Here is a 72,089-nt window from a genome sequence, read left to right as displayed (position 1 = left end):
AATGAAAGTACCACTCACTGTCCTAGCAAGACCTGAATTCAATTCTAAAGCATTTAGAGTATTCGAACATAAATCAGAAATGAAAATAGTCTCACTATCACATATGATATGAGCCTAAACATCAGGTAAAAAGTCGAAACCAAGAATCATTTGCTGGTGTAATTTGTCAAAAACATGAAAATTATATCTCATAGCAACATTGCCTAAAATAAGAGGAAGAGACACTAACCAAAGTACTGAATGAACTTCACCTCCAACACCCATAGCACTTTTAATTTTTGAATTTTCTATTTTATCCCTACTTATACCTAAGAATTGGAGTAATTGTACAGAACAACAACTCATTTGTGCACCTGTGTCAACTAGACATGTGACATGTTTGCCACAAACTTCAATTTGCATTTTTTCTCTGATAAGTTCATTAACTGTGCAATTTCTGGAATTTTATTTTGCTGCATATTTTTGTTTTCACCAAAAGAAGTATAAGTTTTGAAGGAAGGAGTCTGGGCTTGTCTCTTCTGTCTCTTTGAAGAGTGCCTACCCAGGGGACTGGATAGGCTCGTGTCCCTATTGTGAAGAGTTAGGATGATGTGATGGAAAGTTTCTACCCTGAGAAGGTTGGGGTTGCATATTGTTGCTCCTAGGATAACTTCTAAGGTTTAAACCACACACCTCTTTGAAGTGACCTATTCTGTCACATTTGAAACACTTAACATTAAATGCTGGACATAATCTTCTATTAGTGCAAGACTTACCACAACCAAAGCACACATAATCTTGTCTGTATTGCCTTGTCTCTTGTCTTTCATGATAACTCTGTGTTTGCGTAGAATGAGGTGTGACAGCCATCACTTCAGACACTTCTTGTTTGACAGCAGATTTCATCGACTTTAAAAAAGATGAGAACATAGCATTTATATCTTGAGAAGCACATGGCGTATTAGAATTAGCACATTCAGCCACACTAGTAGCTATTTCTAAAGAATTTCTTAGTTCTTCAAAAGTCTTTGGTGATTTTTATATCACAGTTTGTTTTCAACTTGGTTGTAAACCATTAACTGCAATGTCAACATTTACAGCTTCTCCCAAATTTTCTGCTCCCATAGCTAATAGTTTAACTCTTGCCAAATATGCCTGACTGCTTTCTAAACTAGTCTGTTGGAGTTTATATATTTGTTAGTTTGTTTTTGTATTTGAAAATCGAGCTAAAAATGCTGCCTTCAATGTATCAATGTTGCCTTTTGTGGTTGCATCAAGGTTATGAAACCATAAAGATGCATGTCCTGTCAGTTGTAAAGGAAGAACTGACAATGCCTTATTATTGTCAACATTATGTAACGCTCTGTAAGATTTAAATAAATTCCACCATATTGCTGGCACACAACAGCTTTCGTCACTGAATTTTTGTAAAGACAAACCTTGAAGCCATTTCAGAGTCTAAATTTAAGTTAAATGAAATTATTGAGTTATCTGAATTTACTGAATATTATCTAACTCTTCAATATCTGATTCTTCGCCTGAATCAGTGTTATTTGATACCGTTGTTGAACCGGTGTTGTTATTTAGCAGTATCAAACCTATATCCTGCTCAAAATTATCTGGGATACTTTGGACTGTATCTGCGTCTGTTATCTGTTTTGAAAATGCTCTTGTTGCAGGATGTTCTTTGGAATGTAATGGAGTGGCTCCTTTCTGTTCTTGTCTTGATTTTGGTATAGGTACCGCTTGAATCTTTTGATGCTCCACCAATCTGTGAACTTTGTTGGGTTGGGTTGGGCTGGGTTACTGGACTTGCTATTATTTGAATGTATAGTGTGGGTAACCGTGTAATGCTTGTATGTACGTGTGCTGGAACTGCACTGAACTGGAACAGCTTTGAATACTGGAAGAAGAACAAGCTTGTATAAAAATAGATTTTTATTGTTTGCTTGTCACGAATGCAAGTGTATAATAATAATACAATGAACAATGAACATACATAATAAAAACATACATATAGAAACATGAATAGAATTAAATATGTCAGTAACCCTGGTATTTTAATAATGCGAATAAGAATAATCAACCCACCCAAAAGTATAGTTCACTTTAAATGAATAGGGAGAAGACTAGCTCACTTGAAATAAATATGAACTTGAACTGGGGGAATGAAATAAATATGTACTTGAATATGGGGAATGAAATAAATATAAATTTGAACTGGGGGAATGAAATAAATATGAATTTGAACTAGGGGAATGAAATTAAAATGAAGGGAGATAATTTGAATAGTATTTTTTACAGTTTCTATGGAAACAATGCCAAAGTAAGTTTATCTCATTTAAACCTGTTTCTGAAAACAGTTAATGTAATTCTAAATCAAATAAAACAGTCAACCAAAAACTATGTACAATGTGTCAGGTAAATATAACTGACAAACACAAAATAAACATAAATGCAAGAGCACCCCCTTTTCTATGCACTGGCCGTTTGAATAATTGCCATGAGAAAATGTTTATAACGTATGAGCGTGAAGAATTGAATGTTACGCATTATAATATGAATAATTGAATACTATAAAACATCCTGAATAGTCGAATAAATGAAGAACACATCATTTTCTTTTTCGTAGAGGGGTAAATTCAGTAAAAAATCTCCCATTGACTTTAATGCTAATCTATGTCTTGAATTAAATTTATACCTGATTTACCTTTAGAAATTGGAAGCTTTCATATATCATTCATGAAAGTACAAATGTAGCCCTATCTTTTGCAACAATAAAAACATAGGGTCATGCGGCATTTTTGGGCATTCACATGGCCTTGTTTACAAACACTGTAGATTCGCACTTAATTCCTTTACTGACCCCCATTACTTTTCAACCCTGTAGTAAAAAAATTTAGTATATTCAGCATTCATTTTTTAATTTTTTTTAACTCTAGTTTTAATCTATCAAAAAATATTTATTACAAACATTATCTACCAATCAGAAGAGCACAGGACTTCAGTTTTGTACAGAAAGCTCTCCCCCAAATGGGCGGTCCTTGATGACGTATATTTATTTACTGAATTTACCCCTATAAGGGACTTTTTAACTTCTTTTCCTACTTTTTTTGTATTAATCATGTAATGTATCCAATTTTCAAGTTTCAGTTTCAATACAACATTCATAAAGGCTGAACTTGTAAAGATAGCGGAAAATTTATACTAAGCCAATACTGCGGCCAATGTATATTTGGTGTATAAAGTTGCACCTTGACTGTTTTTAAAAGAATGGTGTAAAATACTATGCTTAATAAATATGAATTGTTTTCTATGTTTGCTTTGACCAGTATTGCAAGTACATCTAGGAACTAAAGTCTTGACGTACTCTTAGTTAAATTTTGCCTTATATGGAAGTTTTTAATTAAATACCCTGAAAAATACCACAAAAAGACTTTTCAAAGGCGTTTTAAGCAGTTTCATACCATAAAAAATAACAATTATGTTTCATTTTACTAAATCTGTGTTTTAATTACTTGTAAAATTCACAAAATGTCATTGACAACCACTCTGCAGAAATTCCTGTTACCCCAACATCAGGATGGTTTCTTTGCCAAAACTAGACGGCCAAACTGAAGTAGAAAAAAAGTGCCAAATATGAAAAAAAATAAGACTGGTTATAACCAAACTTTGCATTTGGAACATAAAATTAACAATTTAGAATATTTAAAAGCAATTATTTAACATAGCAATCCAATTACAAACATTTCAACACTAGTTTTATAGATGAAGGGTATGTAATCATGAAAAGTTGCCTAGTATTTTTTTTTCACCTAAAGAAACGCAATGAATTATGTAAAAATAAATGAATATCTTCAAACGGTCAGATTATTCGAGTGTTAAAATACTTGAAAAGTGCTTATTTACAACTTGATCTACAACTTAACATGGGGAACACAGCTAAAAAAATAACACTTTGTCAAAGGGAGGTAATTCTGATTTTCAATATGATTTTACACATTATTAGGAGAAATATGTGCAAAATGTGATGTAAAATGGAGAGAATATTTATGCCTTTCATTAATATCATAACTCTCAAGTGTAATTTCTATTGTTTCTTTCAATCTGGACACAAAACTGATTTTTTACCATATGCCCCATTCTTCCTACCACAGTACACTCAGTGCATTCTGGATTGCCGCAGTTAAACATAGAAATTTGTATAAAAAACAACTTTAACTGGTTCCAAAAGGCTTCAACTGCATTACTATTTACAGGAAATGAGTTTTGTGATTTATTGTGTGGCCTTAAACAATATTTTCCTATAGGGGTAAAAAATCTCCCATTGACTTTAATGTTAATCTATGTCTTGAATTAAATTTATACCTGATTTACCTTAAGAAATTGGAAGCTTTCATATATCATTCATGAAAGTACAAATGTAGCCCTATCTTTTGCAACAATAAAAACATAGGGTCATGCGGCATTTTTGGGCATTCACATGACCTTGTTTACAAACACTGTAGATTCGCACTTAACTCCTTTACTGACCCCCATTACTTTTCAACACTGTAGTAAAAAAAATAAAGTATATTCAGCATTCATTTTTTAATTTTTTTCAACTCTAGTTTTAATCCATCTATCAAAAAATATTTATAACAAACATTATCTACCAATCAGAAGAGCACAGGACTTCAGTTTTGTACAGAAAGCTCTCCCCCAAATGGGCGGTCCTTGATGACGTATATTTATTTACTGAATTTACCCCTATAAGGGACTTTTTAACTTCTTTTCCTACTTTTTTTGTATTAATCATGTAATGTATCCAATTTTCAAGTTTCAGTTTCAATACAACATTCATAAAGGCTGAACTTGTAAAGATAGCGGAAAATTTATACTAAGCCAATACTGCGGCCAATGTATATTTGGTGTATAAAGTTGCACCTTGACTGTTTTTAAAAGAATGGTGTAAAATACTATGCTTAATAAATATGAATTGTTTTCTGTGTTTGCTTTGACCAGTATTGCAAGTACATCTAGGAACTAAAGTCTTGACGTACTCTTAGTTAAATTTTGCCTTATATGGAAGTTTTTAATTAAATACCCTGAAAAATACCACAAAAAGACTTTTCAAAGGCGTTTTAAGCAGTTTCATACCATAAAAAATAACAATTATGTTTCATTTTACTAAATCTGTGTTTTAATTACTTGTAAAATTCACAAAATGTCATTGACAACCACTCTGCAGAAATTCCTGTTACCCCAACATCAGGATGGTTTCTTTGCCAAAACTAGACGGCCAAACTGAAGTAGAAAAAAAGTGCCAAATATGAAAAAAAATAAGACTGGTTATAACCAAACTTTGCATTTGTAACATAAAATTAACAATTTAGAATATTTAAAAGCAATTATTTAACATAGCAATCCAATTACAAACATTTCAACACTAGTTTTATAGATGAAGGGTATGTAATCATGAAAAGTTGCCTAGTATTTTTTTTTCACCTAAAGAAACGCAATGAATTATGTAAAAATAAATGAATATCTTCAAACGGTCAGATTATTCGAGTGTTAAAATACTTGAAAAGTGCTTATTTACAACTTGATCTACAACTTAACATGGGGAACACAGCTAAAAAAATAACACTTTGTCAAAGGGAGGTAATTCTGATTTTCAATATGATTTTACACATTATTAGGAGAAATATGTGCAAAATGTGATGTAAAATGGAGAGAATATTTATGCCTTTCATTAATATCATAACTCTCAAGTGTAATTTCTATTGTTTCTTTCAATCTGGACACAAAACTGATTTTTTACCATATGCCCCATTCTTCCTACCACAGTACACTCAGTGCATTCTGGATTGCCGCAGTTAAACATAGAAATTTGTATAAAAAACAACTTTAACTGGTTCCAAAAGGCTTCAATTGCATTAATATTTACAGGAAATGAGTTTTGTGATTTATTGTGTGGCCTTAAACAATATTTTCCTATAGGGGTAAAAAATCTCCCATTGACTTTAATGTTAATCTATGTCTTGAATTAAATTTATACCTGATTTACCTTAAGAAATTGGAAGCTTTCATATATCATTCATGAAAGTACAAATGTAGCCCTATCTTTTGCAACAATAAAAACATAGGGTCATGCGGCATTTTTGGGCATTCACATGACCTTGTTTACAAACACTGTAGATTCGCACTTAACTCCTTTACTGACCCCCATTACTTTTCAACACTGTAGTAAAAAAAATAAAGTATATTCAGCATTCATTTTTTAATTTTTTTTAACTCTAGTTTTAATCCATCTATCAAAAAATATTTATAACAAACATTATCTACCAATCAGAAGAGCACAGGACTTCAGTTTTGTACAGAAAGCTCACTCCCAAGTAGGCGGTCCCTGCTGACGTATATTTATTTACTGAATTTACCCCTATAAATAAACGCTACATCAATAAGGGCAGTAACTCTGCAGTGATATGAACAATGATCCAAAAATAAAAGATCTTAAAGTACTAAAAGAAAACCGTAACTAACTATATACAAAATTGCTTCTAAATGCTAAAACGAACTTAAATAGTAAAAATGCCTGAAAATGTCACATCGTTTAATTATCTGAAGTAATATAGTTTGAACGAAATTGAATAAAGTGTATAGAAACATGCACATTAAAATAAAACGTATTGAAACACGCATATTAAAAATAACAAAACTATTTACAAAAACGCCATTGAATACTTCTTCTGAACTCTTGAAACTATAGAAAATACTTGAATTAAAAGAATGTACTCTTGTAACTATTATTGAATATATCGTGTATAAAGTATTCTTTTTTCCGAATGCGTAAACTAACTTAATTTAAATAAACTGTTTTAGGCTTCAACAATATCTATAAAAATAATGTAATTTATGAACTGGAAAGTATAAATGCAAAATACATAAATATGAACAAAAATGCTACTTATTCTGTCTTAAAACTTTGTAATAAAATCTTAGCATAAAGAAATATAAAAATAAATAATTTTACTTGACTCACCTGGAAAAAGAACAAGCTTGTATAAAAATAGATGTTTATTGTTTGCTGGTCACGAATGCAAGTGACCAGAAACGCTTGTCCAGGTTTCAAGCTTGGTTTCCAGGTGAGGTTAATTTGGGGAATTTCTTATGATTAACAAAAGAAAAACTTTAAATAATCCTGTGGGGTACCTCAGCGTCACTTAAAATAACGCTGTGAATCATGTGACTCGCATATGTCACTTAGAGACGGATTAACTAAATTATTGAGAACCGAATTGTACAAAATTATATAATCCTTTATTTGCTATCTTTTGTGAAAAAGTATTCGTTAATTAACTTTGTACATTCTTTATACTAGTATTATGTAATTTTACCAAAAAATGTTATGAAGATTAAAGTTACGAAACTATATCTTTCCGTGTGAAATCAGATATCTGTAAAGTTATAAAACTTGTAAATGAACTTTTATTATGTTTGATTATATCTCTGAATTTGGAATAGTCCCATGTTTTCAGATGTCCATAACAGTATATTTTTAACATTGTCTATCAATACTGATAATAAATGTATTTATTAAAGTTGAGCATACACGTGTTTCTATTTATGTAAACAAACACACGTGAGTGTGTGTCTTTGTAGTGGTCATCTATTGGTGTTTATATTAGAAGTGCTTCAAATTTATTTTTGATATGTACCAAGGAATAAAATCATGTGTAAAATATACTGGATGTCAGTCAGTATGTTTTCCCTGTTTAGCAGCTGTTAGTCAGGGGGAGAATTTATCGCCTTTTTTGTTTTCAATTTTTCTAAATGACTTAGAAGACTACTTTAAGAGTCTATATGGGATTCCACCTGAAATTGTAAAAAAGAAGTTTCAAAATGAATTACAAATTTTTTTTGGAGTTTTTTGTTATATTATATGCAGATGACACTGTATTTTTATCTGAAACAGAAGAAGGTATGCAGCTATCACTAAACATTTTTCATTTATATTGTGAAAAGTGGAAATAAGAAGTAAATTTAAATAAAACAAAGGTTATTATTTTTAGCAAGAGGAAAAGTAATAAGATTTTTGAATTTTTATTACAAGACAAAGTTCTTGAGATTGCTGAAAAATTTTTCTTATTTAGGCGTTATCTTTAAATATAATGGTACTTTTTAGATACCAAAAAGAAACTTACTGACCAAGCGCAAAAATCGATGCATTGTATACATCGAATTGTTAGAAACGAAAACATTCCAATAGATTTGCAACTGAAATTATTTGATTCTATGATAGAACAAATTCTTTTATATGGTTCTGAGGTTTGGGGTTATGAGAATTTGAAAATTATTGTTGAACAGATGCATTTAAATTTTGCAAAAGAATTTTAAAAGTTCGAAATACTACATCCAATTTTGTGGTGTATGGAGAATTGGAAAGATTTCCTTTGCAAATTCGAGTTAACTGTAGAATGATTTCGTACTGGTTTAAAGTTGTAAACAATAGCAGTAAAATCAGTAGTGCTTTGTACAGGCTGATGTTATCATTGAAGACTCATGGTCATTATGTTTTAAATGGATTAATTTTGTCCAATCAATATTAAACAACATTGGTCTAGGATATATTTTCATGAATCAGATTGGCTTTTGAAATAAAAATTATCTAGATCGAATATTGAGTGATCAGTTTATTACCTCATGGTTTGGCGATATAGCAAATTTATCTCGGGGACAATTTTATGGGACATTTAAAAAGGACTTTGGATTAGAAAAATATCTGATCAGACTATCTGAACAGAATAGAGGCTGGGTAACAAAATTAAGGACATCGAAATTACGTATTCCAATCGAGACGGGGCTTTGGCATAATATACCATGACTGGAGAGAATGTGTACTTTGTCATGAATTTGTTGGTGATGAATTTTATGTTTTATTTGTATGTCAACATGATTCTATTGTTAATTATAGAAACCAATACTTACCTAGATACTATACTATTCATTCACAATACATTAAAATGGAAGGATTATTGTCTACATGTAATATGGAAGTCTACAAACGACTCTCAATTTTTATTAAGAAAATTTATTGTTTATTCTAAATGATTTCAAGAGGCTGCCTCCATGTTATACACGAGAGTTATTCCCTGCGCCTAAAAAGATAAATAAATGGTATGAAAAGGGTCAGCGTTGGTTGAGAGTTAACAAAAAGTCAGATGGCCATACATTTCAAAACAAACAGGCGTTAAATAGAAGCCAAACCAATTCACAGCTATAAACAATAAAATGGCAAATAGTTCAAAAAAAGGGGGAACTCGCCCCAAAAAGACGGCTTCATAAACTTTTCTTAAGTCTTCAAACCAAGCTTCGTTTAAATTAAGTAAGGACAGTGTGTTGGTCTGGAGAAGGGCACTATTAATTAGATACTTTATAGATCTAGGAAAAGAAACCAAAGTAGATGTTAAATGGTCAGACCACGATGAAAATCGAGGATAGTAACAACAAACGACGAGAAACATACGTTTGTATGGAAAATTCCACAAAAAAGCTGTTCAAATCGGTAACTCATGTTACAATAAACAAAAAGAAAAAAATCGTTGTTACTATATTTTATACAACAAATACCGCCTTAGTTCAGGGTCAATTGACAGCTGACTGGGTACAATTAGAATTCCCAGGAATCAAGAAAAATTATAGCTTCTTTAGTGTGTACAAAGGAAGATAAGTCAGTCAATATTGTCAAAGAAATAAAAGACATTTAAATGGGTGATAATTTTTCCCAAAAAGAATATGTAGAAAAAGAAAACAATAAAGTGGCAGAAGAAAGTAGAGAAAAGGAGGTAAGCATCACAAACCCAGTTCACATTCAACAATCACAAAATAACAATGAAAATAACGGTTTGAACAAAACGAATGAAACAGAGCATTCAGATGATCTCAACTCATACAAGAGCCTGGAGGGGGTGAACACAATAAATTTAGTAAAAACATAGATAAGCAAGGAAATACTGAAAATAAAGTTGATTGCAAAAGAGGGAATATGCTTGAAGGTGTTCTGAAGAAAATGGATTAACAGGAAAATGAAATAAAAACACTTTAAATCAGCATTCCATAAATTAGAGAATGAACACATTGTCAGGGATGAAAAAATCAATAATTTAACAATTATGTGTGAAAAAATCATAACCAAATTGGAAGATATAGACCAAATAAAATCAGAAGTTCACAAAATTAACCAATCCATTGAAAAGATAGCTTTTGTTTCGGCAAATGAAAATTACAAGGAAAACAAAGCTCAAAATCTAATGAATAATGAAAAATTGGCTGAAAATTACAAAGAAATACAAAAAGTTAAGTTTCAAGGTAGTGAAATATGCAAGACAGTAGATAGTTTGAATATAAAGACAACACAAATAGAACAGAAAATACAAGAGATGAAAGAAGAAATAAATCCTCAAATAAACGAAATGAATCAGAATGTACATGTAGAAAACAATGGACTTAAACAATTGGAAAATTCAACAAAAGAAATGAAGGAAAAAATCCTGGAAGAAATAAATAGAAATTTTATGGATTTAAGAATAGGTATTAAAACAAATTTCAAGACATTAGAGAGAATACAAGACATGTTCTCAAATGAAAGATCTTTTTGAAGCAAGATGTACACAAACTGTTACGCAATCTGTTAAAGATACAGAAAGTATGATAGAAAAAGAGTCAGGAAATAGCATTGAAAATTCCAAAAACACAAACATACAAAAAGTTGATTTGTGGGTCATAGGATCATCTATTGTGAAAGACCTCGATAGTCAAAAAATGTACAAGAATAAACAAGTGAAAATCACTACTCTGAGAGATAAAACTGTAGAGGGAGCAACCAAATTTGTGGAATTGGGAACAGTACATGCTAAACATGTTTTGCTACAAATAGGATCAAATGATTTGGAACGAAAATCACCAGACGATGTCCTACAAGAGATTGAATTACTTGTTTGTGAGCTTAAATTTACTCTACCAGAATCTACAGCTGTGATCGGGGAACATTTACCAAGATATTATCTTGGTGATCGAAACAAATCTGAGACGTATGATGAGAAGATTGGTCTATACAATGTTTTACTGAGAGATTATTGTGTTGATACTGTGTTACATTATGTACAATTTAAAAATATGATTCACTCAGATTTCTATGATGGTATTCATCCAAATTTTATGTCAGATGTGTAAAGGAAATTTTGAATCCACTTTTATCAGTCAGATATGATAAAACATATCCAGGTTCTTACAACAATAGCTATTCGGTAAGGTCAAATTACGACCAGAATCGAAGTGTGTTAAATAAAAGAGATACATATGGACATCAGGGTTACAGACAGGACAATTATAACTCTTATAATAGATATACAGAGAATACAAACAATAGATATACAGGTAATACAAATAAAAGATATACAGATTATACAGATAATACAAATAACAGATATACAGATTATACAGAAAATACAAATAACAGATATACAGATAATACAAATACTTGTCACATGCACATGGACAATGATAGGGGCAACATGTACAAAATGTTTGAATACATGTTAAGTGGAATGAGAGATGGACATTATTAAGTAATGATAAGAAATAAAGATTTTTTTTTCAAATCTTTGATTTTTGGTTAAAATAGGCAGAAGAGATAAGCCTATGTACGTTTGTCGGATATTAATTTTGAACATTTATCATATTGATCATGTAGATATACTAAAAGAAATGAGATAGATATTATTACATGTACAAGCACTTTATACCTGGGAAAAAGAAAGAATAAACAGGTTGGTAAAATTAGATAATTGAGATTAATCTGGACAAAAGAGTAACTTAAAAGTTCTTATGTATGTTAATTTTTTACCACAAATCATAAAAAGTTTAAGGAAATTAGAAAATAGTTTTGGTAAGGCAATTACAGATTTGCCACATTTAATATATTAAAAATGTAATTCATAATCAGTCATCTTAAAGTTGGAACAACATGTTTAATAAATAGATTTAGAGTATAAAGAAATAATTTACAGTAAATAGTTAATAGAGAAAAACATTTTTTTCCTTGTTTATTCAACAATTAAGAGTTATCTTTCTTTACTCTCTGATATTTTTTAAATGATGACGTATTGCATATTGCATATTGCATATTGCTTAAAATTTCTTTTATGTACAAATGTATGGTAAATATTTTGAAATATGAATATATCATGACAATGACGTCTCTTGTATTTTAATGATAAACCAGAGTTATCTTTCTTATGTCAATAATTGGCAGTAGATAAACTCATATGCCATCCTGATTAGAAACATATAAAAATGAAACTTATAATGATTTGTTTTCAGACCATTTATTTTACAAAAAATTATTTGAAAAAAAAATTATTTTAACATGGGAACACATAAAAATAAACGTTCTTTAACTATTTCTGCTTGGAATGTGCGTGGCCTTGGGAACAAAATCCAAGTTGAATTATTTATCGATAAAATTCAAAGTGACATTAATATATCACTTGAAACCTGGAAAGGGGAGTTTAAAGATTATAAAATATTGAGTTATAATACTATCTCAAAAATACGCAAAAAGAAAAAAAATGCACGTCGACATAGTGGAGGAATTATTGTTTATTACAAAAAAAAAAGAAATAGCAAAGGGTATAACAAACCAATATAAATAGTTCAAAATCACAAAATAGACTATGGCTAAAACTTAAAAAGGAGTTCTTTGGTTTCAAGGAAGATTTATATCTATGTTCAATATACGTTCCCCCTATAAATTCAAACTATTTTGAAAATGAGATCAGTACTTTTGCAAGACAAGGAAAAATACTTTTAATGGGGGACATGAATGCAAGGACTTGATATGTCCTGATTTCATTCATATAATGTGTATATGTTATATTTGTGTATGTTACTGTCACAAATATTATGATTTATATGGCAATAAAGTTATAGTTATAGTCTAAAATATTTACAAATTGTTTTCTATGTTTTTAAATAGTACTGCATGCTCATTTCATCATTTAATTGTTTATGTATTATACTTTGACCTCATGTAACACATTTATGTGTCTGAGCGTTATCAATAAATCTAAATATAAATCTATTAAAAAATGCAATCCTGTTTTCAGTTTAATTATTACAAATGGCATTAAAAAATTAAGAATAAAGAAATAAGGATCCCCATCCAAACCCTCTATTCTAGGCTACAAGTAGGTTAGTAGATCCGCCGAAGTTAACTTTTTACTGTTTGCGTTCGCCATTATATATAACGTATGAAAATGATAAACAGCATTACAATTTCGTAAAGTTTATAAGTAAAGAGTGTCTGATTGAGGGTTAAGGAATAGTAATAAACAGCAACAAATTAAAATAAAAAGAATTATAGAGAAAAATGAGATAAAGAAAGCAAAGAATAGAAAACAATGGTGTGATTATATATAAAGAATAGAGAATATATTTATAAAGGCAAACACATAAATAAAGAAAAGCGGGGAATTACCTTAAAAATAAAACAATGCAGATATGAAGAATAAAGACTTCTCCATTTAGACTTGGTAAATGTAGGGTACTCAATTGATGGCACTATCATATATAAACACAAACAACAAATATATTGTCTCATCTCTTTTAACAGAAATAAGTATTTACAGAATAATAAAATATAACAGAATGTTTAAGAAAATTCAAATGCATATTAAAAATATTAACGCATAATAAAAATATTACTTTTGAAAACTATAAGTATATTGCAGACTTTTTTAATAATGTATAAAACGCAATAATAAAGTAATACAGTATGTAAAGAATTCTTTTGTTACGTTAATGTATTTTATTTTTAACTGAATTGTTTCATAAATAGCAAAGTCTCCAGAAGTACAAACATCTACACGAATGGTAACTGAGATCCTGCTCCCCAACCCTGTGAATAAAAAAAATACTGTTAGTTTATATAAAATGAGAGCTCTGTTCAAAATTTGGTATTTACAGTATGGGTTTTACTCATTGCTGAAGTCGTTACTTATATCCGCGTGATTTGGACTCTTGTTTGGTTGAAGTTTCATTATTTAAGTTGTCAGCATAATAATTAAATCACAACATTCTGAAGTGCGCTTTCGAAAAAATCACAAAGAATGCATAAGATTCTAAAACGGCAAATCGTTTCTTCCTGCTCTTTCGTTTTGGATTTTATTTGTGTGTTATGTTCTTGATATGAAATGTTTACCAATCTGAAGCACTATATAATTAAGTTTTCACTAATTTCGACTCATGCTTTATGCTTTTATTGCAAGGTTTCCTTATTTGCGTCCATCACACTTTAATGTCTGTATAATGTTTATTTTTGTTTAAATACCATTTTCATCTATTCATGTATGATTTTGAATAATTTTTTTTCATAATTCTCAATTAAACGAAACATTTCTAGGAAAACAGTTAAGGTTTCTTACTAATTATCTCCCAACACACCCCTTAAAATACAACAAACACAAAAAAGAAAAACATTCCAAAACATAAATGAAAACGATTAAATTTCGTTTGCTTAACGTTAAGTGATAAATATTCCATATTCAAGACGACATATATACATGGAAGTAAAATCAAAAAAAGATATACAGAAATGTCTACTTACTGCAGGAGCTGCTGCTGACGTCATAGGAAGCGATCTATCATCGTTACCCATAATTCCCTAAAGCAAAAACAACTACATAAGTATTTTATTTATACTTCATAGAAATAATTTAATAATGAAAAGTTGCAATGTGTACAACACAATATTGTTGAAAATTTCGTTTTATCTCCACCCACAAATCTCCTTCTTTACTTTTTATCACACAATTTTTCGTTAGCATTAATTACATAAATTGTTCAACTGCAACACATTTTTGTATACATGTATAGCCTTAGTCAAACTTCGGAAGCACATACTAGCTTCTTTTTTAATGGGGTTTTTTGATTAAGTATGACTATGTATTTCATTTCTTCCACTATTCAAACAATAGATAGTGTCTGAAGGTACATACTATCTCGCTTGTAAAATGTGAAAGTTTTATCACAATTTGTCTAAATATAGCATTGAGATTCGAATCTTATTTTCCAAACGCGTTATTGAACGAGTTTCTATTGTCTAAAATTATTTGACAGGTGTCCTATCGAGTCTCATTCCACTCGGAACACCTGTTATTCCAATTTTGAAAATAGAAAGAATTCCGAATTGCTTAATCTTATTTCTAAATTGATCTATATATATAGAGTGAGTGAATTATTGCATCGGGAATTGCACAACATCTTTTGCTCTTTGCATTTACATTTAGAAGTGGTGCATCCCCCTTTGCATTTACATGAAAGAAACCCCTGACCACCAGTTTTTGAAAGCTTCTTAACTGCTTAACGTAGCGAAAGTTGAAGCTCAGAAAATGTTGCGGCGAATAAAGATGTGTCTTTAACAGCTTCAATTTGATTTCTCGACAAATATCCTGTTAAAATTCCTACAGCTGTTTCAATGCGGTACCCAAGTTCTCCAGATTAAATAATTACATTTAAGATATTTCGAGGATCAGTTGGGGCACGAGCATACTGAGGAATTGGTATAATGACTTTATCCCCCACTGCAAGTTCTGATTATTTCTGTTTCGTTTTCTTGGTTAGATATTCGGCTTGGATCTGTTGGTCAGACAGCGCACGCTTCCTGGCACGTTTGATTGGTGTTTTAACGTCAGCGTCATCATGATTGTCACTGGGGCCAATTTCTATTGTACTATCACATTGTCACTGGGGCCAATTTCTATTATACTATTAGAATTGTCGCTGGGGCCAATTTTTGTTATTCTATCAGAATTGTCACTGGGGCCAATTTCTATTGTACTATCAGAATTAACTGGCATGCATGTATCAATTACATTTCCTGTCTCCATCTGGGTACTTTTGTATTTTGTAAATAGGGTTTATTGTGTGGTCATTGAATAAAAATTCTGTAGTGTGTATCAATGCTTTTTCATAACAAAATTCATACTAGAAAATATTGTACAAGTTATAAGTGAATTTTAGTCAAATTTTGTACAAATTGTAATTTGAACAAGCACTTTTTGTACAAATGACAATTTGTTCAAAGACAAAATACAAATTAAAATTTGTACAATGTTTTTTTACAAATTATAATTTGTACAACATGATAACTTGTACACAACATATATATATAATTAAGAAGACGTGGTATGATTGCCAAATGAGAGAATTATCTATCAAAGTCAAAGAACGCAGATGCTAGCAACTGAAGTTTGATAATGAATTTTCAGTGATATATTCAAACATTTTGTACAGTTGATGTTTTCCTAATGATGACAATTTCAATTACTTCTGTCATTTTTTAGGCGAGGACAATCTTTTTTGAGATACGGGGGGCGGATGTTGTAATACTTACTGTGCTCGGCCTCTTATATAAACCAGGACTAACATAAGCTCTATGACGACAGTCTCCTTTACTTCTGTCTCCATACTTCACTGTGATCCTAACAACAGGACAGTGCCCTTCACATAGCTTTGATGTAGACGCCGTACGTTCTTTGTAGTTTATGAACTTCATGAACAGCATTCTGGAACAAAAGTGCTACAACTGTTTTATGGTAGTTGAGCAATATATTTTCAAGCCTTGTTCAGTTTTTATTTCAATTGACTACAGTTTACCTCAAAACACTTATGACGACAGAATAGAGAATAATGGAGAAAGAGAACGAATAGAGAAAAAAGGCAAAAAATAGAGAATAGAGAAAAAAATACGGAAATGAAGAATCCCTCCTTACTATTGTCTTCAGTAATGAGTTTACCGAAGATAGTATATCCTGACAATAACATATCTTTTTATATTTTCAAATCAAATGGCCGGTTAAGACAAGTATATTTGATAGCGTACATATTTTTTTTCGAAATATATCATCCTTCTTTGAATAATGACTAAATCAGATAAAATCTAAAGACATGAAAACACACAACTGATTAATGACGTCAGTGACTAGTCAATAATTGTTTGAAGGTTCCAGCAAAGATAACCAAAGGACAATCAACAAAAAGACACAAACATTTTTTTTTTTTTTTGTTAATTTCTAACTAATAGTAGTAAAAAATTAATATAAATTGTAAAAGCATATATATGCTATCAATTACTAAAGCTTTTTTTAATCTTTTTTTTTACCACAAACGGATTATTATCAAGTGATTAAGGAATAAACTAAGCAGTCAATGAAGGGGAGAACGTAACAAATGTACGTGGCAACCAAAAACCATAAACATGCAACGCCATAATCAAAAGAAAAACGACGAAAAGACAAACAACAATCAACAATACAACTCGGAAAACTAACATAAAACTTACCAAAAAACAGAAGGGGGTTAGGAAGCTCCGGAATCTGGTTTTTCTGTTAAATACATACCCGTTTGAAGTGTCCCAGTAATAAGCATCGCCACTTTGATCTGCGTCGAGTTCTTGAATAGACGATTTCTTTTTCCACATCCCTATGGTTGGACGCCATTGAGGAGACCACGTGAATAACTCGAAGTCTGCATTGACAGGTAGGCAAACACCAATACGGACAAACTGGTTTCTGAAAAAAGAGAACAAAGTAATAGTCTTAACTTTCAATAACGACAAAACAAATAACAAATAATAAACAAACAAATAAACTGGTCCAAAGGTAAAATTGTGAGCTAATATAAAGAGAGCAATAAGTTGTTTACCGGTATTTCATGTGGAACGTTTCTTTTTAGAGATTATCATCAGTCTATCAAAATTCATGATGTGGTTACCATGCTCACGCCACGTGTTTTTTTTTTATTAACCTGCATCAGGCAACTCTTGTGACCAAAAGCATGTAAAGCCAACATTACTTCAAGGTTTCAATACTAAAATGGATTAAATGGATCACGGGGTACCCAATGTAAGGGGAGTTTCAACTTCGTTCATTTAGAAAAATTAAGGAACAGCAACTAAAAACAAATTAAAGATGCAATAACTTCATTGCATTAATATACAGGAAAGCTGATATTTCCGTTTTGATAACTTAGCATATCATTTTGCACTACCACTTTACATTGCTTATATGATCTTAAAGTACATACTTTTCAACGCCTTGTCCCCAGATCCAGAACTCTCGTGGAATTTCCTTCGTCCAGTGTAATGTATAACTGTGTGAACCTCCTAGAATAGCCATGAACTGTGCCATATTCCCCTTCGCGATATGTTCTGGATGATCAGGTTCGTCGTCACGGACCATGAATGGTCGCGTATTTCCCGGCCAGCCTCCAACTCCATTGTTCATCGATACCCAAATCTAGATACAAAAAACAAAAAGTTGTCAAATTTAAAAACGAGATATCGTAGAAAAGGATGAAGAATAAAAATATGTGTATGTATCAAAACAAATGCCCCTGAAAGATATTTGATAGTTGTTGTTTTCATTTTATGGTCTAGGGAAATATATCTTTGAAAGGATGACGACCTAGGGAATACATTTGAAAAAAAAAAACGAGTTTGAGGGATGAACAACGAAGATGCCAATCAAATGACCCCAGACAGGTGAATATGCAGGTTGGCCTGTACAAATGTCACAAAGAAGGTAATATTAAGTGCTCCGGAAGGAAGGAGCCTATTCTGCACCTAATGGCGACAATCATACTTAGTTAAATCCTTACCTTAGCATATTTGTATGGACAGAAGGCCATGCCCCAGTTTCCTCTTAGTTGACATGCTGACGTTGTTTCATAACGTCCTGGTTTCACTATTTGTTCAAATGTCGATAAACCAGTCACACTTCCGTCTTTATCTCTAAAGGTAGCAGTTAAGTCGCCATCATGGTCTGAAAATCCAGGTACATTTTTATCACCATCGTAAACACGGTTGCCCTCAGATGGCTGAAGAAAGAGAAAAAAATAACATGAGGCAAGTTTAGGATAACCAATTATACATGCAAATGCATAACGGAAAATTACAAGGTATTAGATTATATTTTAATCTTTTTGCTTTTAAAATGCTAAAATATTTTTTTATCAAATACCTATCAGATGCGGATCCTTGACTTTGAAAGGGGGCAACATTAGGAATAGGACTTGTAAAAAAGTCTATACATTAACCATTATGTAGCATCATAAAAGGGGGTCCCACAGGACCCCTTATATCCGCATCTGCTAGTATACATTTGCGAGATATCGAATGTGTCTTTTTTTGTAAAACGAGAAACCCTGAAAAGGAACCGAAAACAGGAAATGAGTCGTTCCACGTATGTTGAAGTACTGCCAGCAAACAAATTCTTGAACAATTTCGAATTTGATATTGTTGAATTGAAACAATATTGAAAATTTAACATGTTTTGTTATATTTTGCATCGAAGGACATCCTTTATCAACATAAATTTAAATTATCAGAAAGGCAAAACAAAAGATGGCTTCCAAATGAATTTTGTTTTGATTCAGAATTACAATCTTATCGATTTTTTAATAAATACAAAATCACGGAAAAAAGCAGAAGCCCAAGTGGGTAAATAATTTTTCATTTCTCTAAAAATGAAATGAAAGAATAATCCTAAACATCAAAGCGACAGACTGAAACAAAAAAGCTCAAACAAACAAACAAAAAAACACATCCAGAGGACTTTTAAGTCGTACTTACATCATCAAAACCAAATTTAATGTCAGTTGCTGAGCTAACAACTGCACTCCAAAATTCATTCTGTCTTTTAAATCCAAATGCCCCAGATGTGTAATTGTCCGTTGCGCTAAAATCAGTGAACCACATCTTGTCTGCGTATGTTGGATTATCATAATAGATGAATCCTTGGATAGGCTCTTTTCTGAAATGAAAAAATAAGTAATTCATATCCTGCTCAGGCCCCATTGTGTGATAAACTTTGTAAATTCGTAATAAAGAAATATTTCACAATTTCATTCGACAAACAATGCTCTCTAAGATAGATAACCATGTACATGTAACAACAATCCAGTCTCCCTTTCCTCTTTTCTGAATGTCTGGAGGAGGTGTCCTTGTTTCTCTATTCCTATCAGCAACCAACGGCAACATATGATTAGAGGCTCCTAACTTGAAACAGGCTAATATAGTTTATTTAGTCTATGTAATGCATTGTATTCGCATTATTTTTCTTTTGATGCTAGTATATATTGAAACTGTTGTTTCATATGATATTTTTCTCGATTTACAGGAGCAACTATCCATGAATGTTGCCTAGTTTTTTTTGTTCACATGTTAAAATTTACGATGACCATGGCATAACGAGAGACCTTGGAAACTACTCTCTACTTACGGTGACCATGGCATAACGAGAGACCTTGGAAACTACTCTGTACTTACGGTAACCATGGCATAACGAGAGACCATGGAAACCACTCTCTACTTACGGTGACCGTGGCATAACGAGAGACCTTGGAAACCACTCTCTACTTACAGTGACCATGGCAGAATGAGAGACCTTGGAAACTACTCTCTACTTACGGTGACCATGGCATAACGAGAGACCATGGAAACCACTCTCTACTTACGGTGACCATGGCATAACGAGAGACCTTGGAAACCACTCTCTACTTACGGTGACCGTGGCATAACGAGAGACCCTGGAAATCACTCTCTACTTACGATGACCGTGGCATAAGAGAGACCTTGGAAACCACTCTCTACTTACAATGACCATGGCATAACGAGAGACCCTGGAAACTACTCTCTACTTACGGTGACCATGGAATAACGAGAGACCATGGAAACCACTCTCTACTTACGGTGACCATGGCATAACGAGAGGCCTTGGAAACGACTCTCTACTTACGGTGACCATGGCATAACGAGAGACCTCGGATACCACTCTCTACGTTTCAGTTGATGGTTCCACGTCCAGGTCGGTTCTCCGATGTTAGCAGTTTCTCCAGCGAAAACACTATGTGATATCCACTGTTCCTGATCGGATGAGCTTTATAATAATATAAGACAGAATATATCAAATTGAATATAAATATTCGTTCGTGAGCTTCACAATTAAGAAATTCTTCTGCATCATATTACAATCGAGAACGTCGTTTTCACACAATAGTTTTTGAAAAAGTTTAATGCCACTAAATGCTCATACAATAAGATTAATAGCGATGTCTTGAATAATCAAACATGCACAATTGTTTTTGTTTTTTTGTTTTTGTTTGGGTTTTTTTTTGTAATTGTAGGTCGACCGAGTAAGTCAAATTTGTTAGTAAAAGGGGCAAACAAGAAAGCTTACCTTGGGAATGTCAACCCACGTGCGCTGTCTGCTGATCTAAAACAGTCAAAAATAAAAAGGATTGTAAAAACAACCAAAACAAACCAACAACAAAAATAACCAAAAACAATCAAAAACAACCAAACAAAAAAAAAAACAAATGGAAAGTGCATGCATTCAATTTACTGCTGTGTCAATAATGTTTCGCCTTAGATGAGTTCATCATCTAAAAGGATGATGATACGACCGACTTTAGAGCGTCCAGTGTAAAGAAATATGCGTTAAACACAAAGAAATCAACTTACGAGTAATGTTTCATAATGTAAAGTCCACCATTTATCCAACTGTTCTGTATTCTGTTTTTCCAACCTTAAATATACACAAAATATATATGATGGTCAATTCATTTGCTCAACAACTTTTTGTGACTATCAGTTCAATATGACTATGTTTACGTATATCCCAATTAATGCGGGTTGCTTTGCATGTACCTATAGTTTAATTCCAACCCTGAGGATTGATAACATTTCCACCAGTTGCCTGATTGTGCCATATTTGTTCTCTATCTCGTACACAGTTGTTTCCTGTTATTTGTTGGGTAGACTTTTCTTTTTCATCCTCATACCTGCCAACTTTTGAAAGTCCCAATGGGAGTTTTAGTGCGCGACAACACTTCTTTGCGACATATTTTGCGTGTGCTGTTTTGTGGTCTAGAAAAAGTGTCATATTTGTATGATGAGCTTACAAGCCTTTTTCTTAAGTTTATTAGCATGACTCTAGTTATTATTAATATATCAGTAGAAAGGATGAATCTGTAGCAAGAAGACCAGGATTTATTTTCTTGTGTTAGGATATAAAATGATTGTTGATGTTTAAAATTTACAATTATGCACACAAAGAAGGACTTTTATCAGGTTGGGAACAACACCCCAAATGAGGGGTAACCCCTCAATGTAAGGACATTATAAACCAATTTTAAGTACAAATGAGCACACATCTATATTATTAAGTATTTGAAGAAACTTTTCCTAAAGAATTAACCATCTATCTGGTATTATATGGTCAAAACATGTCCAAGAATTTTGTAATGTTCCTGGATTTTTATCTTATTTATTATTAAAAATAATTGGACCCCTCATTTAGAAAAGACTTTAAAGTTGTTCCAAATATAATGAATTTTCCCACTTTTAAGTTAAAAAATCTAAATTTTTTCTTTTTTCTTTTTTACAACAGTAAAATGACCCCTTGTCTTAATGTCTTGGGGGCAGTCCCTCATTTAAGGGATATACCCCTCATTTGGGGGGTTTGCTCCAAACCGGTTTGTTTGGTCCTTGTGAAAAATGAAGTACAAAATGTATAGTACATTGTACTTTAAATGATTTGCCCCATTTATATAGACTGTCCCTGTTTAATTGAATACAAAAATGACATATGACTTGTTACAGCAAGTGTAATGTCAATAAATTAGTGAATAAACTACTATTTATTATCTTTATGGTAGTACTGCATCATTGAATTTTGTCAATCAGCCATGCTTTTATTCTTAAGCTGTTTAAGAACCTCCTTGCAGATGAAAATTAACCTTCCATGTTCACGAATTTACAATTCTGACTAACACACTGAGGAATACAACACAAGTTCAAAATCTAGCATGTTAGAATAATCTTAAGAGAAAACGTTTTTGATTGGCTTATTAATTTGATCATGAGAAACACAGAATTTGATTGGCTGATCACGATTGTCTTCCCTTGGGAACAGTTCAAAATCGAGAACAATCATATTTTTTCGTGTAGATTTTCAAAAAATTATGTTTTAGAGGTTTTTTCACGATCACGATCGTGCAATCGTGACAAAGGGTCAAAATCGTGTAGTACACGCCTAAATCGTGAAAGTTGGCAGGTATGCATCCTTCTTGTCTTTAAATATATAAAACAACAATCAAGAATATTCGTCCTTAGGACAACATGCTGGGCTGACACTATCACATCCGATGCCCAGTGAACCAGGAAATCTAGTTCAAAACCCTATTTTGGCACACATTTTTTTTTAATGTACCAAACCGTGATTACAATGAACATGTGGACTAAGATTCAAGTTGACGTGAGACAACATGATTGTAAAGTACCTTTAACCAACGCTTTAAACTGATACGGGACGGATTAATTGAATACAGAAGATATACCAACAATTGGTTATCGTGGAATAATCATAGGCTGTTGCCCAACTGCTCAGTAGAACCAGGTGAAATATAAAAATGTTCGAACTTTTTTAATTGGCATAAGAACGCTGCATTGTAGGAAAGCGTCGTTTCAAAACAAATGGCGGGAAATATTTGATTTAGTAATCCCGTGCCTTACCCTATAATATCTATAATTGGTTTACTCATCGTTGCTATCTATTAATCGTATAACTGTACACCAACTGATTTTCGCGAGCAATTTATTAACGCGATATTTGTGAGTAGAAAAGTAACGCGAATATAAATTGTCGCGAATATGTAACACTTGGACCTTCCCTTATATGAATACATCATGACCATAAGAAAATCGCAAAAATAAATCGCCGCGAATTCAGTTAGAAAGGACTAAATGCGAAATACAGTATTACAGTATTTGTTTCTTGTATACCTACATGTTAACTTATTGATATATACAGGATCGTCTCTAGCATCATTATTTTTCGGATCTCTCGGCATGGTACGTGGAAAGTAGCCATTAGTCACGTGTTGTTGTCGCACAAGATTGTCTTCTATTCTTCCATCAAAGAAAAATCCAGCCTGAAAAATAACATGATCATAAAAATATAGGACCAGGAAAAAATCTGAATGTGTTTGACATGTAACATTTTGTTACAGATGTTCGTTTTCAAATTTTCTGGATAGTTCGCATTCCCCTTTGCGTATATCTAGGCATTGTATTAAATGTTTTGAAAAATATAACGATTAAATTCCTAAAAACCTAGAAGAAAAACATCTACCTATAAAGTATTATTCTGTTTACCCTTCCGAAGCACCTGACATCACCCCTAAGTAGCGAAAATTCTATATACTTATGTGAAATATTTGTTTGTTAAAATTTCACTTTTAGAGCAAATGTGTCTTTAGAACTAAGTCTGGTCCATTGACTATGAAACTTTTTTTCTTCCGAAAGGAGTTAATACCTGGATTAAAGGACACAACTATTCGTGTCAGTAAAACGTTGGCAATAGGCAGTTTCGGTAATGCATTTTACGCTCTCATGTGAAACAGTCGTAAAATAATATGTTACTTACAAGCTTGGAATATAAAATGGCTGAAATAAACGAACCAGTGATTCCTGTGTCTTACCTTAGGTCTATCTTTAATGATTTTTATAAACGAAACTTAAGGTAATCCAATTTTGCAGAAATGGTGTTTGTCAGCGAAAAACACTAGATCGATCTTCGCATTTATCCAAAAAGAAAAAACACATCATAGACAATGCAAACTTACAAACAAACTGGAATGAGCTAAATTATTTGTAATTTCTGTAAACTTTGTATGTCTTGCTTCGTCTCTCGCCATAAAACCAAGGCCACGTGATGGACCTGTCGGTTCGTGGGGAAATATAATCCATATACCCGTTCCCTGTAAAATGTTAAGACAAATGTTATACTTTCACGTGCAGTGTTGAATCTCAGCTACTTGCAAAGTATACTTCCTTAAACGTCAAACATGGTATAAAAGATTTAATTCATTTATTAACAAATTTTATATGTATAATTCATCTTTCAATTTCAAAAACTTATAAAAGAAAAACAGCAAATTATGCATTAAACATCAGAAACTTATTTTAAATCGTTAAATACATTTATTTTTACCATTAGATATTCTCTTATATTATAATGTTTCAAACTGTACACTAGACTGGTTTAAGTCATACTTGTTCGAACGAAGTCAACAAGTTAAGGTCAATAACGTCATGTCTAATACTAAATGCATAAGAACTGGTGTACCACAAGGCTCTATCCTTGGCCCTCTGTTATTTATTTTATATATCAATGATTTACCACTGAACATAGAAAATTCATTAATAGATTTATATGCAGATGATTCTACATTACATAGTAAAGGTAATAATGTACTTCAGTTAACTGCTAACCTTCAAAATGATATTCATGTAATTGAAAACTGGTGTTCGCAAAATTGTATGAAACTAAATGCCAAAAAGTGTAAAGCAATGATTATTGGTTCAAAACAGAGGCTTTATTCAACTAGGAACAGTTTAGGTATAAAAATTTCAGATGAACAAATAGAGAATGTAGATTGTGAAAAACTTCTCGGTTTAGATATCGACAAAAACCTAAATTGGAATGAGCAAATAGATAAAATGTCATGTATAATATCAAATAGAATCAATTTATTACAAAAGATAAGAAAATATTTACCTATGCATATACGTATTATTTATTTTAATGCTTATAGTCTGTCATTGTTTGATTATTGTTGCAATATATGGGGAAGTTGCTATGAAAGTGGAATAAATAAACTTAATAAGTTATTAAAGAAATCTGCTAGGGTTATAGTAGAAGCTGACATAATGACATCATCCAGTTTGTTGTTTAATAGTTTAAACTGGTTAAATGTGGAAAAACGCATTCAATATCAAAAGGCAATACTTGTTTTTAAATCATTAAATGATATGGTTCCTTACTATTTACAAGAAAACTTTCATTTTATTGGTAATCAGAATTATAATTTACGTTCGGCTGATGAAAAACTATTAAATCTTCCGAAACCAAAAACAAACTTTTCAAAGAAAACATTTACATATTCGGGTTCTCAAATATGGAACAGTTTACCAAATGAAATAAAAATGAGTAATACACTTGTATCTTTTAAAACAAAATGTTACAAATTTTTCATCAATTGTGCAAATTAATATGCTTTTTCATTATTATCTAGATACAATTGTATATTGTGTATAATATATCATTATAATATTGTATGTACTTATAAATAATATATGTTATTATTATTTTGAGGACTCTCAGGAAGACTAGTTTTAACTAATGGGATTATCCTCTTGAAATAAAGATTATTTATTTATTTATTTATCTAATATTTAGACATCTATCAAGTTATCAAATCGCAAAGGGGGGTTATAAGTGAAAAAAGTATTTTCGGAACTAAGTAAGTAAACAGTAATTGAAGCCATCCGTTGCTACGTTGAATAGAATAGTGTTAAACTATACACATAAAAGATAGTGTAGTATACACTTTACAATACACAAAGGTCATTGATCAAAATTATCTTACCTCAGAACCAGCTGCAATGTTATTACGCAGTCTCGTTTTCGGGTTGGTGATCCAAAATGAGGACGGAAAACTGAAAAGAGGAGATTATTGAATATAATAAATGTAAACAATAGGATAATTACGCACTCCTTTATGACATCATTTATCAGATAGAAGGCGCGCCTGTATCCCTGTACCTATTAAAGTTTCAAGCATTTTCAGGGTCGTCATTCTGCAGGATAGTCTACAAATAATTCATGTTCCGAAGGTACGTAATATCAATGTCCCGTACGACTGAAAGGAGGGTGCCCAACTAATTAGATTATTGTTTCCCGAAAATTTCGTTCAGTTTAGCATCAAATTTCCTCCTCCCCTCCCCCACCCGTCACGCGGTGATGAAAATCAGTTGGACAGATATATATATATACAATATATGTACATTGTCGGAAAATATAAAATTTATTTGTACGAGATTTAGAAACAGGATGAAAAGCGAGGCTCGCCGAGTTTTTTCCTGTTTCGTAGCGAGTATAAATACATTTTGTATTTCCGACAATGTATATATATTGTTTTATCCTGCAACCAACACACGGCACTAGAGCTTTAGTTGTTTAATTCCCAATCATTGTCTCTGATTTTTCAAAGAAATCGACATAGTTTAAACGCTGATGAACTGTTACCAGAAAGAAATATTCATATTACCGCTTGCTCAACAAGGAAGCGGGTATCAGGAGACTTTACAAGTACAAATAAAGCAAAAAATTATGTGTGTACCTGGTATTTGTACAATAGAGGGCTGATTGCAGGATAAAACTAACTACCGTATCTCGGAACTGGAGTATTGTTCGATCGATTTAGGACGATGCATGGCGAATGCTTTCCAGTTTTCATTAGGATAAAAGACAACAATATTTGCAATCATAAAATTAAAATTAGCACCGGCAGTTATGATTGAATTCAAATATTGTATTAGCAAGTTCATGTATTTCAAAATGAGGAGATGTGGTGTGATTTCCGATGTAACAACTATCCGATAGAGTCTGTTTTTCTTAAAATTAACTTTAATAAATAACTCTGGTAATATACTTACTCTCTATCAGTAGGGATTAGGTCTCCTTTACGTGTAACAGCTATCAAATTACCATCAATGAGAGTACGTTTTTCTCCACCATCTTCTAAGAATATTCCGTGACCAAGATGATCGTAACACACGTTATCTTGTACCTTCATGATAAATAATAAGGAATGTTAGACAAAATGTTAAGAGAATGTGTTAAAGTCAGGTAAAATGTAAGTTAAAGCCATTGGAATTAATGTTATTTTGAAATAATAATTTTAATGCCATTTTGCATGACAGTGGAGAAAAAGTGCTACATAAAAGAATTTTCGATCACATCTGTTTGCATATTTCTCGAATGAAATACTATTTATCCAAATCTGTATTAAACTCCAAACTTAAATAAATTTTCTTTTAAATTTCTATAAAAGACAAATTCCGTGTTCCCTCTCATTTGTTTTAACAAACTGTAATTTATATAACAGCTTTTCGAAGAAATTTTACAGATTGAATTGGAATAACATCAATGCATGAAAGAAAAACATCAACTAAAACAGTACAATTCACCTCTTTACCTTATCTCGTATTATATATTTGACTTAACGAAATTCATTTCAAGTTTTAAATAAAAAATATGGATGTTTTTGTCATGTAGTTGGTATATACCGTTGTTCTGACAAAATTGTCATGTGACTTGAAACAACGTTGAACCAACTTCAGGCTGAGCAACGAAGACAGTCACGTGATTATCAACGTACCGTTACACCATGTGATCCATGGATGGCTATACACCGAGCAAAAGTATGATGAATGGAATTTTTCCTGAGGTATGGTGGATTTGGATAGTTCTCATCGTCAGTATCATGACACATGTGGAAATGAAGTGGATAATTTCCTGTTGGTAATAATCAACAATAAGTAACATGTATCTCAACATTACTTAGTATATTACGTATCACGGCATTACACCTTGTTAGGGGAGAGAAATAAAAAGAAGCATTGGTCAAAAACCAATCTACTTTTATTGATTAAAATGCACCGATCAACCATTTTATTAGTTTAATTGCAACGACCACCAGTTTTATTTGTTTGCAACCATCAATCATTAATTTTATCGATTTGCAAACACCAATTAACCCTTTTTTTTGGGGGGGGGGGGGGGGGGGGGGGGGCTCTCCATACACCAATCGACCAATTTAATAGGTTTCAATTTACCAATCAACCAGTTCATTGGTTTGCAATTATCAATCAACCATTTTATCATTTTCCCCCCAATAAACAATTTTATCGATTTGCAGACATCAGTCAAGCATTTCATAGGTTTCAATATACAAATCAACCATTTCATTGTTTTGCAACAAGCAAGTAACCCCCCTTTTTTGTTCCATTTCCCAGTTAACCAATTCAGCCGGTTTCCAAACACCATTAAATTATTTTATTGGTTTACATACAGCCAATTTCTATACTTGTGTTATATCTGTTAATCAAATTACAAACAGATGACGTATTGATGATATGAGAATGTTTCGTAAGTCAAAACAGATCAACAACTGCCACTTAGCTCGTCACTCGTAACCGCAGAAAAACAAACACAAACCTAAACTTGTTTGCTGTCCCATATTCTCTAATTCTACACCTTCCAAGTGGACATTTTTGAAATATCTGTTTACCTGTTAATTACAAGCAATATAAATATACCATATGAAACATTTTTCACAGTTGATAAATATTTGACAAGTGTACATCTACGTGGAATTATTTTGAGTCAAATCAGAAAAGTGGGCAATATGTCTATCAAACAATTTAGCTGTAGAATGCGTCTTCTACTTGCATGTGGTGACATGAGTTAATATAACATATCCCTTTCTCCATTAGTTTAAGCGATAGGATTGCAAGGTATGAAGCACATGCTGCATTTAATACATATATTTACATTTTATGGATTGATATAAAATTCAAATACAATAATTGTAACAGATTAAAACAACTCAGATACCAGGACAATTGATAGTTTTGATTAATTTTCCTGTTGCTTACCGATGTATTGAAGGTGACATGTGCCTCAAAAACGTAACCGGTTTTCATCAAGTATGAAAGGTTGTAATTTCAATACGATTTGACATGTTATGTTTATCAACCCATATAAAACTAAGATAACGTGTAAGACGATAGACATACAATTAATATTAATGGCTTGTTGCCCGAGCATCCATGTTTTTATATACTTTTGTATGTTTGCAAAAGTTGCCTGATGAAGCTATATCAATTTTAAAAAACTCGCATACATTTTCAAAAACACCACTTACTTTAACGTGTCCTCCAAAAGTGTCATATTTGAATTTATGACAATTTCCATTTTCACTTGGACAATTTGGTTGTATTTCTCCGTGAATTCTGATGTTTCTGGTCAGTAAGGCTACCTCTCCTCTGTAGTCGATCCCATTTCTAAGCTCCGCCCAGTGACCAAATTCACGGTACACTATAAAGAAAGCAAACAATTTGTTGAAGGTACACCCAGTAATCAAATCCTCGATAAACTATTAAAGTAAATAAATTATCAAAGTTCTGCCCAATGACCAAAGTCCGGTACACTATAAAGAAAAGGAAATACAGCTTAAGCTCCGCCCAGTAACCAAATTCACAATACACAATAAAGAAAAAAAAAACAAATTGGTTAAGCTCCGCCCAGTAACCAAATTACGGTATTATACTACAAAGAAAATAAAACGAAGTGTTTAAGCTCCTCCCAGTGACCAAATTCACCGTAAACTAAAAAGAAAATGTAGCAAAGTGTGTAAGCTCCGCCCAGTGACAAAATTCACGTTACACTATAAAGAAAAGGATACAAAGTGTTTAGCTCCCCCGAGTGACAAATGTTTAAACTCTGCTTTAATATAATACGTATCTGCTGTTATAAAATTTAAGTTGTCGTACTAAGTACATTTTAGGATTTTCTTTCAACAAGGATCAAGCTTTGATTAATTATGTTTACGCAAGTGATTCATTTTATGATTAAAGAAATAACAAATTCTATATGAACGCAGAAAAAACCAACAAAAGTTCGACCTATGAAAAACAGTTTAACATAATACTTACGGTCAACACGTATCTGCTTAGGGCCACAATCATTGCATTCAGCGACAATTCCTACTTCAGCTTGGTTCATATCAAAGTCGGTTGATGTTAACAAAACTTTGTCTCCTACAAACGAAAATTTTAAATTTGAAGCGCTTTGTTTAAATTGTAACGAGAAATACTTTTATAACACACCAGTACTATAGATGTAGTTAGAATGTAAATTTATCTGAGAAATAATTCTTTCGTGTCATGTTATTCTGTATGCTCAGTTCAACAAGGGCAGGAATTATACATGTATTTTTCAATAATTTTACACCGAACTTTTAACTAGGCATTAAGTCAAACGAAATAATTGAGTTTCAATGATCCAGTTGACGTGTTTATTATATAACATGCAGAAATTGGATTATTAAATAGTCCATTTGCGTACGTTGTTTGTAGCTTCATGATTGGGTACAAGGGAATACACGACGAAGGATGGTTGGGTTGAAAGTAAACAATAGTAGGTGATTTGACGAGGGTGCTGCTAGATATTTTATATCTAATCAGAATCATCATACCAGGTGCGCAGCCTCCCCCTAAAACAGAAAAAAAATCATAGGTAAAATAACAGCTGCCGTTTTTTTTTTTGTCAAAATATGGAATTCTAACTGTTAATTCTCAGGAGCGCGCTCATACATCAAATTCTGGATCTGAACCTGCATACTACTTACCAGCATCCCAACTTTCTACATTATCTACGAGGTCAAGTCGAGGGAATCCAGTATTGAATGGGTAAACGGTAAAGTCTAGAAATGTTCCGAACCAGTCTCCACTTTTCACTTGACTCAAGACTTCAATTTTTTGTTTACTTCCACTGTTCAATGTTGTTACGATGGTAACTCTTGCTCGTTTTTTGTCGCCTGATATTCTATCTATATCTTCAACTGTAGAACTGGGATCACCTTTAAATAACAGGAGAAGTAGTTAGACAATTATGTGTTATCTGAAAAGTTCAAATGGGCGAGGCAAATGATTTCTTGGGATGGGTCGATTTTTATTGTCCAGCTGTCAAATCTTGCAACAATATGAACATGTGAATAAAACATGAAATCTTAACCCTATCTAATGGACACCTTAACCCTATCTAATGGACACCTACATATGGACTGCTTACTCAATAGGTCTGCAATCAAACAGGTAACTGGACACTTTGCTCTGGTTCTTGTGGTTGTGTTCTACATTCCACGTGACAGACAATCAATACCCAGTTCAGTTTTGTATTTGAAATACTTTCCGCACTCGAAGGAACGCGTGACCTCTAGCCTAAATGTCTACCTTTTCATTAATACAATTTCAAAAGAAAATCTTGTGTTTCGTCTTTTCACAAGAAACCTCTATTACTGTACCCTCCTCCCCAATCCCCAAAACAATATTTGAGATGAATGATTTCTTATGATTTAAGAGCAGACGGATACTTTATACTCAGTCACATACATAAAGTCAGTATTGCCATCCCTTTAAAGTTTATATATACCTTTAATTGTTATTAGGGCGTAAACATCATCATGGTCGACTTCCCTAATTCTTTGAGCTCCTATGGACTCAAGAACAGCGTACACGCCGTCTAAATTCTTGCTTCCTTTTAGCTTTCTTTGTAAAGCTACACCAATAACACGACCATTTGGAACAGCTGTAAACAGCATTTTTCAATTAGTGTTAACCATCAATTAGATTTTCAGTCCGGTAGTCAGCACTTTTGTGTTGACATGAATCATATATAAGATATATATTATATATGACATGGTCATAATCATAAATCAACTGTTTACAAAACTTTGAAAATTTCGAAATACTAAGAATTTTCTACATCGGGAATAAATTGCCTTTAGTTAGCTATATTTTGGCAAAACTTTTTGGAATTCTGGGTCCTCGATGCTCTTTTGCATCGTACTTTATATGGAATTTTTAACTCTTTTGAATCGAGTGTCACTAATGAGTCTTTTGTAGACGTAACGTGCGTCTGGCATACAACATTTTAAGCCTGGTATCTATGATGAGTTTATAATCATTGGGATCAAATCACTTTTTTAACACAAAAGCAGTTATCCTGAAATAACAACATTATCACTAATTATAACTCTTTCCCCTGAAACTACAAAGAAACTGGCCAGTTTATCATGTTTATGGCAAGAAAAGACATTGGTTAGTAAAATCGGTACTTTTCCTAGAAAATCTATAAATGTTGAATAAGCTTAAATAGAATTAAAATAGATAAAACCAGAAATGCTATATCTATAGATTGCATTCAAAATTATTGACAATCTTGCATTCAAAATTATTGACAATCGTGTCTTTGGTCTTTAATATATATGTTAAATCATATGCCTGACTATTCTCTATACTTTTCCTCTTTCTCTTTATAATCATTGTACACGTAAATGACGGCGTCAACTAGGCAAAAAGCTGTATATGACGCATTCATTGCTGTTCATGCATGGTGTTTCAAAATAACACTGGAAGCTCATTATCCGCCTAAAGCTCAACATATTTAGATCATTCTCTCGACTGCAAGGTCTCAACACAATATTGAACAGTTTATGTTGTTATTATTTGATTATCAGCAGACGTTCCATGTGTAATCGAGGTCAATAGACTTTCTGTCAAAATAACTGCCAACAATTATGAATAGAAAATCGTTCAAACTCGCATTCGGAACTGGTTGCTAAAAGTAAAACCTCCCGTGCTAATATTTTATCAAATAAGGAACATTAATGTTTTTTTCAAACGTAGTGTAGTTGTGGGAAGACGCTCGGTATTTGCTTTACACTTGTTTTAATGCACTATAGATAAATTTTGTAAATGAGTATTAGGTCATACCACAGAGGCGGATTTAAGGCGGCAGGGTGCCCCCCCCCCCCCTTTTCCCTTTGTGGGAAAAAATTGGTTGACAATTCAGGGAATCACTGAAGCATGACTAAGCGTGCCCCCTCTTATGGCAGTCAGTGGGCCCCCCATTATGAAAATTTCTGGATCCGCCACTGGTACCACTTGTGTAAAACTAAAAGGTGTCTTTATTTCTTCAGATTACGCGATGGGTCGTGTTTACGTCTAGGGCAATCTTCTCGTTTTATGGCATCTTAGCCGGGAGTATTACCACAGATAAACCAACGACATCACAATAGTAATGAGACTTTTGACAATTAAACGGTGATCGCATGGGGAGGTAATGGTCATTACTAAATGTACTTACTGTTTATGAAAGGTCCAATGTCCGTGAATCCTGAATTTGTCCACCAACACTGGCCAGATAAACAGAACATTTTCTCTTTATGAACCTTCATTGTTTTAGCATCAAACTCATAGATTCGGAGTCCTTCCATCCATTCATTTTTATTTTTATCGCTCTTCTGCAAATCAAGATATACAAAATGAAACAAGGACTTTTAAAAAAAACTCACTTTCATTTTGTGGGATAGTAATATTTGTGTCTCTTTCCTCTCTGCATTCAAGGGTATTGCATTTCCGTTTAAACGTAAGATGAATATACGGATATGTTGAAGGGAAACAAAGATACAGTCTTCAACAATAAAACATTGTCTATACAACAAAGCCAGCTACATGTATAAGCCTTTACGAGTCTAAACATTTATGAATAAACAAAAGGATAAATGAGATCAAAAGAACACAAGGAACCAATAAAATTAAACCAAAAGACAAATATTAAAAGATGTGAATAAGCAATTGAATGCTGTTTGCGTAACGTCCAGTTGCAAATATCCCATAACTATATATGCATGATGAGAATACTAAATAAATAAAATAAATAAATAATCTTTATTTCAAGAGGATAATCCCATTAGTTAAAACTAATCTTCCTGAGAGTCCTCAAAATAATAATAACATATTTATAAGTACAAAGTGTTATAATGATATATTATACACAATATACAATTGTATCTAGATAATAATGAAAAAGCATATTAATTTGCACAATTGATGAAAAATGTGTAACATTTTGTTTTAAAAGATACAAGTGTATTACTCATTTTTATTTCATTTGGTAAACTGTTCCATATTTGAGAACCTGAATATGTAAATGTTTTCTTTAAAAAGTTTGTTTTTGGTTTCGGAAGATTTAATAGTTTTTCATCAGCTGAACGTAAATTATAATTCTGATTACCAATAAAATGAAAGTTTTTTTGTAAATGGTTAGGAACCATATCATTTAATGATTTAAATACAAGTATTGCCTTTTGATATTGAATGCGTTTTTCCACATTTAACGAGTTTAAACTATTAAACAACAAACTGGATGATGTCATTATGTCAGCTTCTACTATAACCCCAGCAGATTTCTTTAATAACTTATTAAGTTTATTTAGTCCACTTTCATAACAACTTCCCCATATATTGCAACAATAATCAAACAATGGCAGAATATAAGCATTTAAATAAATAATACGTATATGCATAGGTAAATATTTTCTTATCTTTTGTAATAAATTGATTCTATTTGATATTATACATGACATTTTATATATTTGCTCATTCCAATTTAGTTTTTTGTCGATATATAAACCAAGAAGTTTTTCACAATCTACATTCTCTATTTGTTCATCTGAAATTTTGATATCTAAACTGTTCCCAGTTGAATAAAGCCTCTGTTTTGAACCAATAATCATTGATTTACACTTTTTGGTATTTAGTTTCATACAATTTTGCGAACACCAGTTTTCAATTACATGAATATCATTTTGAAGGTTAGCAGTTAACTGAAGTACATCAATACCTATACTATGTAATGTAGAATCATCTGCATATAAATCTATTAATGAATTTTCTATGTTCAGTGGTAAATCATTGATATATAAAATAAATAACAGAGGGCCAAGGATAGAGCCTGGTGGTACACCAGTTTTTATGCATTTAGTATTAGACATTACGTTATTGACCTTTTAAAACTTGTTGACTTCGTTCATACAAGTATGACTTAAACCAGTCTAGTGTACAGTTTGAAACATTATAATATTCAAGCTTTTTTAATAAAATTATATGATTAACCAGATCAAAAGCTTTCTTTAAATCTAAAAATATAACTCCGTTTATTTCTCCATTATCTATATTCGCTAACCATTCATCTACTAATTTAGTAAGTGCAGTTGTGCACGAATGTTTAGGTCTGAAACCTGACTGAGTAGTATTAAGAAGGTCATTACTATTTAAATATATATACAAACTATTAGCTATATGTCGTTCTATGATTTTGGAGAGACAAGGCAAAACTGCTATTGGTCTATAATTATCAGGATTACAAGCATCGCCACTTTTAAAAATTGGGCAAACTCTTGCAGTTTTAAAAATATTTGGAAATTTACCACATTTGATGCTTAGATTAAATAAATATGTTAAAGCTGGTGCAATGACATCGCTGCACATACTCAAAATATTTGGTCCAACATCATCTAAACCAGTTGCTTTAGACTTGTCAAGTTTTTTAAATACATTTTTACATCTAAAATACTCATTTCTGGTAAAATGAATTTTTCACTACCCCTTTGTAACTTTGATTTCACAAATTTGTTGAGTACATCTAAACTTGGACCTTCATCATTATTACATAATTTGTTATCAACTATACCTTCAGCAATATTTGTGAAATGCACATTAAATGTATTTGCTATATCAACATCATTTTGAATTACACTATTTTCATATAATCCAAATGCGTAATATTATTATGTATTTTTTTGGGATTTAGACTTTTGACATACTTCCAAATAGTTTTACTATCTTTGCAATTTGAAATAGCAGTTTGGAAGTAATTTTTCTTTGCCTGTTCTACTAAAATTTTAACCTTATTACGCCAAATTTTATAATTATATATATCCCCAATTCTATGAAAATAATCTCTTTGGTGTCTTGCGCTATTTATATCAGAAGTCCACCACTCTGGTTGTTGAGTATTTTTCACCCTTTTAATTTTCTTAGGAACATGCTTGTCTAGGGTGCTCAGAAATAGATTATACCAATAATTAGCTGCTTCATCAACATCTCCAATCGATTCAATGAGATGAAAAGGAGTATTTGTTAAATTTTCAATAAATTTATTTTTATCAAATTGTTTGAATAATCTATATTCTATGGACAAATGCTCCATTTTTGATATTTTTGGATCAAGTTTTCTTGTTTCGCAAACAGGACAATGAATACTAGTACTCCAATTGGGAAAGCAGATTATGTTTGATAGAATTTTCATTTCATTTATATGTTTTCTCCGATTTTTTAAAAGTATTTTGACAAGTTTCTATTTCAGTCAAGCTTACCAGATGTTTAAAGAAAAAATCACTTGGAGTAGGTTTTGGAAGAGTCTTCGTCAATTTTGTCCAGGATAGCTTATCTCTTCCATGTAGTTCAAGAGTACCACCATCACCAACACAAATGGACTTCTGGCCACACATGAGGATTCCAGGGTTCTCATAGCGCACACCTAAATAATGATTCAAGCAATTCAAATATACCATTGCAATTGCATAGTCAGATATCAAATACAAACCAATATAAGTCCAGTACATCCTTCGTAACTCGTTATGACGTAGAGTACGGACAACTTGAAACTTATCTCACGTAAGTATATATATATAATCAATGACGCTTTTTTATTGAAAATACGATTTTGCGTTTGAAATAGTCCGTTTTATACTTGTTTTTTTTAAAGCATTCATATGAAACGTAATTGAAATAATCTTATATATTTTTTCATGGCCCTTAATCTAGGTAAACGATCTTAAAGTCAGCGCGAAATGACTACTAGTATTTAGTAATTACTAAACATAGCCAGAAATTAGTAGTACTTTTGCTAATTAATATTCATAATATGTAAATGAGAATTGTACCACGTGATAATAGTTTGAACTGGACTGGCTTGATATCATTAAAATCTTTAAAACACGGATATTATAAGTTGCCCGTCACAGAGTCCTTGTTTATAATCACTCTGATATTTCCGTAAAGTTGTCAGGCGGTCAAAATCAAAACAATGAACGCGAATTTAGTGAATTTTTCGTGTTTTCGTGAGTTTATTCTTCTTGAAATAGGGGCATTTTAACTTTACGTGGGAACCTAGAGTTCAACGACTACACATACAAGGTTTGGACTTGCTTATTCTTTGGACATTCAAGTTTCAAGTTTCATCCCGGCAACCTGTTTTTGTAATGACCTTGTTAGCCAATTTTCAACACGAAGTTTGCAAATTTGACGTTTCAGCCATTTTAGTCTGTATTTTATACTGCAATGTTAAAAGCCTCTCGCTTCGATTTTTAAAATAGCTCAGGAACCTTGATTTTTGCAACGACAGTCATTATGTTTCGTTTAAATGGTGTATATTGTTGTGTATATTTATTTTCTGTCCCGGCAACCTGTCTATCACTTAAATTAAAGTTAAAACAGACATTTTTTTCAAAATTCCCTATTATTTCAATATAATTTCCGTGACCCGTATCCGATTTCTTTAGTATAATATTCAAATAAGCAAAGTGGCGTTGATTTCTGGATATGAAGTAATTGAAAGGAAAAAAAACCTTAATAATCAGACAATAGTAATGCTAAAATTAAACAATCTATTATCAACTTTATTACATTACCTCGCAATAAAATGTCAATCTTTTTCTGAATCAGGCAGTCCTCTGCACCGATCGCCATGGTACCTTGTATATAAATAAAATGAGTTCGAACTACATTGTCTCTATTCGAGTCCCATACAAGGACCCCACCGGTTTCTATGGTGATGCTTTTAACGTCGATGTTTACATCAAGTTTGACTTTCATGCCTTGTTTTATGGTTACAGCAGAACTGCTGCTAGGAACCTGAAACCATAACAATACAAATAAAGGGATTGCTCCGAGATAATACTAGAAGTCGGGTCACGTTAAGGGATTGCTCCGAGATAATACTAGTAGTCGGGTCACGTTAAGGGATTGCTCCGAGATAATACTAGTAGTCGGTTCACGTTAAGGGATTGCTCCGAGATAATACTAGTAGTCGGGTCACGTTAAGGGATTGCTCCGAGATAATACTAGTAGTCGGGTCACGTTAAGGGATTGCTCCGAGATAATACTAGTAGTCGGGTCACGTTAAGGGATTACTCTGAGATAATACTAGTAGTCAAGTCACGTTAATTAAAGACATCTGTATTTTCGGACTTTTATCACACTATAATCGTTTGAGTTCTATAAATCTTCAAAAAGTTTCGATTTTTTTTCTCAGGTGATTTGTAGGTTTGCCGTGAGGTTTAATTGAACTAATATCATATATTATCATCTCATTGTCAAAGGAGTTTGTCCTGATTAAGTGTTAATCATTATTGTCTCATTATTAAACGAGTTTGTCCTGATCAAATGTTAATAATTATTATCTCATTATTAAAGGAGTTTGTCCTGATCAAATGTTAATAATTATTGTCTCATTATGAAAGGAATTTGTCCTGATCAAATGTTAATAATTATTATCACATTGTTTAAGGAGTTTGTCCTGATCTAGTCTTAATAAGTTTAATGCAAAGTAAGGGAACATAGCTGTTGTGATCATTAAAGATTCCGAAAACTAACGTTAAATCACTAATCAAAATGTATGGCAAAATTTGTCTAACTTCGAATAACAATAGGAAATAATGGAATACAGAAAAAACTATCAGGTATGAACTGAATTTTAATTCATTGAATATTTAGAAAGATTTCTAGAACTGAAACGGTCTATACGAATTAAAGTGCACACGAAAAGTATTTCAAGAAAAAACTCTACATCATTTACTCTTCTACATCCTAGATTCTATCGTTTAAAATCAAGAAAATTCTTCATCCGGCTATAAGCTTAAAATCATGAAAACTCTTCATCCGATACGCTTCTTATTATTTTCTATACGCTCAAGCCTATCATTTAGAATCACCAAACTCCTCATCCGACACGCTTCTATCATTGTCTATACGTTCGAGTCTATCATTTATAATCTTGAAAAAGACTTCGTCAAATACGCTCGAAAACTATTAGTTGAAGTCATGAAAACTGCCCTTATGATACGCTCGAGGCCTGTCATTAAACAGTGTGATTACATGTATCCCTTGATGGATCGGGAAGATGAGTTGTTTCTGTATTTGCATGTTGCATCGACTTATGATAGTAACATTCAAATACAAATGTATAGTCAGTACCACTAACTACTGGGCGGCAAGTTCTTTCGCGGACTAAAAGTCTATCAACATCGTACCAAATTAAAAGTGTGTGATCTAAGAACGAGATCTACATGTGTTCGGCAAGTCACTGATGAAAACGAAAATAAACTCCGGATTCAGATTAAATAAGGAAATTGGCAGTACATCACGTTAAATAACCCATTAAAACTCGTTGTCTGGTGTCTTATAAAAATTGGTTCAATCTTAAAATTATCGTGAGAAATAATGACATAACGTGTGTCAGAAAACGTTGAATAGTATTTTTAGACGAGGTACAATTATTTAATTCCTCATTGGCAGAACGCGATATCTGCAGATTTATATTGAAAAATATCAGATGCGAGTCACAAAATAGACTACAGAAGTTTTATATAAACTACAGGAGTTTTAGGTATAAAACCACTAATGCATAGCCCATTGCTTTCTATGTTAAATTCTGCAAATTCAAGCATAAATGGCTACTTTGTCTTAAGTTCAAATAAAGTGGCAGTTATTTCATGTCAATACTGTACCTTATGCTGACTTGTGCTGAAAAAATCAACATACCTTTAATTGCATATTAGAGCGTACTGGTTCCCGGAAGTTTGATAGTACAATAACAGGAACTTCTGATCTGAACAACAGGCCAAATGAGCCCTCCTATTAAAATTTCATATACTTCTTTATTATTCAAATAAAACTTTCAACAAGGGTTCTACAGTGATCCCAAGTCTCCAAGCTTTCATTTGATACTAAAACTACCCAAATATTCCCACTATTGACAAAGATACAGCTATGCGTAGGAACTATTTTGTTTAAAATATGTACTACTTTCTTGTATGTTCTTTCCAACCGGGCCTGAATTAGTGGTTCTATACCTATAACAGCACCAAACTTGTTATATTGACTTCTGCTTGACTTAATTTCCATCTATGATCTATTTCTAGCATAGAAAAACACAAATAGCTTTTGTCAAAACACTATATCACTGAATTCAAGCTCAAATTGGACTGGTAGTAACATATGCGTTAAACAAAGAAAACTACATATGGATACCAATAGTGACAGATATGACACTTTTTCAGTTTTTACCAGTTCTGATTTGTTAATATCTACTCAAATAACAGTGTTTTACCTATATGTCTTATTTTTATCAGAGATTCTTCCTTGAATATAAATACAGTGGTCCAAACATAAAATATAAGTGATAATTTTGTCCCCCCTTTTTTCTACATGTTGGAAAAGGAGAGTGATTTGGTAAAAAACCATACTTTTATGTATAAACATGGATCAACAAGAGCAATTTATGTATCTCCAAGCTAGACAACTTGCTAAGATGGTTATAAAATGCATTTCAAGAGAGATTTTGGAATTCCTATATAAGTATACACCAATTTTCCTTGAAATAAATAATTCACCAAGAAACACAATAAAACTTGAACACTCACTAGATAATTTGACCAAAAACAATATCTATACTATAAACTAGTCATAATATACAAGTTTCATTGGTTCCAGTGTTAGATAATCCAAAAATTTAAATTTTAGGTAAAATCTTAACTGTGTGCATGCTAAATGACCAAAAAAGGCTAAACTACCTTATAGGAGCAATTTGAGGGCTGTAATTTGACACTAACATAATTGTTACATAAAAAAAATAATGTAACATGATTCCTGACAACAAATGTGACCAATTTTCACTGTAAAGGGTATGATTTCTAAAAATAGAATTTCACATGCCTGTCAGTTACAGGTATAAAACCACTAATGCATAGCCCATTGCTTTCTATGTTAAATTCTGCAATTTCAAGCATAAATGGCTACTTTGTCTTAAGTTCAAATAAAGTGGCAGTTATTTCATGTCAATACTGTACCTTATGCTGACTTGTGCTGAAAAAATCAACATACCTTTAATTGCATATTAGAGCGTACTGGTTCCTGGAAGTTTGATAGTACAATAACAGGAACTTCTGATCTGAACAACAGGCCAAATGAGCCCTCCTATTAAAATTTCATATACTTCTTTATTATTCAAATAAAACTTTCAACAAGGGTTCTACAGTGATCCCAAGTCCCCAAGCTTTCATTTGATACTAAAACTACCCAAATATTCCCACTATTGACAAAGATACAGCTATGCGTAGGAACTATTTTGTTTAAAATATGTACTACTTTCTTTCCAACCGGGCCTGAATTAGTGGTTCTATACCTTTATTTTGTTTTACATGCTGATCGGAAGATGATCAAAAACTGAATATGAATTATGTTTAAAAGTATGTACAAATATCCATACACATATATACATGTAATACGTTACTATGGATTAAACAATTATCGTTCATTGTTAAACAGGTTGGGACCAAACCCCCTATATGGTGATAATACCTGCATAGAGTGATTATCCTTTCTATAGAGGGATATATTTGTTTAGACTGGATTTAAAGCAGGAAGATGGCAAAAATGCATTTTCTAGTTATATTGGCTATATATAATCTATAACATTATAGATATCAATTGTTGCACTTTACTGAATAATGGGATGCCCAGTTTTCTGCTAAAGTTACAGAACTTGCAATCTAGTGTGTACCTATCTGAACACCTGATCAACAACAATAGGGACAGTTGACCTTTAAATCTTAAGTTAAATCTAACAATAGAAATCTGTTTGGTTTATTCCTCCTATTCCTACATTTTTAACATCTGGTATGTCAGTAATAGTTATCCCATGAGGACGCGGTGTGTCAGTGTAAGATCACACCGACAGCCGGAGGCCGGATGGTGATCTTACACTGACACACCAAGTCCGAGTGTGATAACCATATTACATCCCAGCTCTACTAGACTATATGAAAAAAACATTTACGCTTCATAACATCTAGTTCAGAATGCCATACAATAATGATAATATACTTTATATATTTCTATATAGTAGTATTTACCCTTTATGAGCCGGATACAACGTTTAAATATGTTAAATTAACAGTGAGTTTGTATCCGGTATGAATCGTGGCTTTATATGCTAAAGGTCTTGAGTTCGATTCCACGCATAAGACACTGGAAATTTAGTGGATTTTTTCTACGTAATTTTAAAAGTTAGTCTTTATTCCGCTTAGATATTTCTATGTTTTATTGTGTGTTTGACATTCCCGCCAAAATTTTAAAGAACAAAAGAAAGCATGCAGAACAAAGAAACTCAAGGAAGGGTGGTCTGGAAGGTGTGATGCGGCTCAGATCGGGCGCCTTGCATTTGCGCCAATTTTTAAAAAATCCAATTTTTCAATTGCGCCACAAGGTTGTATTTCATTTGCGCCAAAAAATAAAAACTACATTTGCGCCATTTTACAGGTAACATATAACGGAAAAGTTAAAATATGCATTGCTATATCGTGAATAAGATTTTTTTCAGAGTATCCCTCCTGGGTAACTAAGTGAGTTCATACTCATTTGTAATATAAAACTGATAGTCAATTAGGTTTAAAATTATATAGTATTCATGTTTGAGGTGTCAAGATGGACATTGTTAATTCTGAGACAAACAGGCCGTTAGTTTTCTCAATTGAATTTTCCATATTTTTCATGTTGCTTACAAGTCTTGTGTCAGAACAAACTTTTGGTTTTACTCCAGTGTTACTGTATAGTGCTTTCTTTTATGTTTTATGATCACGTTAATTTATAACAGAACTTTGTTTTAACATTATGAAAAGTCTCTTTTTAATAACGTATCAGTGTATAAAGCTTTCATTATGGTTATGATGACTGGTTTGGGATGAATAGTTTTATTATGCAATCAAAAACTGTTTTAAAGTTATTATTAAAAGTCTCTTTTGAATAAAACATTTTTTATACTATTTACCTGTATTTACCTGTATCATTGGTGCAAATGAAATGTTTTCTTTTTGGTGCAAATGAAATATGGTTTGTGGCGCAAATGAAAGATTTTTTTGGCGCAAATGAAATGCCAATTGGCGCAAAAACAAAGCACCGCTCAGATCACCCCTGTTAGAACGGGAGTATTGCGTTTCCGCTAATTTTTCAAAGTTCCAATACTACGTTTCCGGAAACTTAAAGTATACGTTTCCAGAATTTGTATTTATTACTTTTCCGGAAATTTACCTGGTAGTAAATTATAAATATTTGAATATATGTTAGATAAATTATTTATTTTATTTATATTTTTATACAAAAAAAGTTCTGATCTTATATCTACAATATACTAGATATAACCAGTTGACTCAAGTAAGGATTAGTTAAACTGCAGATTACATACGTGTTTTGGAATTTTATATAGATGGCAATTCGAGATTTCCACCAACCATTTGGGCATCACCTCCTGACCCCGAGGAAAAGAGAACAACGAATGGGCCGAGTCGTTTCATGCCCACTTGAACGAGCAGTTTTACGCTAGCCATCCTAACATTTTTGACTTTGTCGATGTGCTATTAAAACTGCAAACAACATCATACATAAAGATGACAACTTTATCTATCAAAGCACCCGTTCGAAAATATGAAAAGGAGAAGATGGACTTCCTTGTTGAACAAAACACAAAACTTGTAAACGGTGAATGTACTACTGTGGACTTTGTACGACGTGTTGGCTACAAATATTCTGCCAGAACCGATTTATTAACTCATGTCAAGATATATCTGATAAGTGCTGTTTTTTAAACATACGTTTTAATTCATATTAATGATGAATTTTACTTGTATGTTATGATGACCTCTATTAACTTAATAAATATTTAATTCATTTTAATTACTAGTATGACTTTGCTTTCGTTCAACAGGTATTCCTTAATTATTTTCCCGGAAAAGTAATAATTTATTTTTTCCGGAATCGTTACTATTTTCCCGGGAAAGTAAGGTATTTATTTCCGGAAACGTAGACTTTTTTTCCCAGAAAAGTAATGCCAATTTCCGGTAACGTAAAACGCCGGTTAGAACAAAGGAGTTGGGATGTAATTTGTAAGAAATTCATGTAGGAATAGAAGGAATACTTGAAAAAAAACAAGGGATTAAATCACACATTAGATTTTTCAAACATAAAGCTAATTAACTTCAGGTAAATATCCATAAAAGGGTACAGGACGTTTGCGCTTTTTTTACCTGTAACACGATAGGTCATTTGCGCTCCAAACACTATGAACGTTTACGCTTTAAATTTTGATACACATATATTAAATTGACCGGACATTTGCGCTTTTTACCTATAGTCGTCTACCTGTACTTTTAATGATTTGTATCTGTGGTTCGTTAGGTCTTAAACATAGAGTTTAAGGTTATAGACTAGTAAAGGAAAAAGATGAAAAGATGATTTTTTATCATTGAACAACAGTCGGTTAATTTCATTACAATTCGTTATATTGATGAACAGGGACCTCAGTCAAGAGTTGAGAAAGAGAAATTAGAATATCTATTTGAAATGTAGGCGAAATACCAGTCAGGACAGATTACAAGAGCTAATTTTGTTCATTCCCTGGGCTTCAGAAGTTCAGATATTAAGCGAAAACTGACCTGTGATGTCTTTAAGTCTTTGGAATGTTTACTTTTAGCTGTATCTAACTATATCAATGTGCTGTGATATAACTCATAAACACGAATGTGCTATGAAACGACTATTAATCTTTTAAAAATAATGAAAATTATGACTTTAATTCAGGAGGGAAGTCATAAGAAGCAAATATTATAAAAGCGAAAATGTCCTATATAAAAGGCGCATATGTACTTTTTTAAAAAGCGCAAATGTCCATTAAACTAGAGGCTCTCAAGAGCCTGTGTCGCTCACCTGATTCTACTTTGGTTTTGGAAATCATGTAAAAATAGATTAAAATCATAAAAGATACCAAATAATGACTGAGGCCAAATTTGGTTTAATATTGGTCCTGTAATTTAATAAAAAATACTGGTGGCCAACTTGAACAGTAAATCGGCAACAAAGTAGCAATACTTCATCAGCACCTCATAAGAAACATTTATGCCATGTTTTGGTTTCATTCCATTCAGTGCACCTCTAGAAGAAGTATTTGTATGTATTTTCCATAGGGTCTTATGTTAAAGGAAGTCCCCCCATTGGCGGCCATCATGGAAGAAGGATCAGCTTCAAAGTAACAAAACTTAGTCAGCACCTCATAAGGAACATCCATGCCATGTTTGGTTTCAATCCGTTCGGTATGTGGTTCTCTAAAAGAAGACATTTGTATGTATTGTCCATAGGATCCTTTGTTAAACATTGTCCCCATCTGGCGGCCATCGTGGATGAAGGATCAGCTTCAAAGTAACAACACTTGGTCAGCACCTCAAAAGGAACATGCATGCCATGTTTGGTTTCATTCCATTCAATGGTTCTCTAAAAGAAAACATTTGTATGTATTTCTCATAGGGTCCTATGTTAAACTAAGTCTTCCGCTGGCGGCCATCTTAGATTATGGATCGGCTTCATAGTAACAACACTTGATCAGCACCTCATAAGGAACATTCATGCCATGTTTGGTTTCATTGCATTCAGTGGTTCTCTAAAAGAAGACATTTGTATGTATTTCCCATAGGGTCCTATGTTAAACTAAGTCCCCCGCTGGCGGCCATCTTGGATGATGAATCCGCTTCAAAGTAACAACACTTGGTCAGCACCTCATAAGGAACATTCATGTCATGTTTGGTTTCATTCCATTCAGTGGTTCTCTAAAAGAAGACCTTTGTATGTATTTCCCATAGGGTCCTATGTTAAACTAAGTCCCCCGCTGGCGGCCATCTTGGATTATGGATCGGCTTCATAGTTACAACACTTGGTCAGCACCTCATAAGGAACATTCATGCCATGTTTGGTTTCATACCATTCAGTGGTTCTCTAAAAGAAGACATTTGTATGTATTTCTCATAGGGTCCCGTGTTAAACTAAGTCCCCTGCTGGCGGCCATCTTGGATTATGGATCGGCTTCAAAGTAACAACACTCGGTCAGCACCTCATAAGAAACATTCATGCCATGTTTGGTTTCATTCCATTCAGTGGTTCTCTAAAAGAAGACATTTGTATGTATTTCCCATAGGGTCCCATGTTAAACTAAGTCCCCCGCTGGCGGCCATCTTGGATTATGGATCGGCTTCAAAGTTACAACACTCGGTCAGCACCTCATAAGGAACATTCCTGCCATGTTTGGTTTCATTCCATTCAGTGGTTCTCTAAAAGAAGACATTTGTATGTATTTCTCATAGGGTCCTATGTTAAACTAAGTCCCCCGCTAGCGGCCATCTTGGACAATGGATCATCTTCAAAGTAACAACACTTGGTAAGCACCTCATAAGGAACATTCATGCCATATTTGGTTTCATTCCATTCAGTGGTTCTCTAAAAGAAGTCATTTGTATGTATTTCCCATAGGGTCCTATGTTAAACTAAGTCCCCCGCTGGCGGCTATCTTGGATGATGGATCCGCTACAAAGTAACAACACTTGGTCAGCACCTCATAAGGAACATTTATGCCATGTTTGGTTTCATTCCATTCAGTGGTTCTTTAGAAGAAGTTCAAAATGTAAAAAGTTAACGACGACGACGGACGACGGACGCCACGTGATGAGAAAAGCTCACTTGGCCCTGTGGGCCAGGTGAACTAAAAAAGCGCAAATGTCCTATGAAAAAGCGCAAACCTCCCGCGCCGCCATAAAACCTCGTGAGTTTTCATCAATGTCCAATTTGAAAATATTAATAGTAGAAAATGTTTTAAAAAGTTCTAGCAAATGTTTGTTTTGTCTCATTGAAATTGTCCTGTATCCTTATTCTGTTTTATCAAAATAAATGTTTCTATCTTTTTTCAGAACTATTGTGTTTATTTCCTTTTGTAATGAAAAGTCTTTGTAAATGAGTGAATACATCAAATATAAATCAAAACAAATTGGTACAATGCCCCCAAAATTCGAGTTGCAAAATAAACTAAGTTGTGAAAGAGGTTTGAGAAATAATTGAAGTGAACTGTATTGATTGACATGGACAATAGATGGACAATAAATACCTGACAATAATTGGTGATTTAAACCGTGTACCTGAGTGGACCATATCAAGTGAAACTCAACTGTTTGTTAATTTTATCATCTTCTGCAGGGACGAAAAAAAGTGCACTGCAAAATCCAGTTAAGTTTTAAATTTTCTAAAACATACAATGCATTTGAATTGTATTTATCTAGGGCATGCTATGCCTGAACACTTTTCCAGATGCACAGGTTTGTCTGTACTCAGAGTAGATTTTGAGGTAAAAACGCAGCCATTTTAGCCAAAGGGTCCACATGAACCTTAAACATTGATGTAAGCAGTCAATTTAAGCACCATATTATACTTTTAGCATTACTGTGTAACAAAATATTATACCACAAAAAAATCAAAGTTACTAGAACGTATAATAAATTTTCATATGTAAACATATTATACGTTCTAGTAACTTTGATTTTTTTTGGCTATTACCAGAACGTATAATATGTTTAGATATGAAAAATTATTATAAATCAGTCCATATAAAGCAAGAATTCAAGTTCTACATACAGGAACCACTGGAAAATTAACAAAATGCTGAATATTTTTTGAAAATATCAGAATTTTCACAAAATTAGTCTATATAAAGTCATTGTGATCTGGGACTAATACATGAATTTACCCTATCTATGGGTCCTTAGTGCAATACATGCAGCATCTTGTTACTGTGGACTATCTTAATTTGAGTGTTATGAAGTGTAGTTTAAATTTGGCTTTGCATCAATGCTATCTGTTAATTATGGTTCAAAGTTTAAACTATATGTGTAAATTATATACATGTTATTCAATTTAAATATTTCATTTCTGTATTAAGCCTTTTCTTCATCATAACGTTTCATATTTGAATTATTAGTAATTTCCTTTTATATAAATTCAAAGTACATTTCTCTATTTACTTTTAAATTTTTATTCTCTGCAATGCATCCACTTTTATTTCCTTTATAATCATAAGTCTTCATAAATAGGTAAAAACGGCGTACTTTTTGCACTTATTTACCTGTACATCAATTAAAACTAAATTACTAAAACAACAAACTACCCTATAACAACAGCTATTGTACTTTGTTTGTAGGAACAGAAGGAATATGTATTTTTAAAGGTGTCTTCTGGCTATCACTACATTTTGTATTTTACTATTCTGGCTATTCCTACATGGGAGATTATGGGACGAACAATAGATGTTGTTATTGCAAAACAAAATATGTTGTTTTAGTCATTAGTGTCTAATTAGGTCACAGGTAACTCTACCTGTGGAAATTAAATAAAAATAATTATTTTTATGAAATTTATGTAAAAAATGGTTGTCTTTTTGGTTTGAAAACATGTATCAAATGTTATAATTAAATGTTTCTAATATGGAATTTCTTGAAAATAAAATTATTTAAAAGAAAAAGTAGTAAAAGCTTTTAAAATACTGGAAACAAATATTTAAAAGAAAAGGTAGTTTATGCATTTAATAGTAACTTACACTTTTAACTTTAGCTTCAAAGTTTTAATTAATTTCATTATTTGAATAAACTATGATTTTTAAACAAAAACAGAAGGTCCTAGAGCAACAAATCATTTAGAAGGTTGGCATAGTAAACCATAAGAAGTTAGTCAATGCACCTCACCCAAACATCTTCAGCATGATCAAGTTGTTGAAACAAGAAGAAGCCTTCCATGCTCCCACACTTATCCAATACAGAGCCGGTGGGAAACGTGTAATAAGAAAGAGAAAATACAAAGAAATAGATGACAGATTTTATGACGTCTTTATACTCTAATTCCATTGGATATTGGATGTGAACTGATTGATATTTTAGTCTTAGATGCATGTTTTTTTATTAGTTGTTATTGGCTTTGAACTAGCTGTCAGTAACTACCATTTTGCTGTGGGGATGTATAAGTACCCGTCCACGTCCACTCAGTGTTTTTGTTAGATGTATTTCTCTTTGTATCCATCTGATGAGTTAAGCCTTTTTCAACTGATTATTATAGTTTGTTCTTATGTTGTACTGTTACACCACTGTCCCAGGTTAGGAGGGGGTGGCTCCTTCAAACGAGTTTAACCCCGCCACATTCTGTATGTGCCTGTCCCAAGTCAAAAGCCTGTAGCTCAGTGGTTGTCGTTTGTTGCTGTGTAACATATTTGTTTTTTGTTCATTTTTTTGTACATAAATTAGACCGTTAGATTTCTCGTTTTAATTGTTTTACATTTGTTATGTCGGGGCCTTTTATAGCTGACTATGCGGTGTGGGCTTTGCTCATTGTTGAAGGCCGTACGTCGACCTATAGTTGTTAACTTCTGTGTCATTTGGTCTCTTGTGGAGAGTTGTCTCATTTTCAATCATACCACATATTCTTATTTTTATATTCAAACACTGAAAACAAGGTTACAAAATTATGAACTTATTCCAGTTCAGTATGGAGATGCTGCTTCTCATCTCCTGCACATTGATTAAGACTTTATATTCTCTCGTGTGTTCAATTTAGTGCAATGTATTACTGTGTTAGTGCTCTGTTTTAATGCCAATTTAGTGTAATTTTCGGTGCTTTGTTTCAATGAATATGTAGTGTAACTCAAAATTTAGTGCTTTGTTTCAAAGAATAATTACTACAATTTTAATACATTTCAATTGATATTATTGTCCATTCCTCTTATTCCCACTTTTTATAAATCTGGTAAGAAAAGTTAAAATTTCATGTGGGAATAGGGGGAAACTTGTGCAAACAAAGGATTATACTGTATAAACACTGTTTAATCAACTTTTAATTGACAAGTGTTTTTTTGGATAGGTAATAGTTTATTTTTGTATGTGTATGAATTCTGTGTTTTTAACTAAAATAAATATGAACAGGGTTTAAGCTAGGATTTTGAGGGCTTTAGTCACTTTTGCGCGGGATTAAAATCAACCTTATTTTGGTTAGCAGCAAGGGACCTAGGATGTATATTACTATCTATACATCTTTGTCAGACTTTGAAGGACTAAGGCATACTAGGCAGCTACTGCATGATTTGACTGATGTGGCACTTTAATACGAAGATTAGGATATAAGATCTAGAAATCTAGTTCAAAATTTCACTTCAGTTATTTTCAGGTTACATTCCTAATCAGCAAAAGTTGGGATCCATTTTTTTTAAACCAGGAATCACAGCATAAATGAACTTGTAAGGACTATTTCACTGCATCATCCTTAAAAACGTTTTAAAGCGATATTTAGAATTGATTCTATAAAGTTGGAACCAAGGATTTGTACAAATCCTTATTGGAACAATTCTAATGAATTTAAATTGTAAATTTATCATGAATAGATCACGTTTACTTTCGATTTCCAAAAGAAATGAAAACGGGAAGTGACAAGTGGATAATAAATTCAGAATGAATCCGGATTCATCTACGGATTGGTTCGTGTTTAAAAAAGGCAGGAAATTATCATTTTTTAAATTAAGTTTGCTAAATAAGAACTATATTTGTCTCTCTCGTTTAGTTTGATACTTAATTATTTTGTATTTTACGTTTTAGTGTCTTTAAATTCATAAGAACACTTTCGCACATGCGCAGTTCATCGTAAAGGTTGACACAATACTTTAATTTTACAAAATCAATGATTTTTTAATCTTACTTCTATTTATCTGACTTATTTTTTTTATTTTGAATAATTCTTTGAAGAAGAAAAACATATTACAAATTAACTGTGTATTAAATTTTTTTTTAAATAATATTATACTTAAACATGTAAGAAATATGTTTTCTTTTAAAAAATACAGGTAAATCTTAGGTGAATTTTTAATTAACCTTGATTGTTATAAAAACAAATTATTTATCAAAACATCTTTTGTTATTTGTATGTGGGAATAGAAGGAATAGTGATTTTTAAAAGTGGGAATTGAAGGTTCATTCCTCCTATTCCCACTTTTTATAAATCTGGTAAGAAAAGTTAAAATTTCATTTGGGAATAGGGGGAAACTTGTGCAAACAAAGGATTATACTGTATAAACATTGTTTAATCAACTTTTAATTGACAAGTGTTTTTTTGGATGGGTAATAGTTTATTTTTGTATGTGTATGAATTCTGTGTTTTTAACTAAAATAAATATGAACAGGGTTTAAGCTAGGATTTTGAGGGCTTTAGTCACTTTTGCGCGGGATTAAAACCAACCTTATTTTGGTTAGCAGCAAGGGACCTAGGATGTATATTACTATCTATACATCTTTGTCAGACTTTGAAGGACTAAGGCATACTAGGCAGCTACTGCATGATTTGACTGATGTGGCACTTTAATACGAAGATTAGGATATAAGATCTAGAAATCTAGTTCAAAATTTCACTTCAGTTATTTTCAGGTTACATTCCTAATCAGCAAAAGTTGGGATCCATTTTTTTTAAACCAGGAATCACAGCATAAATGAACTTGTAAGGACTATTTCACTGCATCATCCTTAAAAACGTTTTAAAGCGATATTTAGAATTGATTCTATAAAGTTGGAACCAAGGATTTGTACAAATCCTTATTGGAACAATTCTAATGACTTTAAATTGTAAATTTATCATGAATAGATCACGTTTACTTTCGATTTCCAAAAGAAATGAAAACGGGAAGTGACAAGTGGATAATAAATTCAGAATGAATCCGGATTCATCTACGGATTGGTTCCTGTTTAAAAAGGGCAGGAAATTATCATTTTTTAAATTAAGTTTGCTAAATAAGAACTATATTTGTCTCTCTCGTTTACTTTGATACTTAATTATTTCGTATTTTACGTTTTAGTGTCTTTAAATTCATAAGAATACTTTCGCACATGCGCAGTTCATCGTAAAGGAAGCACCTGTTTGACTCGTGAAAACATTTCTGAATGTTATGAATAAAGTTTTCTATCTTTTTAATCGAAATTGTTGAAAGTTTTTGATTAAGAGTTATATCAAATATGACGAAAATACGTTCATTTGACGAAACTACGACAAGCGAACTGCAAATTGTGATCGTTTGAGAAATATTGAAATTAAAATGCGAACTGTCCGAGGGAAAACTCAAATGACGAAACTACGACAAACGAACTGCAAATTGTGCTCGTTTCATAAATAATGAAATTGAAATGCTGACTGACTGATTTTACTGGGGAAAATAATTATGATGATCAATTATGAGGTTGATAACGGATAAGTGACCCACCCGATGGCGATAAGCGGATTATCTGTAATCACAACTTATAACAGCTTGCTGTGCCATCCCTCTAGATGATGTGTAGTTCTCGGTCCCTGTGTTGTGTAATGGTCCCAAAGGTGACTGTTCTGTTCGACCCAGTATGTTGTTACATAGTCTGTAAAGGGAGTATAGTTGATGTTAGTATCAATCTGATCTATGTCGGTTAGGTCATAAAACCACACATCTTCGACTTCAGTAGTAGGTACAAGTGGAAGGACAGCGGCACAGCGTACTAGTTGATGAATGTTGTTGTCTTCCTTGTATGGAACCTGAATCCCTGTTTCTTGTGCTTTTCTCCAGATACATTGTGTGTAGTCGAAAAAAAGCCCTTTGAGTTGATTCCAGGAAATACAGAATATGCTGCATTTCGGATGGCGACTTCATAATCCAGGAAGATAGTGGTAGGCTGAAGTTGTAGTTGGTGTTGGTGGCATACATCTTTGAGTAAAGTCAGGAACCTTGTGTATACTAGTTCGCACTTGGCTGCAAGTAAACTGTGTACCAGTGGATACATTGCGCCGTCAACCATTGCGTGAAATGTGTAAAGTTGGAAGAATAGACTCGGACAGGAGTAAAATGTACCATCACCATATATGATATCTGCAGCTGCTAAGCGTGTTAGATTCTTTTGAGTACTGAAGATTAACAAACACCAAACTGTGTTGTCGTCTGTTAGCAGGAATGGGTCACCTTTGGAAGTACATACCCAAATAGCATACATGTTGATTTCAGTAACAGTTTTTGGTAAAACTGGTAGGTTCTTCTTGCGTTTGTTGTACATGGAAATCTTGCAAGATGGGAAAGTTTGTTATAATATTATCTATCATCAATTTATTTGTTCGGTTGACAATATTTTAAATTTACAAAATCAATGATTTTTTAATCTTACTTCTATTTATCTGACTTATTTTTTTTTATTTTGAATAATTCTTTGAAGAAGAAAAACATATTACAAATTAACTGTGTATTAAATTTTTTTTTAAATAATATTATACTTAAACATGTAAGAAATATGTTTTCTTTTAAAAAATACAGGTAAATCTTAGGTGAATTTTTAATTAACCTTGATTGTTATAAAAACAAATTATTTATCAAAACATCTTTTGTTATTTGCATGTGGGAATAGAAAGAATAGTGATTTTTAAAAAGTGGGAATAGGAGGAAGACACCGATATTATTTACTAGTATTTATTAATATTTTTTTTCTTTATTTTCCACAAGATTTATCTGGATTTACCTTGGTTCATTAGTTTAGTGTTGTTACAACATAATCCTACATAATCCCATTGTTTTCCTAAAAATTCTGGGAACTCCAACATAAAATTTTACTATTTTACCTATAAAATTCAAAATGTAGGAATAGACAGAATAAACCATTTTTGAATTGTAGGAATAGCAGGAAGACACCATCTGTTCATTGAGGCATAACTGAGTGGAATATACCTGACCATCACAGCTTTCAATTATGATGAACAATAGATTATATATTCAGTAAGTTTAGCAGTAAACTAGACTTGGTGCATCCAATGTTGCAGGTAACTGTCATAATAAGTAGACATGTTCTGCTTTAAATCCAGTCTAAACAAATATATCCTTCTATAGAGAGATAATGTCATCCCTCTGTAGAAGGGTAATCACTCTATACAGGTATTATAACCATATAGGGGGTTTGGTCCCAACCTGTTAAAACTGTCTGAAACCTATAGATACGAAAACCGTTATTGGAGTGGTTTTAAAAAAAATTGCACGTCAGCCAAAAGATAATATAAAAAAAATTAATTATTGCCAATGTTCAACTAATTTAAACGTTTTACTCCCGGTCATATTTTCTCTAAGCCGACATAACGGTTATAATTTTTTTTTAAACTATTGAAAAGCCTAGTAGGACCGACATAGATATATTAAACTTGATTAGGCTTTTCGGAACATTTTCCGGGTTTAAAACAAAATAATCTATAACTTGTAAAGCCTGATTTCAGTGGAATGCTTGGGTTGGTTGATTAATTATCGTTTCCATCACGTCCATTGGCAAATATTTCATACATTTTCAGGACTAGAGCAAAAAAACAATGAATACAATACATGAACATGTCAGTCGATTCTGCAAGGTGGAGGATGAAGGACGGGAAATGGGATATGTCGGATAGGGACAGAAAGTATACCTACTATGTACATGTAACAAGAAGGCCACCCGCAGAACCGAAAGATTGAATGAATTATCATCCAGATTTGATTTGCCAGGTAACGTTTTTAATAATAAAAAAAAAACCGAAATACTCACAGATAATCCATTATCATTCCAAGTTTTTGCTTCCGACCATGGTTTCAGATCTGCATCTGTATCTGGACATATCGCATGTATTCCATTGAAGAAACACCAAACCGCGAAAACCACAGCTCGCTTCAACATTTCCCCTTTCTGAAATATTTTTGATATCTATGTACAGTTACCCCTGTATCTCTATTTATACCATATCTGGAGTTCAGATTGACGTTAAGCATGGTCTATTTGAATTGACATAAATTAAATCATTTTTTTTAAGCATGGTTTGTTTATTTAAGTTTTAAATACCTCCCACTGTTACGCCTAGATTTACGTGGAAATCATGCGTGATGGAGTTGAAAAACTAGGTACTTAATATGTAACTGAATTTTAGGCACATTTTAATTTACATGTGAATATAGAAGTCTTGTATTGTGTTCCATGATATTCAGAGCGGCGGAGGACAATTTAGCACATTGACAGGACATTTTAGTCCAAAAAAAATCGGACGTTTTAGCGCCAAAGTTTAACCCATTTTAGCGCAAGATTTTTAACCCATTTTAGCGAAAATTGAAATTATCAATGCCCATTTTAGCGCAATATTTTTAACCTATTTTATAATGAGTAATAAATACAAATTTTTAATAGTATCAAGATAGCATAATATTAAAAATATCATGTCCATTAAAATACAGCACTAAAATTCTAAAAGGTTAAATCAAATGTTAAAAGTCCGTTCTAGCCAGGAATTTATATTCTAGAGAACGTACGTAATGGGCTCTGGATATACCGCCTGTACAATACTGTTCATAAAATTGCAGTAGGAACTGTTCTTTCTCTTTATCTTGTCTTGCACTTTGATGATAGTATCAAGGAAAACGTAAATAGCTGGTGACAACTATAAAATTGCTCATTATAATGGGCATGGAACGACTCTGGGCCATTATTTGTTCGCTTTGAATTACATGGAACTTCTGCTCAAAGCGTATGTGGAAACAGAATATATTTCCTATATCGGTATTCATCACATATTACACTTTTCTTTTCCTCTGTTCGTTTCAACAACATTATGTCTATGATGAACCAAAGTGAACATATCAACAACTTAAACATTAATCCAGCATAAATTACTGTTCATGGTTTTAGTAAGGCGAGTATTATTCAACCAGGTAAATTTTCGCTAAAATGGGCTATTGAAAATACAGGTGAACGGATTAATCCTGCGCTAAAATGGGTTCTAATGTCTGCGCTAAAATGTCCCCAAGTAGTTTAAAAATTTTCGCATAAATGTCCTGCGCCCATTCAGAGTATATTGTCTGTACTCACTTTTTAAATCATTTTATATAACACCCTTTTGCAAAAAAAGAAATATAGTAAAAAAAAAACTCCAGCAAAAACGTCTTTGTGAGTAATTTAAAAAATAATTATCTTCCGTCATAAAGTTAAATGATCAACATCTTTACCAATTTTTTTCTCAACTATTGGCCTCTTTCTAAAAGTCTCTCAATATTTACAAACAGGCTTAATGTATGTGAACTTGGAGTTATCTAACAAAATGATAGTTCATTTTTTTAACATTCCACTAAATGTTGAGTACCTAACGATAGCGCAACATCTCGATTTTGATGGCTTTGGATAAAAATTAAAAAGATAGAAAAAGTTCTTAACCAACAGCAATTCCTTTTTTTCTTTTCTATTCAAGATTTTTATTCAAGATAAATACATTTTAATAAACGCTGTCTTTCGATGCGGAACTTAGTAAAATTAACATTTATCTATTAAAAAAAAACGCTTCGGACGCATGAAATTTATATAAAGAATTGTTTTCATTTTTTTTTAATTAATATGATTAAAGTATTTTGTTTAGACCTTTCAATATTCAAATTCCCTATCAAATCAACAACTTCCATATTTTGAACAAAATAGAATACAGGGAAAATCTTCCGACTTCACTCTTCATATATTAACAGTAACAGCATATATTCCAGCCGATATTGTAGTTTGATATGAATTTAAACAACCTGCTGCATACTAAACGGGCAAGCCAAATTAATTTCTAATGTGCTAGTTCAGATAGCATGAAGACACCTCATTCTGAATTCAAACAGACCAGTTCTTACTTTTACTCCTAAATAGCAAGTGTTTATCGAAGAATCAGCGAATACTTATTTTCAACTATTAAAGCAGTTCGTGAAGGAAACTCTCCTCCTTTCGAACACCAGACGAGCATGTATGGAAAGCCGCAGTGAACTCCCCGATTCTTTTTTTATTTTTCCCATAAGTAATGCATTAAAAAAAATAATCGGCGGCCTTAAAATTCCAGCCCGCGAATTATTAATATTCCCGCCCGCAGATTATTATTATTCCCGCCTGCAAATTATTATTAATCGTCGGCATGAAAATTGCAGCTCCCGCAGATTTTCCTTTTACAAATATTCGCTTTCTTCAAAAATAATAATCTGCGGCAAACCCCGCAGATTTTCAGCACATTAGCCGAAGATTAATTTTAAGCAACAGAAAATCTGTGGCGGCCTAAGATTACTGAATTCTACCCAAATCCCACAGATTTTTACAACAAGGCTGAAGATTATTTCTAGCCAATCAAAAATCTTCCTGCGGGAATCCTCTAAACCAAAAGCTTACGGGGGCGGCAGATTTGTGAAGATGTTTTTTTAACCACCAAAAATCTGCAGCGGGAAGCCTTTAAACAGAAATGTGTTGCGAAAATTTTGCTGCTTATCTCGGTTCAAAAAGACTTACTTCAAATGCAGATGCGGAACGGAGAAATACATTCGAAACTCTCTGGATTTGCACATTCTGGTTCAGTATTACCCCAGAAAAGTCGAGATACGTAGGTGTCAATGTTGAAATGTCAACTGAAACAACATTAAACACGCAAGCACATGCCAATATGTCAACTGAAACAACCTTAAACACGCAAGCACATGACTATATAAGATGTCAGTATTGTATGTATGTATGTATGAGTTTGGGTGTGTGCGAAAGATTGGGCGTCTGTGTCATTTTTATTTATTGACATAGAACACACTATAAAATGTGCCTTCGTATTCCAATTTCCATGTACTCTGACTTTCATTTTGAAAAACCATATGACTACAGGAATGTCAGTTTGGTAAATATCTATATATTTTTCCCTATTTATTCTTCACTTCTTTAAATGGCATGGAACATAATGAATTTGGTATTTACATTATTTTCATTTTGCATAAAATTATTATGCATCCATAATAGTAGTTTGGTTTATGTTCTGAAGCCTTATCATGTTTTAAGATTTTTGACAATTTATTTAGACAATTTATTTAGAAAATCTACTTAACGCCAAAGTATCAGAGGCGGATTTAGGGGGGGGGGTCGGATTCTAAGTCTGGAGCCTATAATTCAGTGATTGTCGTTGGTTGCTGCCTGCCATATTTTTTTTTTCGTTTATTGCTTTGTCCTTAATCAGGCTATTTGGGGTTTTTGTTTGAATTGAAACACATTTTGCTATCTTTACTAGCCAATTATAACTGACTAAAGTATGGGATTTGCTCATTGTTGAAGGTTGTATGGTGACCTATAGTTGCTTAAATCCTCAATCATTTGGACTCTGTTGGATAGTTGTTGCTATTGGCAATCATACCACATCTCCTTATTCTATATAAGGGTCTGGATGGGGGTTGGGGGCCCTTCATTTCTGTATTGTTCAATATTTTAGGTCATTTTTTCTGTATTCTTTATATTTTTCCCCATTATTTTTTAATCACTCAATACAACACCCCCATTATTCTCTATACTATATTTCATTGGTCTTTTCTTTACCTTTTTCTGTATTGGTCCGTTATTCTATATTCTGACCCCATCCAGACCACCTAGGAAGATCTCCCATTTTGAAGGTTTGAAAAGTTGACACCAATTAACATACTACATGCATGCTTGACTTTCAATGATCACTTCCAACAATAGAAACAGCATGGCTACCATATATACTTACATGTAGTTATTGTACACCTGTTCCAAATGTAAAATTGAAAATTTGGAAATCTTGTCTCCAGTAGTAATTCATTGCAGTTTAAATCTGTATCCAATGAAAGCTAGCTACGTGTACATGTAGTGTAATTTATAGCTGTGTGAGTACTCTGTTTTAATGCAATGTATATATGTTATTTATATTCGGTAATAGGCTCTCAAGAGCTTATGTTGCTTATGTCTCTACTGTTTTGTGTGAACCGAATAAAAATAAAACTTTCGTATCGTATCGTACATTTTGATGTATATTAAGGAGTACTTTTTGCAGCTCTTATCATTTACCAATGAAAAAAAATATATAAACAATACACCTTATCACAGCCAGGTTATCAAAACAATATATGCATTTTTTTAATTTGTAAAAAACATGTCTGTGATTTTCAAAGGGAAAATTACATGTAATTGTCTGACAATGCCACATCTTAATATTGCCTTAATGAATATACAATGTAAGAACAATGAACCCTTTTTCTTGATCACTTGGCTTACTCAGTAACATGTTCATATTATGGTTAGCTGCTGATGTCTTACCATATATACTCTATATCTATGTGCAAACGATTCAATTATCTATATAACTTAATTCCCTGATAGATAAACCTTTGAACCTCTTGATATATACATGAGTTATTCCCCATCAAAATCATGTCACTGTGGTATTGATGAAGGACTGAGAAACCCAGGATAAGAAATCCATGTATTGGCAAACATGACAAACAGCATTTTTCCTAGCCATCAATATTTTTTAGAAGACTAAACCTTTAAATTTAGGTTAATGTAGAATAGGCTACTGACATACATACATTGTATGTTATAGCTTTATAATGTTCATATTACTCATTTGTCAGGACATTTTTTCTTAATTCAAATGATTTATTAATAAAAGATGATATTAATCTAAGTGTTTTTCTACACTTGCTATTAAGTTGTAGTTTGATATATTCATCCTCAGTTTTGGATTGTTTGTCATAATTTTTAAAATTGGACAATTTTGATATAAGTACATTTCTTTGTGATTCATATTTTGTACAGTGCAAGATAAAATGATTTTCGTCTTCTATATTATTATTATGACATAATTTGCACAACCTTTCTTCTTCCTGTTGTACAGACAGGGCATTCAAACAAAAGGAAAAAATTACCTACATTTGTAGGTGTTCCAACTTCATTGGGGGAGAGCGGAGGAGCGTAACTTCAGTTACCAGCATCTCAAAATGAAAGACACTGAAAGTGGTTTCTGGCGGACTATGTGTAACACATTTCAGCTCTAATAACTATAATTAACTTCACGACAGACAATATTTGCTTCCGTTAAATTATGTTCCCATCTGAGACAAAAATATAAAAAAAATGGTTCATATTCCGTATTATAATATGAGAAAAAATATATATTATCGACATATATGTATCCCAACAAGCACAATTTAGGCCAGATTAATAAGCAATGATGCCCATAACTGGAATCTGGTGATAATGGTAATTGTTTTTGTAGGAATTATATGGCAGGATACTCATCACTTTGTTAAATACACATTAATTTATCAAGGGCTAAATTTACATTCATATTCAGAATGAAAATAAATTTACAATACAAAGAAATCGGGTTAACCCAGTAATTATATGAAGTCGTCGAAATCTCAATTGATCTGGATATGGGTAGATTGACACTAAAAAACAACAAAATGTGTGTAAATTCAAAGTCTTGCCGTTGAGCCACATAAGTTTTTGTTTTTTTGCAGATTTGGAGATTCATACAACATGAGCAATTGCGTTGTTTCATTGATGATCATACCACATTTAAGTTAAATTGTATTCTCATCTAGACCAGCCATGATTAAACGTGGTATGTTGCTTTCATAGCGGTTCTTAATCTTGAAAACTTCCTGGACAGTTTTCAGCATTTGAGTAAATTGTAAAGAATAAATACTCAGACTTAATTATTTCATTTACTACCAATGGGAAGAGACCATTGCAGGTAGACAGTGCATGAGTAGAGGATTTTACAAAATTTCGTTTATTCTTGTAAAATAAAAAAAAATGAAAAAATAGCTAATTATACAGATTTTTGAAAGTATAAATAAACAGACAGTTTACAATTATGATCATCTCGGAAATTGAGTTCATTGAATCACAAACATTGACAAATATCATCAGTTACAGTGACAAATAAAGGCAACAGTAGTATACCGCTGTTCGAAATTCATAAATCGATTGATATATAAACAAATCCGGGTTACAAACTAAAACTGAGGGAAACACATCAAATATAAGAGGAGAACTACGACACAACAGAAACACAATATTAAAATGTAACACACACAGAAAAGAACTATAATATAACAATGGTCATTTTCCTGACTTGGTACAGGACATTTTAAGAAAAAATTAGTGGGTTGAACCTGGTTTTGTGGCTAGCCAAACCTCCCGCTTTTATGACAATGTTAAATATAACATTAAAATGACAACATTACATGACAGGACTACAATACAAATAAATGGGAGAACATATAGGACAGAGAAACATACGAATAATAGCTAACAAAAGGTACCAGGTTTAAAATTTCGTCCACACAAGACTAACCAGTGACGCTCAGATAAAAAAAGTTCGAAAGCCAAAACAAGTACAAAGTTGAAGAGCATTGAGGACCAAAAGTTCCGAAAAGTTGTGCCAAATACGGCTAAGGTTATATGTCTGGGATAAGAAAATCCTTAGTATTTAGAATAATTCATACTTTTGCAAACAGTAAATTTATAAACATGACTATATAATAGATATACATGATAACACCGAAGTGGAGACTAACTACGGAATAAAAACGGATACATAAAACAACATAAACCAGCACATAAAAATTCACAGCCGAGTTAGCCAGAGAGATCAACGCAAAAAAAGGGTGACGTCACATTTGAATTGCTGAAATTTTCCCAAAATAGGATAGAATTAGGATAGAATTCAAGATTTGGTTTATAATACTCATACAACATTTATTAATAACAATGAAAATTACAATACTAATTAATATAAAATGTGGTAGTAATTAGATAATTAATAGTATTATCTAGCTATGTCGGTGTTTCTTCTGAATCAAACTGTAAACCAAATATATCGTATAAATTTAGTTGACCCAAACTAAAATCTAATTAATGAAGTGGGTGATTAATTATCTTTACCATAACACACGAATACATCAGAAAAAAATAAGATTTACAAGCCACCAGATGGCATTATCACAATTTATTTTATTATTTGGTAAGATTGGAAGAGGGTGGGGGGATTCTACAACTTTTGACTATGCCAAAATTCAGAATTAAAAATATAAAAATCAGGTCCTTTAAACATTTAGCATGTTTATCTGTAAAGTCAGTCAACTGTAATAGAAAAATCAACAAAATCATTCTAATATCCTGCATTTTCCATCTTGAGATTTTCATAAGAAAAGACAACTTACACGTATTGCCTTGTCCCAATGAACCTTCAGCTATCAGTGAAATAGCATGAGATCCTCCATTTGGGCTACATTTCACAGACTGTTAACATAGGGAAAATCGAAACCTTCTTAAGAGATATAGACCCATTTTCTAAATCATTCAAGTACAGTTATAGCATCTCCAAAATGCAGTTACAATGTACCAGCTTCGTGGCATATTCATGAATTCAGTTTTTTCATCAAAATTAAAGAATTATGAAGTATAAGAAGTATTCTGCATGGCAATTATTTCAACCGTTTAAATTTAAACAAACAATTGCATTACATATAAGTCGTTAATAACTGACAAATTGATGAAACCCTTTTTTTCAACAATTCACATGTTTTCGTGTTTGAAAATATCTACGTGCTACCAGTTTCGTGTTTTCTTTATTTTCTCGTGTATCGGATATTTTATTGAAGAAAAATTATTTCCAGATAAAACTTTGCTTTTATATGTCTCATTTCCAGCTATAGTGTTGTTCAGGTAACTTTACTGGTTTGCTAGTTAAATGTACAGATCTGTATAGTTAATTAGCTTATGTCATAAATATATAAATTATTGTTTTAGCTCTGTATAACCATGTGTTAATTATCTGAAGGAGGATGTCATTCGTAAAGTTGTCACATGTTTTAGACCTAGACATATATAATTAATATATACATTTATTGTATATAAAACATTTAGATATGAGTCAACGAATTTCCTATGACAGTATGAGGGCGCTGGATGGTCATGAAAAACAAAACGATACTGTGCACAATAGATAAATACGCCTCAAAAGTGTAAAACAACACCAATTTTTTTTTAAAAGGAAACATTAAATACAATTATCATTAGATATTTCGGATAACAGATATCCTTCATCAGTATGATGTAAAATAAATCTTGTCAATTTATTCTGATACATAATAATGTATTACTAAAGACAATCTTGAAAATAATACAAATTAAAAACCGAACCACGCTTGTATAGTTCTAAAATTTCAATATGCATTACAAAAGAATAGTCATGTGCAATATGAGCTGATACAATTCTAAAATTTCACAGGGGACGAAAGTTAACTTGTTACAACAGAGACTGCTTAGAGATACATCCTCAATGAATAGCACTGTTCGATTTGAACTGGTATAATTATAAATTTTCAAAGTTGACGAAGGTTAAGTAATTTCAACTGTGGCTGCGTATTTATACATCCTAAAATGAATAGCACTGTTAGATTTGAACTGTTATAATTCTTAAATTTGAAAGTTGACAGAGGTTAAGTAATTGCAACAGAGGCTGCGTATTATTACATTCCAAATGGATATTACCACTGTGCGATTTTAAGTGAAATACAATTATTTCAGATGTTGTCTTAATTTATAATGACATGCATTACAGTGATATAAATTATTATTATATAAAGGCAATGCAAGGAAAGAGATTCAATAGTTTGACTTTGTATTACAGCGGCTATCAATACACACATTTTAGCTGCTTGCATTACCAATCTACTACAATACTCTTTTTTCTCTGAAATCACTTCACTGAATATCTTGTTTATGTTTATGGAGACTTCATCATTTTTATATCATCATGATCATGTTACATGTATGCAAGAAATCTATCAGGTCACAGTGTATACTGTTTGAAGTGTTCTTTTCATAAACATTGATATGCATGTACTAAGAACCAGACATTAGCAGAAAGATGTGTGGAAAAACTTTTAAATAAGTTTGTAAAAGACTGATGCATAATGGAAGCACTATTATAAAGTAACTAGTTTTTGAAGAACCCAATGTCTGCATTAGTTGTTACATCATACAGAATATATAATAGGCAATGTAAAAGTCTATCTTAATTGTTCTTTTTCCTTTTCAGGTCTTCTGTCTATATAATACCATCATTACCTGATTAACTCAAAATGATACCTGTTGGAATTTGTTACATACATATGTACTTGAACTTCAATAGATGATTTAAGTTTCTGTTCAAACTATGCATTCAAAACTGATTTATTATTATACAATAAGTCAAGGATATTTCCCACAAAAAGATGTTTTTAAAACAGTTTTTCTTTAAAGTGAAAGATGATTTTAAATCAGTTATTTTTAAAGTGAATTAAGTTTGATCTGGAATAAATGTGAAAAAGAGTTCGCTACCTTAAATTCATGTTAAGAATTAACTATATAATTGTGTATTATCTTTTCTACAAGATTTAAAGCATAACTGTACTGATATACAAAGTTTTGTTAAATGAGTAGTTTAAGGTGGGTGATTTTCATAAATTATTTCATAAAGTTGTATTGTTCAGCTGACCTGACCCCTTTTATATTCACCACCAGATGATTTTCACTTCTGCTGTTCAGGAGCTGTGATCTTTGCTTGAAACTGGCATTTTATATTGTTCCCATGAAATATTAAGTATAAATGATTTAACCAGTGCTTTTACATTTTAATACATTAAATTGCTACTGTTAACAAATAGAGGTCATGTTCAATGTTATCTAACAAATAGAAGTCAGGTTCAATGTTATCTTTTCACTTTTGCTGTTAAGTTATTATGGTCCTAACATGACTGGCAAATTGTTCTTTCTTTTGCCATTTCTATGCAATACAATTGTACCTTCAACCAATACTTCTCAAAATTGCTACTGTTAACACATAGAGGTCATGTTCAATGTTATCTAACAAATAGAAGTAAGGTTCAATGTTATCTTTTCACTTTTGCTGTTAAGTTATTATGGTCCTAACATGACTGGCAAATTGTTACTTTCTTTTGCCATTTCTATGCAATACAATTGTACCTTCAACCAATACTTCTCAAACTTCATTTTGTTGTTACTGGTGACAAAAATGAGGTCCAATTTGATATTAAAGATTTTCATTTTTACTGTACAGGAGTTATGGTCCTTTATTGATTGGAAGGGCCAAATGAGCTTTTCTCATCATCCGTCGTCGTCGTTAACTTTTTACATTTTGAACTTTTTCTAAGGAACAACTAAATGGAATGAAACCAAACATGGCACGAATGTTCCTTATGAGGTGCTGACCAAGTGTTGTTACTTTGTAGCTGATCCATCATCCAAGATGGCGGCCAGCAGGGGACTTCGGTTATCATAGGACCCTATGGACAATACATACAAATGTCTTCTTTTTGAGAACCATTGAATGGAATGAAACCAAACATAAAAAGAATGTTCCTTATAAGGTGCTGACCAAGTGTTGTTACCTTGAAGCCGATCCATCATCCAAGATGGCGGCCAGCAGGGTACTTCGGTTAACATAGGACCCTATGGACAATACATACAAATGTCTTCTTTTTGAAAACCACTGAATAGAATGAATCCAAACATGTTATGAATATTCCTTATGAGAGGCTGACCAAGTGTTGTTACTTTGAAGCCGATCCATTATCCAAGATGGCCGCCAGAGGGGGATTTAGTTTAACATAGGACCCGATGGAAAATACATACAATTGTCTTCTTTTAGAAAACCACTGAATGGAATAAAATAAAACATGGCATTAATGTTCCTTATGAGGTGTTGACCAAGTGTTGTTACTTTGTAGGCGATCAATCATCCAAGATGGCCGCAAGCAGAGGACTTAGTTTAACATAGGATCCTATGGACAATACTTAAAAATGTCTTCCTCTAGAGAACCACTGAATGGAGTGAAACCAAACATGGCATGAATGTTCCTTATGAGGTGCTAACCAAGTGTTGTTACTTTGAAGCTGATCCATCATCAAAGATGGCCGTCAGAAAGGGATTTAGTTTAAGATAGGACCCTATGGGAAATACAAACAAATGTCTTCTTGTATAGAACCACTAAATGGAATGAAATAAAACATGGCATGAATGTTCCTTATGAGGTGCTGACCAAGTGTTGTAACTTTCTAGGCGATCAATCATCCAAGATGGCCGCCAGCGGGGACTTAGTTTAACATAGAACCCTATGTGAAATACATACAAATAAAAAAAAAACAAGATGTAGTATGATTGCCAATGAGACAACTCTTCACAAGAGACCCAATGACACAGAAATTAACAACTATAGATCACCGTACGGCATTCAACAATGAGCAAAGCCCATACCGCATAGTCAGCTATAAAAGGCCCCGAAATGACAAATGTAAAACAATTCAAACGAGAAAAATAACGGCCTAATTTATGTACAAAAAAATGAACGAAAAACAAATATGTAACACATCAACAAACGACAACCACTGAATTACAAGCTCCTGACTTGGGACAGGCACATACAAACAGAATGTTTTATTTTAGAGAACCACTGAAACAACACATGGCATGAATGTTCCTTTTGAGGTGCTGACCAAGTGTTGTTACTTTGTAGCAAATCCATCAACCAAGATGGCTGCCAGCGGGGAACTTAGTTTAACAAAGGACCCTATGGGAAATATATACAAAAATCATTTCTTGAAGAACCACTGAATGGAATGAAACCAAAGATGGCATGAATGTTCCTTTTGAGGTGCTGACCAAGTGTTGTTACTTTGTAGCAAATCCATCAACCAAGATGGCTGCCAACGGGGGACTTAGTTTCACAAAGGACCCTATTGGAAATATATACAAATGTCTTCTTCTAGAAAACCGCTAAATGGATTGAAACCAAACATGGTATAAAAGTTTCTTTTGAGGTGCTGACCAAGTGTTGCTACTTTGTAGCTGATTTGTCATTGTCCTTATAAAGTCATTTTCTACAATTTCAATGAATTTATTGGTAATTTCTGTAAACTTTACAAAAGTCTTCTACTTTTGATTAAATTACGGGGCCAATATTAAACCAAATGTTGGCCTCAATCATTATTATGGTATCTGTTATAATTTTAATATATTTTTACATGATTTCCAAAACCGAAGTACAATCAGGTGAGCGACACAGGCTCTTGGGGGCGAGCCTCTATTTTAATTTTGTTTCTGTGTGAAAGCGTTTAGAATTGTTCTATTAAGGTTTTTCCATTTTAAATATGTTGTTACTATAGACAAAATTGAGGTCACAATTGACGATTTTCCCTTTTGCCATTTCAGGATTTATGCCTTTTATTATTTTTAAAATGACACTTATAAATGTAATTAAACCTGGTTAAGGCTGTCTCTCTGACATCATCTAGAATTGCTTAGCAGTCTTATATAATAAACACTTAATGCATTATGTATAAGTTAATCCATACTGATGTACTTTTTTAAATAAAGGAAGAAAGATTTTATTGGAAAGTCAATTGACCTTTATTATCATTATGTAAAAATTAGGATCATTTTCAATTTACCACCTAAATGAATGAAAAGATGCAAAGTTGAATTTAAAAAGGTTTTTTTATGACATTTGAAAGCATATTGCATGCATAGAAAAACAGATTCTGTAACATTATCATTATTATATATTTGTTTTTATAACAAATAACATATCTGACTTCAATTTCTCAAACCTTGTGTTGTATGTATCCAGGTCTAAAATGTTAAATGTCACTGAAATCTCCAATTTTGGCCTATTTGGGGTATATTAAAATGTCAGCATTACATCTTCAAAGTTCTATTTCTCTTTCTTTGAAATAATGAACTTTGTATTGGATATCAAATAAAACCCACCCCAAGGGTGACTGGAGATTAGAAGTATGGTCACCATTGGTCTTCCTCCGACCGGCAGTAAGACCCTTGCTAAAGTGGGACGTCCGTTTGGCTGTGCGGAATGTACAAATTTGCAGCCACGTCCGGTCAGAATTGGGGCGTTAAATCCAATGCCTCGTGTAAAGAGAGTGCCACGCTCTTTGCACGTTAAGAACCCTTGCAACAACTCTTTGAGGGGCCGTAGTTGACCTGTTGCAAGGCTAAATTTCTGTCCCTATCCAATATACCCTCATTTCCCGTGGCAGTCTAAATTTCTCCGACCTTAATCCCGGACGCCCCAATTACAGAACCTACCTATTGCATTTATTGTTAATTTGTTCTCGTCCTGAATATGCATGAAATATTTGCCACTGGAAGTTACGCAAACCAACAATCAATCAATCAATCATCAAATAAAACCCTTATCAAACATACTCATTTCAAGCTATTATAATTTACTCTAAACACAGACAAAACTTGTATTCAGTCTTGATCCTTTACAGTCTTGATAAACTCATACAAAAAAAACCAAATAGCTAATATAGTCAGGTTAACATTTTATAAATACATTTTATAAGAAGGTATACATTTACTAATTAAACTATTGACATAGATATATGTCTCACCTTTGATAGTATTATGCAAATGTTGAAATTTAATGGCATTACTTTTACTGTAAGCTTGACATAATAAAAGTCATTCTAATATGACGACCTGTATATAGCAACCAGTATAATTACAGTATATCTTCTTTTAGAGGAAACACATTAATACACAGAATTGGCTTTTCCGTGTTATGCCTTGACTATTTATATGACCAGGTAAACTCAATGTGTGACAGTGAAACCTAGGTTTTATATAGATCAAGCTTGAAATACAATACAGTTATTTCTTTTCTAATGCAAAATAAACAAGCTCTTCCATTTCAGTTATTATTTCTGTGTAAATTTTCATAAAGCAATAATTCTCCTAAATGATGTCATCATGAAACTAAACAAGAGGCTCATGAGAGCCTGATATCGCTCACCTGCATACCTGCCAACATTTCAAAATGCCCATGGGGGTTTAGCATGCAAGATGGCTCTCATTGTCCCACAAAACCTGTAAAGGGCCTTCAAATTTATTTCAATTATGTTAATTGCTTCTTCCTACTTTTACAATCATATATCCGTAGTAAAATTGATTGTTTTATTTTAAATTGTGGACAAAATTGCTCTTTAAAAATTTCCAATTGGGGGCCTCCATGGGTGATAGTGACAGTTGGCAGGTATGCACCTGTAATTTCAGTTTCAGGCATTTGATTTATTTGTAGATCATACTTTGCTGAACAATTTTGTCATTTACCATTTCTATAATAATATTAAAGGTAATACATAACCCAAAACTGTAAAATTTCCAAAAAATTAACTATTTCTGGACAGTAACCCAACAATAAGTTGTCCTCTTGGTCTGAAGGTTACTTCAATAATATTCAAGATAATAACCAAAAACTGCACAATTTCCTTAAAATTACCAATTTAGTGACAGCAACCCAACAATGGGTTGTTGGGTTCGTCTGAAAATTTCAGGGCTGATAGATCTTGACCTATTAAACATTTTTCCTCGTGTCAGATTTGCTCTAAATGCTTTAGTTTTTGAGATATAAGCCAAAAACTGCATTCGACCCCTATGTTTGTTGATGGATCAAAACTTCGGATACAATTTATTAACCTAATACCCTAAGGAACATTTATTTAAAGTTTGAAGGTATTTGGCCCAGTAGTTTCAGAGGAAAGATTCTTGAAATAGTTTACGACGACGACGATAGACGATGGACGACGACGGACGCCAAGTGATGGCATAAGCTCACATCGCCCCTCGGGCCATGTGCCAGGTGAGCTAAAAAAGGTGACGTCATATGTTTGCTTCAGACGTCAAATGTCGAAAATTGATCCAATAACATTTTTAATTGACCATTGTGGCTCCTTGATATCAAAAGGTTTTGCACATGCATCGTACACTTCTTTGTCACATGATTTATATGGATATTTTTTCTCTAGGTTCTTTCAAGAGAACTTGTTAGAATCTTAGATGCTGATGGTATTAAAAGGCGTAAAGGTAGAAGATTAAGGAGAAGACAATACTTATCCAAGGTATGTTATTTAAAGAAAGAAGTTCTTATTTGTATTTGTTCTACATACATGTTTGTAGTAACAATACTTGATCTTATTTACAAGTTGGATGCATTTTTATCAGGGAAAATTAAAAAGGTCATATTGAATGTTTTTTCCATAATCCATAATTTCTAGTTGTATGTGCCAAGTAAGTATTAATTTGTCGCTTGATAATATATTCTGTATTATCTTTTCATTTCAAGATATCATTGAAAGAGGGTTACTACCTATATGTACATACCTTCAAACTTTTCGCATTCTCCATGATTGTAAAAAAAAACATTGATTTACTGCCATTTGATAGTCGCAAATTCAATTATTAAATTATATAATGTACTTGAAATCTTCATGTTACTGAGAAAAGACAGTAGCTTCATCAATTCCTAAGGAATTTGCAGTTTTATTTATGTCATTAAAATCATTGCCGGTTTTAACTATTGCATTCAACACATTATTCCTCAATGTTTTTACACATACAGTTATGAAGTTTCGTGCAGTTAAGGCTACAAACCGTTTGATACAAGTATTTTAAGTATGTATAATGTCCTCTTTGAAAACAAAATTCTGACCTTCAAATTCACAAGAAATGAACAAAAGTGTATGGAAATATTCCTGTTGCAAGTTACATTAATTCACTTGAAACTTTACACAGTTTTGTTTGCCCTATTCGGTTGTGTTCGTATTTCTTTTTCAGGGTCCTAACTACGTTTGGCACTTAGGTAAGTAACTTAATTTTATATTTCATTGTTAAATTCTTATGATACATACATGTAGCAGCCAGTACATCACTAACATAAGATTAATAAGTTAAAATATAAGGGCATACATCACAAGCTGTATATCTCTCTGAAAGGGTCATAATTTTTAATTTATAATTTGTCTTCAATGACGTGAAATTGAATGAGGTTCCTAATGATGAACCTTTTGCCATTGTTGCAAAAAATCTCGATGAATAAATTTGAAATTGATTCAAATAAGAAAGATATAGTAGTAAGCAGATAAATATTTCAAAAGAACTTTTTTTGGTTTGATGGGTTTGATGTAAATCAAATATTTACACATAATTATATACACCTTTGATATACATGTACTATTTCATTTCTTTATATAACTTACAGTATGAAATTACCTTTTAGATGGTAACGACAAGTTAAAGCACTTTGGTATATGTATACATGGATGTGTAGATGAGTAAGAAGAATAATTTATTTGACTTATACATTTAATTTTTAATAATAGACACAAAACGTCAGTAATGACAAACATGACAAAGATTTTTGAACATTGACATCTATTCTAATGCTCTGCTGTTTGACCGTTTATTACTTAAAAACAATGGTATTATGTCCATGATGCCCCCCCCCCCCCCCCCACCCCCTCCATCCGCCCCCACTCCCATCAAATCATAAAGTAAGTTGGAAATGAAAAGATGTAGCAGATACACATACTTCAAATATACATACTATAGATTTTAACCAACTTATTTACAAGCCTTTTTTAGTGAACTAAGTAGCTGTAATTTTTGTTGACTATTCTCTGAAGGGTAGATCAAA

At 32.4% G+C, this 72,089-nt stretch overlaps 1 protein-coding gene across 1 annotated transcript; it reads right to left on the bottom strand.

Annotated features, from left to right (window-relative positions):
- Nucleotides 1-13,752: 13,752 nt before the first annotated feature.
- LOC127721407 (cell surface hyaluronidase-like) lies at nt 13,753-71,268 on the bottom strand. The gene is made up of 25 exons (XM_052228128.1): nt 70,778-71,268; nt 55,297-55,434; nt 38,248-38,470; nt 36,931-37,094; nt 33,858-34,014; nt 32,142-32,297; nt 31,339-31,569; nt 30,644-30,748; nt 29,854-30,026; nt 29,145-29,217; nt 28,306-28,442; nt 27,581-27,714; nt 26,512-26,581; nt 24,706-24,840; nt 23,868-24,012; nt 21,542-21,605; nt 21,258-21,293; nt 20,817-20,957; nt 19,652-19,832; nt 18,679-18,897; nt 18,106-18,317; nt 17,421-17,591; nt 16,415-16,586; nt 14,627-14,683; nt 13,753-13,918 (listed from the first exon to the last, which is right to left on the bottom strand). Exons 1-25 carry the CDS (start codon nt 70,817-70,819, stop codon nt 13,883-13,885), a joined length of 3,372 nt encoding a protein of 1,123 aa, XP_052084088.1. The 5' UTR covers nt 70,820-71,268; the 3' UTR covers nt 13,753-13,882.
- Between the last annotated feature and the right edge of the window lie 821 nt (nt 71,269-72,089).

This window comes from Mytilus californianus, unplaced genomic scaffold, assembly GCF_021869535.1.
Source record: "Mytilus californianus isolate M0D057914Y unplaced genomic scaffold, xbMytCali1.0.p SCAF_12, whole genome shotgun sequence".
Classification (NCBI taxonomy): Eukaryota; Metazoa; Mollusca; class Bivalvia; order Mytilida; family Mytilidae; genus Mytilus; species Mytilus californianus.
This window is presented reverse-complemented; position numbering and strand designations above follow the sequence as displayed.

Bases quoted from the DNA above. Each gene is read 5' to 3' on its own strand.
- LOC127721407 (XM_052228128.1), bottom strand. From the start codon at position 70,819: ATGTTTTTTTTTACAATCATGGAGAATGCGAAAAGTTTGAAG. The intron at 31,570-32,141 runs GTATATATAAAC...TGTTATTTAAAG, and splicing joins CGCCCTAATAACAATTAAAG to GTGATCCCAGTTCTACAGTT. The intron at 24,013-24,705 runs GTAAGTTTGCAT...GTTATTTTTCAG, and splicing joins TAGCTCATTCCAGTTTGTTT to GCTGGATTTTTCTTTGATGG.